This window comes from Sorex araneus, chromosome 8 (assembly GCF_027595985.1).
Source record: "Sorex araneus isolate mSorAra2 chromosome 8, mSorAra2.pri, whole genome shotgun sequence".
NCBI lineage: Eukaryota > Metazoa > Chordata > Mammalia > Eulipotyphla > Soricidae > Sorex > Sorex araneus.
In genome coordinates, this window is record NC_073309.1 from 53786390 (window position 1) to 53847337 (window position 60948).

Below are 60948 nucleotides of genomic sequence, written 5' to 3' on the forward strand. Positions count from 1 at the left end.
ACTTACAAACTTTCATGCTTGCATTTCAGTCATACAGTGGTCGAGTGCCCATCCTTCCACCAGTGCCCATTTTCCACCACCAATGGTCCCAGCATCCCTCCCCCCACCCCCCACCCCGCTTCAGTGGCAGGGCATTCCCTTTTGCTCTCTCTCTCTCCTTTTGGGTGTTGTGGTTTGTAGTAGAGGTATTAAGTGGCCATCATGTTCAGTCCATAATCTACTTTCAGCCCATATCTCCCATCCCGAGCAGGCTCTCCTAGCACCCTTTACTTGGTGGTCCCTTCTCTATCTGAGCTGCCTTTTCCCCCAGCATGTGAGGTCGGCTTCTAAGCTGTGGAGTAATCCTCCTGGTACTTATCTCTGCTGTTCTTGGGTGTTAGTCTCCTATTCTGTTGCTTTATATTCCACAGATGAGTGCAATCTTTCTATGTCTGTCCCTCTCTTTCTGACTCATTTCACTTAATGTGATACTTTCCATGTTGATCCACCTATATGCAAATTTCATGACTTCATCTTTTCTAACATCTGCATAGTATTCCATTGTGTAGATGTACCAAAGTTTCTTTAATCAGTCATCTGTTCTCGGGGACTCGAGTTTTTTCCAGATTCTGGCTATTATAAATAGTACTGCAATGAACATGTAAGTGCAGATGTAATTTCTACTATACTTTTTTGCCTCTCTGGGGTATATTCCCATAAGTGGTATTGTTGGGTCAAATGGGAGCTCAATTTCTAATTTTTTGAGAAGTGTCCATACAGTTTTCCAAAAGGGCTGAACCAGTTGGCATTCCCACCAGCAGTGAAGGAGAGTCCCTTTCTCCCCACACAAACACCAACACCGGTTGCTTTTGTTCTTTTGGATGTGGGCCAGTCTCTGTGATGTGGGATGGTATCTCATTGTTGTTTTGATCTGCATCTCCCTGATGATCAGTGATGAGGAGCATTTTTTCATGTGTCTTTTGACCATTTGGATTTCTTCTTTGAGAAAGTTTCTGTTCAAAAAATGAAAAATTTTGGGGGGGCTGGAGCACAGTGGGTAGGGCATTTGCCTTATGTGCAGCCAACCTGAGTTCAGTCCCCAGCATCCCATATGGTCCCCGGAGCACTGCTAGGAGTAATTCCTGAGTGTATGAGCCAGGAGTGACTCCTGTGCATCGCCGGGTGTGACCCAAAGAGAAAAACAACAACAACAAAAAAAGATGAAATTGTTTAGAAAGACCTTCTGCAATAAGAGTATGCAAGAGTTCTAGAAGTAAAGAAAGGGCTTTGCATACATTTGCTCCAAGGTAGGAAAGTGGTCAAGAAGCACATGGAGGGAAATGCTCAAATCTCCAGTGTAGGTGAAAGTTGGTTAAACCACACATGGGGCGGGGGGAGGGGAGGGAGCTCTTTCACACTCACTAGGATGGGTGCAGGGTCCGAGCCATAAGACAGTGGGAGGGTGTTTGCCTTGCATGTGGCCAACCCAAGTTTTATCCCTGTAACCCCATATGGTCCTCTGAGCCTGCCAGGAGTGATCCCTGAGTGCAGAACCAGGAGTAACTCCTGAGCACCACTGGGTGTGGCCCAAAAACAAAAGAAGAAAAGGAAGAAGGAGGAGGAGAGAGGAAAAGGAGGAGAAGGAAGGAGAGGAGGAGGAGGAGGTAGTGGAGGAGGAAAAAAAAAAAGAACAAGAACAAGAACAAAAACAAGCGAAAGAAAAATGGGAAATGGGGCTGGAGCGATATCACAGAGTGTAGGTAGGGTGTTTGCCTTGCATGCGGCCAACCCAGATTTGATTCCCAGCATCCCATAGGGTCCCCTAAGCACGGCCAGGAGTAATTCCTGAGTGCAGAGCCAGGAGTAACCCCTGTGCATCGCCGGGTGTGACCCAAAAAGCAAAAAAAAAAACAAAAAACAAAAATACAGGAAATAACAAGTGTTGTCAAGGTTGTGGACTGATGGAACAGCTGTGCTTGCTGTGGGGCTTGTTTATTGGTGGTTGGAAGGGGGGGGCAGGGAGAATTCTCACCCACAACCCAATACTTTCCTGTCTGGGCATAGATCACTCAGATCAATTGCAAAACTATGAACAGATATTTCAAAACTTCCTGTTCAGAACAGCAGGGTTGCAAACCCAAAATAATGAAAGCAAACCCAGGGTTGACAGGTGAGGGCGAAAGCGAGTACCACCAGCCAGCCTCCGAGTGTTGGTTCACAGAGAAAAGGAAGGAAGCGGGTCCCTGCCTGCAGCATAGCCGCCAGGTGCGTGTTGCTGAGGAAACAGGCCCAGCGCTGAGGCGAGTCTGTGGTGTGCTGAGAGGCCAAGGGACAGCAAAGCTGGGCACGGCCAAGGGGCAGACTGGGGAGCGCTGGTTTCCACGGTGCCAGGGCAGGCTGGGGGTGTGAGCCCGCGTGGAGACGGGACCTGAGCGCTGTGAGCGCATCACTGTGGGTGTGCTAGGTGGACCAACCTGAACAAGACAGGAGCTAAGAGCAGCATGAACTTCTCACCTGCATTTTCTTGTAAGAATGGTTGGAGGCAGCCGAAGACTCCGTCAGACCCTATGCTGAGGAAGCGACAGGAGCGCTCAGCCTCACTGGACTCAGGAGACTAGCAAGGAAGACTCAGGTGAGGTGCGGGACCTATTAGAATAGCCAAAAAGGGAGAGAGGTGGGGGAGAGAGAGAGAGGCAGAGGGAGAGAAAGAAAGAGGGAGAGGGAGAGAGGGAGGGAGGGACAGAGAGAGAGAGAGAGAGAGAGAGAGAGAGAGGGAAAGAGACAAAGACAGAGAGACAGAGATAGAGAGAGACAGAGACAGAGAGAGACACAGAGAGAGAGGGAGAGAGAAGTATCTGCCAGAGAGGGAGGAAGTTGGAGGGTGGCAGGAGAGAAATGGGACATTGGTGGCAGGAAATGTGCACTGGTAGAGGGATGAGTATTGGAACATTGTGTGACTGAAACTCAGTCATGAACAACTTTGTAGCTCTATTTCATGGTGATTCAATTAAAAAAAATAGCCACAGGGGATAAATAAGGAGGAAAATATACCGTGAAGTGAAGGTGTGGTGTTGGGCTCATGTGCCGGAGAAACCAAGTTTATTTGGTATGATTAACCAAATAACCTCAATCAATTTAAAACAAGGTTTTGGAAAGCATTTCTGTCCTGTGACTATCAATGCAGAGAAGGGTGTGAGCAACTAAAACTGCAGACACTGTGGTGAGAACCCCAAAGGGGAGGCTGGAGCAATAGCACAGTGGTAAGACTTTGCCACTTGCATGCGGTCGACCTGGGTTCGATTCCCAGCATCCCATATGGTCCCCCGAGCACCGCCAGGAGTAATTCCTGAGTGCATGAGCCAGGAGTAATCCCTGTGCATCGCCAGGTGTGACCCAAAAAGCAAAAAAAGAGAACCCCAAAGGGTCTATGCCTGAGGGGCAACATCAGCAACCTGAGTGTAAGACCCCCTCACTTACCAGGGGCTGAAGCATCTATCTCTGGGCCTTCTCCAGAGCACTGAGAAAGAGCCCCCACAATGACCTGCATGGGGTCAGCTAACTCCACACAGCACAGCCACTGAGAAGCAAATACACAGGAAGCCACTGACACCCTGGCGCCATCAGCCACTGAGACTCACCGCCATATCCCGCCCCCCAGTCATGTGGGGAACCTTCCGAGCATCCTGCCGAGAGAGTGCAGGAAGACCCTGCAGGCCCTTTGTCTGACTTTGCAAAGGGCAAAGCAGTTGAATGCAGAGCAGGTATGTGTGTCTCAGGAGGGCTGCGAGCCCCCAGGAGGGCTCTCAGTGTCTCGGGACTTAGGCCAGAGCTGCTGCATCAGCAGGCATTCAAACCCCAACTCTGGTTCTTTCTTTTTTTTTTTTGGTCACACCCGGTGATGCACAGGGGTTACTCCTGGCTCATGCACTCAAGAATTACTCCTGGTGGTGCTCAGGGGACCATATGGGATGCTGGGGACCGAACCCCAATTGGCCAACTGCAAGGCAAACCCCCCGTGCTATCACTCCAGCCCCAAGGTTATTTCTTTTTTAAAGAGCATAGTAAGTGATTTTTTTAAATGTAGGAGTGCTGCTATTTATTCAGCCACTGATTAAGCTGACTGAAGCAGGCATGCGCTCCACATTACTTTTTTTTCTTTTTGGGTCACACCCGGCGATGCACAGGGGTTACTCCTGGCTCTGCACTCAGGAATCACTCCTGGCGGTGCTCAGGGGACCCTATGGGATGCTGGGAATCGAACCCCGGTCAGCCGCATGCAAAGCAAATGCCCTACCTGCTGTGCTTTTGCTCCAGCCCCCTCCACATTACTTTTAAAAAATGTTTTTTATTGAATAATTGTGAGATAGACCATTACAAAGCTGTTCATGGTTGGGTTTCAGTTATACAATGATCCAACACCCATTCCTCCACCAGTGTATACTTCCACCACCAATGTCCCCAGTATCTCTCCCATCATCCCCCAACACCCCAACCCGCCCCGATCCCCGGCCTCTCTCTATGGCAGACATTTTTTCTCTTTCTCTCTCCTTCACCCTTTGTGAAGCTCATTGTCTTAACGTAAAATCAAAATATTAAAACTAAGAAGGATGGGGATATGGTGCCACCAGCAGGTCAACCTATACCTGAAAGGCGAGTACATCAGCAGCTTGATGGTGCCTTCAGGCTTCCTGACACCCCCAAACTGCCACTGTGCCTTTGGCCAGACCCCAACAACTTGGGGCCAAGTTTACCAAGAAATTAAACGGCCAAAATTTAGGTGTGTGGGAACCAGGCCCACAAACCACCTCTGGCTCAGCTATACAAACTCATTCATCAGCCTTATTTCAGAGATCCATAAATTAATCTCGAAAGAGATCAAAAGTCATATTTCATCTCGGACCTGCGCATGGCTGAACAGACCAGGGTACAATGGAGAGGGGGGCAAGTTAGCCTGGTGCCCACCCAAGGAGAGCCCCTGGCAGCTGCTTGCTTCTACAATCCAAAGCCGCTGCCACACCCCCACCAAACTCCACTGTCTCGGGATGGACCTCACCAAGATATAATCTGCTGAAAATTCTGGCATGCGGGTTTTGTGACTGAAATCTCCAGGCTTTCTTGGGGTCAGGATGGGCTACCTCCCCCACCTCCCTGTACTTCCAGAAGCCTCAGCAGTCACATCCACACCCCAAAACTGCCACCCAGTTAGAAAGCTTTACCATGGTGATAAAAATCCTGAATGCCCTGAACAAACACCATGACCTCTTAGCACCTGTATTGCAAACCATAATGCATGAAAAGAAAAGGAGAGAGAGAGCAAGAAGAAAAGTGCCTCCCATAGAGGGAGGCTGGAGGTTGGGGATGGGGTGTTGGAGGATGGTGGGAGGGAAACAGGGGACATTGGTGGTGGGAAATGTACACTGGTGGAGGGATGGGTGCTGGATCATTGTATGGCTGAAACCCAATTATGAACAGCTTTGTAATGGACTGCACCACACTGTAGCACTGTCGTCCCATTGTTCATCAATTTGCTTAAGCGGACACCAGTAACGTCTCCAATGTGAGACTTATTGTTACTGTTTTTGGCATATTGAATACACCACGGGGAGCTTGCCAGGCTCTGTTGTGTGGGCGGGCTACTCTCGGTACCTTGCCAGACTCTCCGAGAGGGACAAAGGAATTGAACCCGGGTTGGCCACATGCAAGGCAAACACCCTACCCCCTGTGCTATCACTCCAGCCCTGTAATGGACTATCTCATAGATATTCAATTTAAAAAAAAATTTTTAAAGTAAGGTGGAGTTCATGCCTGCTGCAGTCAGCTTCATCAATGGCTAAATAAATAGCAGTACTCCTATATTTAAAATTAAAAATAAAACTGTAAAGGAGGGTTGGCTCAATAAGGAAGGTATTGGAGCAGCAGGTAGGACATTTGCTTTGCACACGGCCAACCAGGGTTGGGTCCCCAGCACCCAGAGCCTGCCAGGAGTGATCCCTGAGCACAGAGCCAGGAGTCAGCCCCAAGCCCCACCAGGGGTGACCCCCAAAACAAACAAAAGATTGAACTCTGGTGCTCAGAGCTCCCCTTGGGCTCGCCAAGGGCCCCCAGCCGCCCCACGCCCACTGGCCTTCCCCCTTCCTTCCCAGGAGCCCAGAAGCTGCCCCCTTGGACATGCTGCCGCTGCTGCTGCTGCTGTCACCCCTGTCCATGCTGCGGGCTGGTGAGTGGGCCCAGGGGTGGGGCCCGGGGTGGACTGTGCTGCCGCTGACCCTTGTGTCTCCACAGAACACGATGACAATATCGGCACCCTGGAGTTGAAGTCACCAGTGCAAGGGCAAGTGAAGCTGTGCGTCTTCATCCCCTGCACCTTCACCCTCCCCGCCAGCATCGCCAACGAGAGCGTGGCTGACATGGCCGGGCAGTGGCTCAAGAGCACCCAGGACCCGGCTGTCGACCTGCCCTTCGCCAGCACCAACAGACTGCAGGCGGTGCACCCCAACGCCACTGGGCACTTCATCTTGCACGGGGAGGTGTGGCAGAACAACTGCTCCCTAACCGTGCAATACATGAGGAAAGCTGACGAGGGCACATACCTCTTCATGATCAAGAAATCCTCCCGGATTTACCACTTTGATAAGAATCTCACTTTGCTGGTGTCGGGTAAGATGGGTCCTGGCCAGGGGGCTGGAGTGATAGCACAGCGGGTAGGGCATTTGTATTGCACGTGGCTGACCCAGGTTCGATCCCCAGCATCCCACAGGGTCCCCTGAGCATCGCCAGGAGTAATTCCTGAGTGTGTGAGCCAGGACTCACTCCTGTGCATCGCCGGGTGTAACCCAAAAAAAGCAAAAAAAATAAAAAAGGACCAGAGCCTCCGCAGCTCTGGCCCACACCGTCCCTTCTCACCACGCAGAGAGGCAGCTGCTCCCCAGTGTCGTCATCTCGAACCCCCTGATAGCCGGGGTCCCCAACACCGTCATCTGCTCCGTGCCCTGGGCCTGTGAGTGGCAGTCACCTGGCACCTTCGTCTGGTTGTCCACTGTCTCTCAGTTCCAGATCGGCCCCCAGACGGCCCTGTCCTCGGAAGTTGTACTCATCCCCAGAAAGAGGGACAACAGGAGTACTCTGACCTGCCAGGTGGAAATTCCCGACTTTCAGGTGGTCACTTTGAAAACTCTCATCATCGATGTCAAATGTGAGTGTGGAAGCAGCCGGGCGCAGGGGGACCCAGTGCAGTGAGGGGCCGGGCAGAGGGGAACTGCAAGGAAATAGACCTTTTCCTCTGGTGTTTCCGTGACTTTCTGGGGGTGGCTGGGGGGTGGGGGATGGGGACTTCCCAGACCTCCCTCCATCCCTCTCCCTAAGAAGGGAATCTCAGCACCAGAGGGATAGGACAGATAGGAAGGCACTAGCCAGCCCTGAGCACTGCCAGATGCGGTTCCCAAAGCATAAACCACACTAAAATGGAAATGTCTCGCTCATCCTAGGTGACTCCGATGACTCGAGCTATTGCCAAGATGATCCAGGTAGGAGGGGCGTGGGCAGTCACTGTCCACTCAGAGCTGGACAGCCCACATGGGGAGGGGCGGGGGGCTGTGGTAGACGGACCCCCACGGCCAGGCCTGCTCCCTGACACTGCTCTGGTCCCTGGTCTTCCCCTGGGTGCTGCTCTGCTTCCTCCTGCCCCTCCCCAGTGAGGCGCTTTCTGTCCCTCTGTCCCCAGTATCCTGGGGTCACTTTCCAATAAACTTGACTTCCCATTTTTTTTGGGGGGGTCGTTGGTCCATACCTGGTTTACTCAAGGCTGATTCCTGGCTCTGTGACCAGGGATCACTCCTGGTGTGCTTGGAGGACCATATAGGTTGCTGGGGATAGAATACGGGCCGGTTGCGTGCAAGGCAAACACCTTACCCACTATCCTAAGGCTCTGGCCCTCTCAGAGTCTTTTGAGGATCACGGCAAAAGGACAGGAAGGCGATGAGGTCCTATATCCCCCACATGCACGGTCCCCCTTATCCCGCCCATGGCTGCACGGACACCTCCTCTAACCCCCAGCCTGACACAAGGGCTCTTGCTCGGAGCCACGCGCTCTTTGGGTCTTAGCAAACGTGCGATGTCACGAGCAGATCACTACGGTGTTAGCCAGGTCACAGCACTGCCCGAGTCCTCTGCACTGGGCTGACCCCCACACACACACTTGCCCACACCCTGCCCGCTCCCCAGAGTCCAGCGCACCCCCACAGCCAGCTCTCCTTGCTAGTAGCATCTGGTCCCCCATGTGAGTCACCCTTTGCTGCTGTCCCCACTGGACACCACACTGTCGACAGGTGATGCTCGGGGACACTTCTGAGCCCCAGGATGTGTGCAGGCAGGGCCGGGAGCTCTCAGCACCCGCCTATCCAGAACCTTCTGCAGTCACTGAGAAGTGCCCCGGACACTGACTGACTGGACCAGTGTAGACCCAGAGAGGAGACAGACAGTTGCAGAGGAGGGCCCGCCCCAGCCCTGTCTGTCTCTGCCTCTGAGTGTCCAGGGAGGGGCCCAGAACCCCCCTGTCCTGTGGGTCTGTCACACAGAGCCCGGGATGGGAAGAGATGGAGGTTTCAGGAGGGCGAGGGAGGCGCTGGGTGGGGCCCGGGGGTGGCTGCCGTCCCCCTGCACCAGATAGGACCAAGGGGCTGGGCTGGAAGGAAGTCTGCTCTCAACCAGACGCCGTCTGCCGTCAGGGGCTCCTAGGCAAGCAGGGAGCAATATTTCCTGGGTGCTGGTGTTCCTGGTGGCCATCGTGGAAGCTGTGATCACAGGTCTGATTGGTGCTTACCTTTATCGACGTTTCCACAGGTGAGCTGGGGTCGGGGTCAGAGCGGGGGCAGTCTGAGCTACGATGGGGGGCACTCACAGAGGCCTCTGGAAGCGTAGCTGTGCCCAGCCCTAGGCCCACACACCCAGGAAGCATGTTTCAGGACCTGGGCTTAGTCTCCTAGTCTCCCTCCCCCACAGCCCACCCCATCACAGTTCACCCTCAGAGAACGTTTCTGATCAATACTCCGGTGTCACCCATTAGGGCCTCGAAAGTAGCCCCAGCACGAGTGAGAGCAGATACCCCTCGACCTGAAGCTCGGGGGGACCCCAAGGTGAGTGACGTGGGCAGCCCGACATCCCCTCTACCCTCTCGTCCTTGGGGTGACCCCAGCCACGCCCCACTCTGCCTGTGGGAAGCAGGTGCACCTGGTTCCTCAGGGTGGAGCCCTCGGCCTGACCATGAATCGGTCTTGGCAGAAGGACACACGGGAAACACCTGGTCCGTGGGAGGCAGACGGGATGATGGGGGAGTGTGGGCAAGAGCGTTTGTTTGACTCGGGGTCACCAGGTTAAGGGTGGGCTGGAGGGGCGCTGAAGGACAAAGGAGCGACCCATGGGGGAGTCGGGAGAGGCTGGCTCTGGCGGGATAGGCAGGCTTGGGCAAACCTGCGCTCTCACTGCTGTTTAAGAAACTCTACAGGAGGCCTGGAGCGATGGCACAGCGGGTAGGGCGTTTGCCTTGCACTCAGCTGACCGGGTTCGATTCCCAGCATCCCATATGGTCCCCTGAGCATCACCAGGAGTAATTCCTGAGTGCAGAGCCAGGAGTAACCCTAGTGCATCACCGGGTGTGACCCAAAAAGCCAAAAATAGAAAAAAAAGAATACAGCCAGTCTAGAGACAAGGAATGTTTCCACAGAGAAAATGAACCCTAAATCCTTAGCACTTCCTGGAGAGAGACGGCTACTCTCTTGACTTCTAATTTAAGAAGCTGATCTGGGGGGCTGGAATGATAGCACAGCGAGTAGGGCTTTTGCCTTGCCACACAGCCGACCCGGGTTCAATTCCCAGCATCCCATATTGTCCCCTGAGCACCACCAGAAGTTAATTCCTGAATGTATGAGCCAGGAGTAACCCCTGTGCATCACCGGGTGCGACCCAAAAAGCAAAAAAAAAAAAAAAAAAATGCTGATCGGGAACCAGAGTCATAATACAGTGGGGAGGGTGCTTCCCTTGTGCATGGCTGACCCAGGTCCATCCCCCAGCACCCCCCATGGTCCCCCAGCACTGAACCCTGAGCACAGCCAGGAGTGAGCCCTGAGCATCACTGGGTGTGGGCCAAAAGGAAAGAGAAAATAGTAATAATAATAAGCTGTTTCTGGATGGACTGTGACCGGGCTGGACATCAGAAGGGCCAAGTGCTAAGTAGACACACTCATCCCCAGGGGAACCCGTGGAGAGGGGCTGAGAAGGTGCCTCTCGTCAGTACACGAGCAAACCTCACAACAATTCCACGTTTCCAGGCTCCAGAGAAGTCCAGGCACTGGTCCCTGGCAGGCGGGCGGGCACAGTGATCTCTGGGGAGCGCAATGCAGACTCCCCGCGGCTGCTGCCACCCCCCCAGGAGTCTCCCTGCCGCCTTATGCCTTTTTGGCCGGGAAGTGAGACCTTTCTCTGAGTCAGCCACAATTCTGGACCAGGAACCCAGAGGTCGGAGGGTTGGAGCCTCCAATGTCTCCAATTACTGGTCGCCCCTCGGCTGGGGCTTCGCTGGTCGTTGAAGTGACTCTTCTGCATGAGCACTGTAGCTGCTGGAGTCCCACACGTTCTCCAGGGAGTTGGAAGCAGGAGGGAGTTTTATTTAGGACACTGAACCAGTGTCAGAGAAAACCCTGTGAAATAAAACCTTGGCCCGCTGGACCGGTCCAGCACATTGGAATCCAGGAAATTACCAGTGGACCGGGCCCAAGTGGCCTGAGTGCTGTTTGTCATGCACGCGGTAGCCTGTGTGGAAGCAGATGTCCTGGTTTAGAATTGCCACGAGGGATGGGATGACAGGAAGTGACGCTGGGAATTTGACAGGGAAGGAGGCGCTCTGATGAGATTCCCACAGACACCTCCTGTGTGTTTTGTTTCTGGCAAATGGGGGGACATCAGGGAGATGGGGCGGCGGGGCGAGTTTTTTTTTTTTCCAGCAGACTTCAGGCCCTGGGTATTCCGGAACCCTCCCACGTCTGTGGGATATTGGTGTTTCCTCTTACGTGCGTGTTCAGTGGAGCTGGCATATAGCCTATGTGTGTGCTCTCGGTTGGATGGCTGAAAGGTTGGATCAAAGAAAGGGAGAAAAGAATGAATGTCCTGTCCCCTAAGTACCCTCAGCCCAGGTCCTCACACCCTTCTCTGTCCCCCTCATTGATTTGCACACAGAATACTCAGGACACAGCCGATGATATTCCTGAGCCCTGGGACACAGAGGAGGGCTAGCCTTAATGCTCACTTGAGGAAGCAACGCAGGAAGCCTAAATCTCAGCCTGAGCCTGTATCCTCTTGGGCAAGATGGACCCAGGAGCTAATTCTTAGATATTTAACACCCCCATGGCCAATGAGATAATAAACAACGGTACACGGTTGGCTTGCTCTACTGCTCTATGTGCTAGAATGGTCTACCAAGCGTGAGAAGAGGCCTGGGCCCAAACCCCTTCACTGACAGCAGGATGGCATCAGAAGAGCCGCCCGGCCCCTGCCTCTCCTGGGCTCCAGCCTTGTGAAACGGGAAGGTGACCCACCTCACAAGCCTGCTCTGTTCGCATCCAGTAAAGCGACCTTTGGAAGCCTGGTCTTTGTGGGGATGTGGCTTTGTGAGAATGAGGAGGCCGTCAGTTTGTTCCACCCTGGGCAGCAGGGCAGAAACACCACGAAGGGACAAAACATTGTGTCACATGTCATGAAGTCAATATAAATCAACCATCAGTCAGACTTCCTCCTTCTTCCCTCCCTCCCTCCCTCCCTTCCTTCCTTCCTTCCTTCCTTCCTTCCTTCCTTCCTTCCTTCCTTCCTTCCTTCCTTCCTTCCTTCCTTCCTTCTTTTCCCTTTCTTCTTCCCTTCCTTCCTCTCTCTCTCCCCCTCTGTTTCTTTCTCTTCTTGCTTGCTTGCTGTCTTTCTTTCTCCCTTTCTCTTTTCCCCTCCCCTCCCTTCCCCTCCCCTTTTCTCCTCTCCTCTCTTCTCCTCTCATCTTTTCTCTCCTCTCTTTTTCTTTCCTTTTCTTTCTTTCCTTTTTTCTCTTTCTTGAAGCCACACAAACCCCACCAGGTTTTTTTAGGAAAAACCCAAAATTTCATCTCCAGGGGCTGGAGCAATAGCACAGCAGGTAGGGTGTTTGCCTTGCATGCGGCTGACCCAGGTTCAATTCCCAGCATCCCATATGGTCCCCTGAGCACCACCAGGAGTAATTCCTAAGTGCAGAGCCATGAGTAACCCCTCTGCATCGCATCGCCGGGTGTGACCCAAAAAGAAAAAAAATTTTCATCTCCAGTCTTCAGCTTTCCCCTTTGCATCAGACCAGTCTGCTGTGGGCCAGGAAGCGGGGTGCCAGGCTAGGCTGAAAGTCCCCACCTTCCTGTAGCCATGCCCTTAACTCCTAAAATGTCACACCCGGCTCTGTGACTTTTGCCGCTGGCTTGGTTCGTTGGGCTGAAAGGCAGCATGTGAGAGCGGGGTCTGCCCTTGTGCCTGTGGGTCGGGAAGCTCCTTTACAGGAACTGGAGTGAGGCCCCTGCCAGGGAGTGTCCCCCTCACGTTTTTTCAGAGACACCCCAAATTTTCATCTCTAGCTCCTTAGCTTGTGGCTTTGCACCAGGCCGGTTTGCTTACGGGGACACCAGGGAAGCACCAGGTCAGGCCCTTGGACGCAGATTGGCCTATACCCTCCTCATTTGAGGGAGCAACGGAAAAAGCGTAAGTCTCAGCCTGGGTGTCCGGTCCTGGGGCAAGATGGACCCAGGAGCTAAATCTTGGGTATTTAACATCCCAGGTTTTATAGTCTCAAGCTCTATAAAGAGGCTATAAAACAAAGCTCCCAGAAGTGCACGGCTGCATTTGTGGCCACGTAATCTCTTATTGTCTACTTCTCCCTCTTGGATAACCTGGCAAGCTACCAAGAGTATCCTGCCTGCATGGCAGAGCCTAGCAAGCTCCCCGTGGCATATTCGGTATGCCAAAAACAGTAACAATGATGGGTCTCATTCCCCTGACCCTGAAAGAGCCTCCAATGCGGCACAGTTGGGAAGGACGAGTAAAGAGAGGCTGCTAAAATCTCAGGGCTAGGACGAATGGAGACGTTACTGGTGCCCGCTCGAGCAAATCGATGAACAATGGGAAGACAGTGATACAGTGATAACATCCCAGGACAATGGGATAATAACTCTACACACTGTTGCTATACTGTTCTACCAAGCACAGACAAGGCTTTGTGAGCAGGGGTTTGAAGAGCTCAAACCCCCTTCACGCCACCCTACGCCTTCCTATCCTGGGCTTCAGCCCTGTGAAACAGGCTAATGTGATCCGACCTCACAGGCATGCTCTGTTTGCTTCCAATAAAACTTGCCTTGGACAGCCACAGCCCAGTTCTACGGCCTCGTGAAAATGAAGCAAGTGCTCTTTCCTTCCACCCTGGGACCCAATATCATGAAAGGGATAAAACATTATGTCATATATCGTGATATCTAACTTTGGGAACCAAATGTCAAATTTCTGATAAGGTAGTCAGCCAGAGGACAGGGACAGATCTAGAATGAGTCTCATAGATGGGACTTCAAAGAAACATGGCAGGGGCTGGAGCGATAGCACAGCAGGGAGGGCGTTTGCTCTGCACGCAGCCAGTCCAGCCTCAATTCCCATCATCCGATTGGGCCCCCTGAGCACCACCAGGAGTAATTCCTGAGCACAGAGCCAGGAGTCAGCCCTAAGCACCGTCGGATGTAATCCTCAAACAAATCAAAACAAAAAGATGCACAGCAAGGCGGCAACAAAATGCAAGAACTGATCCACACAACTGAGTTGGGGGGCTCGAGGAGGGGGGTCGGGGTCCTTAGGGAAGGGCAGGTACACACTGGGTATGCTGTTGGAATTATGTGTATGAGCAATTATTAATAGTGTTGATGGGGACTGGAGCGATAGCACAGCAGGCAGGGCATCTGCCTTGCACGCGGCCGACCCAAGTTCGATTCCCAGCATCCCATATGGTCCCCTGAGCATCGCCAGGAGTAATGCCTGAGTGCAGAGCCAGGAGTAACCCCTGTGCATCACTGGGTGTGACCCAAAAAGAAAAAAAATAGTGTTGAAAACCACAGAATCTCAAAAAGATTTTTTTCCTTAAATTTCTGGTATGGGGGGCTGGAGCGATAGCACAGCAGGTAGGGCGTTTGCCTTGCACGCGTCCGACCTGGGTTCAATTCCCAGCATCCCATATTGTCCCCTGAGCACCGCCAGGGGTAATTCCTGAGTGCTGAGCCAGGGGTAATTCCTGAGTGCAGAGCCAGGAGTGCATCGACGGGTGTGACCCAAAAAGCAAAAAAAAAAAAAAAAAAAAAAAAATTTCTGGTATGGTGTAGATACCTACAAAGTCCAAAGTTTTTATTTTTGTGTTACAGCTGTGGAAGGTTATGGTGCTACAAATAAGCATAAAATTGTGGGGACACACCTGGTGATGCTTGGGGGACCGTATGGGATGTTGGGGGTTGAACCTGGGTCGGCCGTGTGCAAGGCAAGCGCCCTATTCGCCCTGTTATCTCTCTGGCCCCCTACAAGTAGGAATGGAATTTAAGAAAATAGGTGAAGTGATGGGTGTGGTGTTAAATCATATACATAGGAAAACTTCTTTAATAATATTGTAAATCCCAGTGCCTAAAAAAAAAAAGTTAAAAGTTTTAATAAAACAAATATGTCAGACTGAGATTGTTACCAGAACAAATAAAAATTATCAACAAAAGCAACTGGCCAGACTGCCTTTTTATTTGGGTATCATTTTCACAAGACACAGAATAATTTCTAACATCTTTGGAGTCTCATAAGACCACTTTGTTTAAATTGTTCTTCCAAGGACAGATTTGAATTAACAGAGAACAGAACAAGTCAGCGAGCGTAATGAATATTCATGCAAAACTGTATATTGTAGAGGAGAACATAAATTATATTCTGATAAACATTCTCCGTTTTGCACAATATCAAATCAGATTCCTTGAACACTTTCATGACACTGAACAATATATTTTGATGTATAGCTGAAGGGAAAATAAACGTCTTCAATTCTTTCTGAGACTTATTTCCTTTATTAGGAATACTTAAAAAAAAAACAGTCTCTGGGGCAGGAGAGATAGGACAGAGGGTAGGGTGTTTGCTTTGCATGTGACTAACCCAGGTTCAATCCTCAGCATCCCATATGGTCACCTGGGCATCACCAGGAGTAATTCCTGAGCTCAGAGCCGGGAGTAACCCTTGAGCATTGCCAGGTGTGACCCAAAAAGAAAATAGAAGTCTCTGGAGATTGGAATATTAGTACAGCAGGTAGGGCATTTGCCTTCCACGCAGCCAACCCAGGTTCAATCCCCAGTGCCACATATGGTCCCCTGAGCACTGCCAGCACTGATCCCTGAACACAGAGCCAGGAATAAGCCCTGAGTATTGCCAGGTATGGTCCCAAAACAAACCCAAAAAAACACAGAAAACCAGTATCTGAATGTCATTAGGGAAGTCTTATATATTAGGTAAAAGCTGGGGGGCAGAGAGTAGCTCAGCGGGCAGAGCATGTGTTTTGCATGCTGAGCACCCCAGTTCAATCTCTGACAATGGCACTTCATGGTTCCCCAAACACCATCAGGAGTGATCCCCAAACACAGAGCAAGTAACTCTTGAGCACGGCCAGATGTGGCCCAAAGAGTGGGGGGGAGGGGAAACAACAGACCCTCAGAACTCAATTGTGATAACAACAACAACAACCACAAAAGATTGTCCAGACTAAACTTTTTTTTGGCTTTTTGGGTCACATCTGGCTATGCTCAGGGGTTACTCCTGGCTCTGCACTCAGGAATTATTCCTGGCGGTGCTCAGGGGACCCTATGGGATGCTGGGAATAGAACCCAGGTCGGCTGCGTGTGAGGCAAACGCCCTACCCACTGTGCTATTGCTCCAGCCCCAAGACTAAACATTTTTGTTGTTGCTTGTGGCGGGGCACACACATTGGCGCTCAGGGCTGACTCCTGGTTCTGCGCTTAGGATCACTCCTGGAGGAGCCCAGGAGACCACATGGAGTGTCAGGGTCAGCCACATGCTAGGCACATGCCCTCCCCACTGGGCCATCTCTCCCTGGGTGAATTCTGTTCTTTTGATTTTACAAATGAGGAAAGGGGCTTCTCATACACAGGGGCCCATGAGGGGGGCCCACCTTTGACCCCTGACCCCAGAGCTGCAGCTACCTTCAGGGTCCTGCCCACCTGTCCCCCACCCCCCCTCCCGCCCCGGGCAGCTCCCATCGAGGGGGAGACCAGAATGGAGTGTCGTTTTTGTCCCCTCTGCTCTCAGAATGGGACACTTGCGCTCCGGATGGCAGCAAAGGGGTCACGAATCTTGAGTTTGGGGTCAGACATTTTATTTTGCTTTGTTTTGTTTTCTTGCTTAGAGTCACACCCGGCAATGCTCAGAGCTTACTCCTGGCTCTGCACCCAGGAATTACTCCTGGCAGTGCTCAGGAGATCCTATGAGATGTTAGGGATCGAACTCAGGTCGGCTGCCTGCAGGATAGGGATCCTCCCCGCTGTGCTATCACTCTAGCCCTGGGGTCATATATTTATTTCCCAAATTGGCAGATTCACACATTTGAAATTTGGAACAATAGGACAGACATTTCTCTTGTTGCGCAGCTTTCATCCATGGAGAGATGTGCTAAGTGGGTTCCACGTGTCCACCCCCAAAGGCTCAGGACCCCCATGCAGCTGCAGGCTATGACTCATTGTCCCCCCTCTACCTGAGTGGTCAACGTTTGACCTGCACCCCCATCCATGCTTGGTGCCTTAACACATAAATGACTCACATAGTATGTTGCTTGCAAGGGAGGTTTGTTTTTACATTCCATTTGAGAGCGGAGAGATTTATCCACTTTTTTTTTTTATTTTAAGACTAAAGCTTGTTTTTATTTATTTTTTAATTTTTTTTTATTGAATCACCATGTGGAAAGTTACAAAGTTCTCAGGCTTATATCTCAGTTATACAATATTCAAACACACATCCCTTCACCAGTGCCCATATTCCACCACCAAAAACCCCAGTATACCTCCCTCCCCCGCCCCCCCATCCCCAACTGCATAACTGATGAATTTCACTTCATTTTCTCTTTACCTTGATTACATTCCATATTTCAACACAAAACTCACTATTGTTGTTGGAGTTTCCCCCCAAGAAAGACAGCCCTACTACCAAGGAAGCATTTGATAATTAGTTTCCCATTGCTGAGAATGAAGAGATATGTAGCCTCACTGCTCCAAGTACATAACTCTTTTTTTTCTTTTTCCTTTTCCTTTTTTTTCCCCTCATCCTCCTTCCCGTGCCTCATATTATGGTGGACGCCATGCCGCGTTTCTTCCCAAAAATGGGAAACAACCGGGAAAGGGATATTTCCTCTTCTCAGCCAGCGTGGGGCTATTGCTTAGTTCACAGTCTAGAGAAATGGCTGCTACTTTGATTACCTTCACTATTTCAACAAAAAACTCAGTTACTGTTTGGAGTTTCCCCCCAAAGTCAGACCTGCTAAAAAGGAACCGTTTCACATTGCTGACAATTAAGAGATGTTAAGTTTTGGATTTCTGTATAAAGTCCAGGGAAAATTCTGCCAGAAATTGCACAGCCCGGCTCACAGTCCCAGTGCATTGCTGTAAGAAGCTGCTCTGGATGCCAAAATGGGTTAGAAGGCCTCTGGAATCAAAGTCTTTAGGAGCAGAGGGTCTGTTTTGCTTTCAGCAGCTCCGGATTTATCTGGGCCAAGGGCGTGCTGGTAACACCCACTTCCCATGATTCCCTAGGAGCCCCAAAGTGTTAAAACCGTATACCTCTGGGTTAGGAGTCTTAGAACGTGGCTCCTGCCACGTGGATATTGCTGCCACCACCATTTTCCATGCAGAAAAACAGGGTGGAGAGGAAAGATCCATCCCCGGGCAGCGCGGAGTATCCACTTTTTAGTACCTAGCAATACCTCATTCCATTTCATTGCCAATTGTGTCATGGTATGAATGAATCTGCCATAATTCACTTACCCTCCTCTGTCACTGGGCATCTCTCTATCTCCAGTACTAGTTCTTACGCTTCCAAGTGCAGTGAAGTTTCCTGTACAAGGCGTTTTTTTGTTTGGTTGATTTGGGTTTGGGCCGCCCCCAGCGATGCTCAGGGCTTGCTCCTGGCTCAGTGCTCAGGGATCCCATATGGTGGGCGTAGGGGCCCACATGGAATGTCAGAGATCACACCTGGGCTGGGTTCATGCAAGGTGAGCGCCCTCCCTGTTGTCCTACCACTCGGGCCCTCTCCTGCAGAGTATTGGAGGTGGAACATATATGTTCTTTTCTCATGGCTGAAGCAGCCAGGCCACAGGGCACGGGTGGATGAGTCTCCCTGAAGGACTGGCTGAGTTCTGGAGGGGCCGGGTCCTCACCCACACTTGCTGTGGTCCATCCATCCGATCTTAATTGTTCTGTTCTGTGGGCCACACCTGGCGGTCCTCAGGGGCTACTCTGGGCTCTGAGCAAAGGTGGTTGCTCCCAGCAGTGCTCGTTGATGACATGGTTTGGGAGGCAGAACTGGGCGTTCCTGCATGCAAAAATGGTGCTTGGCCAAATGTGCTCTCTCTTTCCCCCCCATCCCTTTTGCTGTTTCCCATGCCAGTGAGGGAGGGGAGGAATGTCTCTTGGTGATTTGGATTTGACTTTCTTGAAGACCCAGAAACTTTTTATCTGACTATCGCTGAACCTCTCTCGCCAAGTGCTCATACAGCACCATGCCCATTTTCAAAACGAACTGTCTAGGGCTGTAGTGATAGCACAGCAGGGAGGGCGTTTGCCTTGCACTGGCCGACCCAGGTTCGATCCCCGGCATCCCATATGGTCCAGCACCACCAGGAGTAATTCCTGAGTGTAGAGCCAGGAGTAACCCTGAGCATCACTGTGTGTGACCCCAAAAGCCAAAATGAAAAGAACGAACTTGTGTCTTCACTGGGGGCTCATTGGGCTTCTGGCTCTGGGCTGTCTCCACGCTCACTGATAGACACACATGTGGCAGGTATCTTCAGACCCATCTATGAGTCAGAGCATTTTTCTTTACTTGTCTGTGTCTCTGCTCATCAGCGAAGTGGAGCTAATGATAAAAGCCAGCCAGGAGCAGGGCGTCTGGGGGATGCTGCTCAGAGTGCTGGAAAGAACGCCTGACATGCGCATGGCCCCAAGTTCAATTCCTGGCACTGAAAGCATACTGCCACTCCCCCAAATAATAATTCTAGAGAGCTTTTTTTTTTTTTTAATTAAAAGAGGGGGTTGGAGGTAGGGCACTCATTTTGCCTATCCCTGGAACCATATATGGTCCCACCAGGACCTGAGCACAAAACCAGGAGTAAGCCCTGGGCACCACCAGGTGGGGCTCCAAAATAAAAAGAAATTTTTAAGGCACATTCATAAGCTACAAGCCTTGAAGGAGATAACCTAGCACAGAGATCTAGCTCAGGGGTAGTGCCCTGGCCTTACGCATAAAAGCCCTGGATTCAGCCCCCTGCAATACACACACACACACACACACACACACACACACACACACACACACAACACACACACCTGGACGGTGTCCCTGCATAAAATGGGATCAGAGAAACCTGCGAACCCAGAGACCCACACTGTTGAACCATCGACAGCAGAGGGCGCTCCAGTCCCGTTTCCTAAATCTGGACGGTCCTTACTCCAGAAAGCAGATATGAATGAGGGTTTTTTTTTGCCAGATTTTGCCTAGGGACGTGCTGGGCAGGGTGGGGCACTTGCCTTTCACGTGAGCCCGCTAGGGATGATCCCCCAGTGCAAAGCCAGAAGTAAACCCTGAGCACCATCAGGTGTGGTCCAAAACTGAAAATAAATAATTTTTTTAAATGGCTGGGGGATAGGGGTGCATGGGTGGGAGCACCAGTAGGAGCACTATATATGAGACCCTCTCAGCAGCAGCGTTATGAACCACCATGCCTGGGATGAAAATATTTTTAATTTTTAAGAAGAGAATTATAGGGGCTGAAGCAATAGCACAGCGGGTAGGGCGTTTGTCCTGCACGTGGCCGACCCAGGTTCAATTCCCAGCATCCCATATGGTTCCCTCAGCACTGACAGGAGTTAATTCCTGAGTGCAGAGCCAGGAGTAACCCCTGGGCATCGCCGGGTATGACCCAAAAAAAGGAAAAAAGAATCATAGGGGCTGTAGAGATAGTACAGCGGGAGGGCACTTGCCTTGCAGGCAGCTAACCTAGGATCAAACCCCATCAGATCGTGGTCCCCGGAGTCCCGCCAGAGCCACCTCTGAGCACTGATCCAGAGGAAACCCCCAGGCACCGCTGAGTGTGGGCCTCCCCAAAAGGAAAAGGGAGCCAAATCCTGATTTGGGTGGTTGGGGGACCACCAGGGAGTGCTCAGGACTTACTCCTAGCTCTTGTGCTCAGAGATCGCTCCTGGCAGCCTCAGGGGGACCATACCGGGTGGCAGGGATGGAGTCTGGGTTAGCCAAGTGCAAGACAAGAGCCCGCCCCGCTGTGCTATGGCTGGGCCCTGCAGCCCCGGCCTCTCACCGACCCTTCCCACCCCCCAGACCCGCCATCCCGTTTCCATACTACCCTGGCATGAGGGCTGGGTGGAGGAAAGAAGGACGTTTCACCCCCAAAGCTGGTGTTTTTCATAAAGAAAATGAAGAAGCTTAACTCTGTCCCGCAGGAAGAGGGACATGGCCCACTGGGTCTGAGGGAGGAGGCTGAGGTTAAGGCTCCTGGGCCTGGGGAAGGGAAGTTGGGATCTGGGTTCCTGGGTTTGCGGTAGCGGGGCATGAGGAGTCTGGGGTCCTGGGTCTGAGGGAGGAGGGGCTGGGGGTCTGGAGTCCTGCGCCTGTCAGACGGAGGAGGCTGGGGTCTGGGTTGCTGGGTCTGGGGAGGAGGGGCTGGGGGCCTGGGCTCCTGGGGTGTGAGGGAGGATGCGATCGGGAGCAGGAGCTGGAAGGAGGTGGGTCCCCCGGAGAGCGTCCGGACGAGGGGTCCCGGGGGTCGCGGCGGAGCCCGGGGCGGAGGGGCTGGGGCGGCCGCAGTAACAAAGGCCGGTCCCCGCAGCGAGCAGCCCCCGGCCCCGCCCCCCGCCGCCCGCGCGCCCTGATTGGCCGGCCGGCCTGCCCGTCAGCGCAGCCCCCTCCCCGGGTCTGCAGCAGCTCCGGCCGCCTCGTCGCGCCCCCCCGGCCCCCTCCCCCCGCCCCCGCCGCCCCCCGGGCCGGTGCAGCCGCAGGCGGGGTCCCCTCCCCCGCCCCTCTCCCCGCGAGCCGGCCCGGACGGCCCCCGCCCCTCCCGCCCGCCGCCGCGATGCCCCCCCCTGCGCCCGGGGCCCGGCTCCGGCTCCTCGCGGCCGCCGCCCTGGCCGGCCTGGCCGTCATCAGCCGAGGTACCGCAGCGCGGGGTCGGGGGGCGCGGGCGGGCGGGCGGGGGCGGCCGCGGGGGTCTGCGCCGCTCCCGGGCCCCCGGCGGGGGAGGGCGCCGGGAGCCCCCCCGCCCCCAGGGCTGCTTCGGGCCGGGAGGACGTGTGGATGTTTGGGGGTGCAGCTAAGTGGAACTGGGCATGCACGGGAAGTTGGGGTGCTGCACGCTGCTCTGGCCGACTGTGTGGGTTCCCGGGGGTCGGAGGAAGAGGAGGGGGCAGTGGGGCAGAAAGGGTCAGCTCGGGTCATAGGGTGAAGTGCAGCTGGTTGGCGGGCGCGGGCTCAGGGGTCACCCGGGTGGTCTGCATGGAGGAAGTGTGGGTGAACCTCATAGTGCAGCGCAGGCCTGGGGCTGAGGCCTGGGAAAGCACCCAGGAGGGAGGGGGAGCAGAGGCTGAGGCCCAACGGGGTTAATGCGGTGCTCCTGGAGGGTTCCCAGGGGCCCCGCCAGGTCATAGTCAGGGACATCCCCAGGACAGCCGGCTGCTCTGAGGTGGCCGCAGTTCTGGGACAGCAGAGGGGTAGGGGCACCTGGCCTGGTGCAGAGGTGGGTCACCACCTCTCTGGCCTTCAGGTCTTGGTCTGTCCCTCCCGCTGGCCATGGCTGCGCCCCCTGACTCAGAGGGTGGGGCTGGTCCCTGCTGTCACCCCGACCCAGGTCTCCTCATTGTCACACACATCCCATCTCAGAGCCCCCCACCTGCCACCCTGGCCCCCCGGAAATCACATCCTGTTTCTCACTTCTGCTCTTCGGGGACCCGCCTCCCCAAATCACTAGTGTATGTAAATCCTGGGCCAGGAGGTAGCTCCTGGGGGTCTCAACAGGCAAGAGGGGCTGGAGGGCCTCACAGACAGCTGACCCGGGTTCCACCGGGCACCAAAAAACTCCCGAGTCCTGCCTGGAGTAAGCCCTGGACATGTCTGGGTGTGGCCCCTCCCCCCTCCAAAAAAAGAAATTCTCCAAATTACTGAAGGGACCCATGCATGCTGCCATGTCCTTGGGAGACCCTCATCTTGGCCCCCACTGTCCTCTAAACCTACTGTCCTTAATAATGGGATAGTGACCGGCCGGAGGGCCACACTTGGTGGTAGCCAGGTGCTATTCCTGGCTCTGAGCTCATGGGTGCCCCCTGGTGGTGCTTGGGAAAACATGCTGTGCCCGTGATCCAACCAAGACCCACCGCACAGCAGGCAGAGCCTGAGCCCCCATCCTGTGTCCCGGACCCAAATATCTTTCTTGAGAGCAAGCGCCCGGAAGATCAGCATTCCTTTTTTTCCTTTGAGTTTTGGGGTCACACCCAGCAATGCTCAGGGGTCAATCCTGGCTCTGCCCTCAGGAATTACTCCTGACGGTGCTCCAGGGACCCTCGGGGATGCCAGGGATAGAACCTGGGTCGGCCAGTGCAAGGCAAACGCCCTTCCCGCTGTGCTATTGCTCCAGCCCCTGGATTAGCATCTCTGAGCAGTTCTTTCACAGCAACCTTCCCCGCCCTCCCATTCACCCGGCAGGCTGGCAGGCCAATAGTCTGGAGGGGCAGAGCCCCAGTTCAACGCTCCAGTGACCGCTGAGCCCCTGGTATCACCATCCCCCCAGCATGCAGGTGCCGAGGTAGCCATGCCTCTGTCCCCATCACTTGGGTGTCCTCTTTCCCCCTCCCCCTGGACCCCCACGGCAAGGGCCAGGGGCATCTCATCACCCCCTTCACTCAGGGAAACTAGGTCCTGGTGACGGGGGGAGTGGAGGGGGGGTTCTGTGCCAACTGAGATCCCAGACGGGGCTGCCTCTGTCCTCTGCCTGGGCCACTGCCCCAGAGCAGGGAGGGGGCACAGAGACCCACCCACCCCCAGTGCCTCTGTGGAGCCCCGCTCCCAGCCAGGGGCACGACAGACTTTCCTTTATAAAGAGGGTGCCTGGCGCCAGTGGGCTGCTCATGTGGGTGAGCCCGCCAGGACACGCACCCACTGGACCCCACCCCAGCCACCGCAGAGGGAACTGCTTCCACTTGCCACCTTCCCTAGGGGTCAAAGGCTCTGACCACTGGGGTAGCTGGGGGCGCCCATCAATAAAGGGGAAGGGGCCAAAGAGAGCACTGTGGGGAGGGTGCTTGCCTTGCCAACACAGCTTTGATCCCCAGTACCACAGAGGGACCCCTGAGCCCTGCCAGGAGTAATCCCTGAGCACAGAGGCAGAGGAAGCCCTGAGCACTGCCAGGAGAGGGAAGGAAGGAAGGAAGGAAGGAAGGAAGGAAGGAAGGAAGGAAGGAAGGAAGGAAGGAAGGAAGGAAGGAAGGAAAGAAGGAAGGAAGGAAGGAGGGAGGGAGGGAGGAAGGGAAGGAGGAAGGAAGGAAGGGAAGGAAAAATAGTACATAGAGTTGGGTGTTTGCCTTGCACATGGCTGACCCAGGTTCTATCCCCAGCACCTCATATGTTCACCCAAGTTCTGCCAGATGATCCTTGAGCAAAGAGCCAGGAGTAAGCCTGAGCACAATGGAAGAAGGGAAGGAAGGAAGGAAGGAAGGAAGGAAGGAAGGAAGGAAGGAAGGAAGGAAGGAAGGAAGGGAGGGAGGGAGGGAGGGAGGGAGGGAGGGAGGGAGGGAGGGAGGGAGGGAGACAGAAAGGAAGGAAGGAAGGAAGGAAGGAAGGAAGGAAGGAAGGGAGGGAGGAAGGAAGGAAGGAAGGGAGGAAAGGAGGAAGGAAGAAAAGAAGGAAGGAAGGAAGAGAGGGAGGGAGAAAGGGAGGGAGGGAGGGAGGGAGGAAGACAGGAGGAAGGAGGGGAGGAAGGAGGGAAGGGAGGAAAGGAGGAAGGAAGGAGAGAAGGAAGGAAGAGAGGGAGGGAGGGAGGGAGGGAGGAAGACAGGAGGAAGCAAGGAAGGAGGGGAGGAAGGAGGGAAGGGAGGAAAGGAGGAAGGAGAGAAGGAAGGAAGGAAGAGAGGGAGGGAGGGAGGAAGACAGGAGGAAGCAAGGAAGAAAGGAAGGAAGGAAGGAAGGAAGGAAGGAAGGAAGGAAGGAAGGAAGGAAGGAAAGGAAGGAAGGAAGGAAGGAAGGAAGGAAGGAAGGAAGGAAGGAAGGAAGGAAGGAAGGAAGGAAGGAAGGAAGGAAGGAAGGAAGGAAGGAAGGGCCGGCCATCATCACCAGCTCGGGCTCCCTTCCCCAGAGACCACCCTTCGCCTCAGCACCTCCCCGTTCTGCACCAGGCTTAGCTCTAGGGGACATAGCTACAACAGGCCCCCTGGAAACTCCTGGGCTGGTTGGGGGTGGGAGGCAGGCTGTCCTGTCTGAGTCTATGCCAGTACCTGTGCCAGCTGGGCACAGCATGCTCTGAGGAGAGGTTGAGATGAGGAATCTCTGCCCGGAGCAGTCAGGGAGGCTCTCTCAAAGAAGAGGGCATTTGAGCATGGGTCTTGAAGAATGAATAGGAGTTCAGGTGTCAGCCCAGCATCATCCTTTTACAAACACTCACGTATTTCACAGGGCCAGGCCCCGGGTTGGGAGAGGCGGGGAACAGACCTGGAGCATGCTGACTGGGGCTGTTCCCTCCAGAAATGTCCAGTCTGATGGAGGAGACAGACCCAGTCTGAGCGCTGCAGGGTGTGGTCCGGGCATTGGGGGAGCAGGCGCCAAGCGTGACAAGACAGGGAGCCCCAAGTCAGTGTCAGAGGCCCTGCAGCTTTCACCTTAGACCCTCGCCCGCTGAGCTGGCGCTGGGTGCTGCGGTTGCCATGGAGCCAGCAGGGGAGGACCAGATCCAGGCCCCTTTGCTGAGGCCGCTGGCTGACCCACAGCTCTCCTCAGAGCCTGATTCCAGGGGCCCAGGAGCAGGGCCCGGTGGGGAGGGTCTGCCAGGACACGGGGGCCACCCCTCACCCCATTCCCCAGTGTGCGTCCCTGGGTAAGTCCGGGTCAGAACATGGAGCACCTTGGACAGCGCCCTTCGCCCAGGGCTGGGTCCCTCCTGGGCCATGGGTCTTGGAGGTGGGGGGCTTCATGGGGGTGCAGCTGTTGGACCACCCTGTGACCCCAGGGGTGACCCCCACAAAAGCCAGTCACCTCGCCCAGTGTCACGGCATTCGAGACGCATGTGACCAAGAGTATGGCGCATCCTGTGTGCACGAGTGTGTCTCCGTGTGTATCCTGGGAAAGTGTGTCTGTGTCCTAGTGAAAGATTGTCTATGTATGGGGGCCGGAGCGATAGCACAGTGGGTAGGGCGTTTGCCTTGCACGCAGCCAACCCGGGTTCGATCCCCGGCATCCCAAGCACTGCCAGGAGTAATTCCTGAGTGCAAAGCCAGGAGTAACCTCTGAGCATCGCTGGGTGTGACCCAAAAAGAAAAAAAAAAAGATTGTCTATGTATGGGTGTGTGTGTGTGTGTGTGTTTCCCAGTGTGTGTGTGTGTCTGTATGCCCTTGGGTGTGTGTACCTCTGCATGTGTCCTGTGTATCTCTGTGTGTCCATGTGTTCTGTGTATCTGTGCATATCTCTAGTATGTGTCTGTGTCTGTGTCCATGTGCATTTACATCTGTGTGTGTCCATGTGTGTGTACCTCTGTGTGTCCATGAGTATCTCTGTGTGTATCCATGTGTGTCTGTGTGTGTGTATGTTTGGTGTCTTTGTGTTTCCGTATATGTCCATGTCTGCCCGTGTGTTCATGTGTGTCCTCTTCTGGACTGTGGGATGCCCAGTCTTGTCCCACTGGTCCTGCCATCTGAGGGGCTGTCCCCTCTGACACAGCTGCAGCCTTCATGGTTCCCAGAAGGGTGCGGGTAGCGAGTCGGTGGTTGTGTCAGCATGTGGGATCAGACTGGTGTGATGTACCCTGTGGACTCATGCCTGCCCTGGTGCAGCCGCTGTGTAGGAGGTGCCCGGTCAGTGTGACGAGGGATTCGACTTGGCGGGGGGGGGGGTTGGTGCCCAGTGTGACAGGGGATACGGCTTGGGGGGTGCCCGGTCAGGGTGATGGGGAATCCAGCTGGAGGTCAGGGCCCGGTCAGTGTGACAGGGGATCCGGCTGAGGGGGCCTGGTCAGTGTGACAGTGGGGGGGGTATGGCTGGGGTGGGGGCTGACCCACTGGACAGGGACTGCCTGGCTTGGGTGTCCCCGCTGTGATCACACATGAAAAGACAAGGGTCCTGGGCTGTGCACGCGTACATGTGTGTCTATGTGTGCATGTGGTTGTGTTCATATATGCATGTGTGTCTGTGCATGTGTGAACATTTGCATGTACGTATGCATGTGTGTATTTGTGTGTGCATGTGTCCCTCTGAGCAGGCCCATCAGGCAGGGGCGAATGTGGGCCTGTTTCCTGCCTGGCTGGGTCCGGCTCTGCACATCATTCCTAAGCCTGGAGACATGTGAATGTGTGTACGTGTGAGTGTGTATGTGTATGTGTGAGTGTATATCTGAGTATGTGTGCATGTAGTGTGTGCATGAGTATGTCTGTGTGTAACCATGTGTGTGCTTGTGTCTGTGTGAGTGAGCATATGTCTGTCTGCAAGTGTGAGCATATGTATGTGTGTGTCTGTCAGCATGCATCTGAGTGTGAGCATGTGTATCTGTGTCTGTGTGAGCATGTGTGTGTGAGCATGAGTGTCTGTGTGAGCATATGTATGTGTGTCTGTGTGTGAGTGAGTTTGTGTGACATGTGCATGTATGTGTTCATGAACATGTATGTGTGCCTGTATGTGTGCCCACAAGTGCATGTGTGCATATTACTGTATGCATGAGCATGTATGCAGTAGTGTTTGAGTGTGTGCATTAGTTTGTGTGCATACATGTGTGTACATTAGTTTGTGCCCATGTGAGTGTGTTCATGCATTTGTTTCCCTTAGTGTGTGTATATATGCATGAGTGAGTGTGCATGTGCATGCATGAGTGTGCATGTGTGCATGAGTGAGTGTGCACAGCAGCAGCATCACTGGACTGAGTCCGAGGACAAGCTGTTCCCTGCCTCCGCAGCGCAGTCTCTGGCCTGGGTGGCCTCCAATGGGTCCGCTGCGGAGACCCCGGAGGCAGTGGGCAGCGGGCAGCGGTTCATTCATCAGATGAATCAGCTCCTAGCCGGGCCTGCCTGGCCCTCCCTCCCCGCGTCCGGCCAAGGTCACGGGCTCCTTCTGCCAGGCTCCCAGCCCCCTCTGCTGGCCGGGCTCCAGCCGAGGGGGTGGGGTGAGGGCGGGGCCAAGCTTCTGAAGTGCCGTCGGGAGATGGATGTGTCTGTGGGCAGGCCCGCATCTGTGTGTGCGCTGTCCATCCATCCGTGCGCATGGGCCGTGAACGTGTGTGCCCACCGGTACGGGGGGTCTGCTCCATCAGCCCAGGGTCGGCGCATGCATGTGCACTTCAAAGGTGCTGGCGGGTGAAAATCACACGTTTCTGTTTCTGTGCATGTGCTCGTGTGCCCACGGTCTCCCAGACCGTCCCTGTGTACATGTCTCTGTGCCTGGTGCAGCACAGACAATGCAGCGACCTGCTGTGGTGTGTGTTTGTTGGAGTGGAGGGTGGGGGGGTGTGCACGTGTATTGGTGTGCACCTAAGCTTAGTGCATGTGTGTGTGTATGTGCATGTGCATGCATTTGTGTGTGAATGACTGTGTTTGATGTGTATTTGTGCATATGTGGTGTGAGTGCGCGTGTGTGGTCGGTGTGATTGTGTGTGTGTGAATGTGTGCACGTGTATGAGTATGTGTGATGTGTGTGCTTGTGTGTGTGCTTGTATGTGCGTGTGTGGTGTGTGTGCACAGTGTGTGTTTGTGTGTGATTGTGTGTGAGAGTGTGTGTGTGTGTGCGTGTGTCTCCTCCCAGAGTCTGCCCCTGGGAAAAGCCTGGTGCACCTGGGTGCACCTCAGAAGCAGCATCAATGGTGTGTGGTGCCAGCGGGAACGTGCTGCTGGCAAAGGTGTGTGTGTGTGTGTGTGTGTGTGTGTGTGTGTATGAATGTGCTTGTGTGTGTTCATGTGTATGTACATGTGCGCGCGTGTGTGTAGCTGTGTGGAGTGTGTCAGTGCCTGTGCCCTCCCACAGGGCTGCTGTCACAGAGCCTGGAGTTCAGCTCCCCTGCCGACAACTACACGGTGTGCGAAGGCGACAATGCAACTCTCAGGTACCGCACAGGGGCTCCGGCAGGCTGTCCCCACCTGTCAGGGCTGGCGCTGTCGGGGGTCTGGGTGACCCAACCCACAGAGGGAGAAGCACAGGGCTCAGCTCCCTCACCTGACCCAAGGCCCTGCCCCCGCTCTGAGTCTCTGCCCCCCTCTCTGGGTCTCTGTCCCCCTCTGGGTCTCTGTCCCCTTCCCTCTGGGTCTCTGTCCCCCTCCCTCTGGGTCTCTGTCCCCCTCCCTCTGTCTGGGTCTCTGTCCCCCTCTCTCTGGGTACCTGTCTCCCTCTGGGTCTCTGTCCCCCTCTCTCTGGGTACCTGTCTCCCTCTGGGTCTCTGTCCCCCTCCCTCTGGGTCTCTGTCCCCCTCCCTCTGGGTCTCTGTCCCGCTCCCTCTGTCTGGATCTCTGTCCCCCTCTCTCTGGGTACCTGTCTCCCTCTGGGTCTCTGTCCCCTCTCTCTGGGTACCTGTCTCCCTCTGGGTCTCTGTCCCCCTCCCTCTGGGTCTCTGTCCCCCTCCCTCTGGGTCTCTGTCCCGCTCCCTCTGTCTGGATCTCTGTCCCCCTCTCTCTGGGTACCTGTCTCCCTCTGGGTCTCTGTCCCCCTCTCTCTGGGTACCTGTCTCCCTCTGGGTCTCTGTCCCCCTCTCTCTGGGTACCTGTCTCCCTCTGGGTCTCTGTCCCCCTCTCTCTGGGTACCTGTCTCCCTCTGGGTCTCTGTCCCCCTCTCTCTGGGTACCTGTCTCCCTCTGGGTCTCTGTCCCCCTCCCTCTGGGTCTCTTGTCCCCCTCCCTCTGGGTCTCTGTCCCGCTCCCTCTGTCTGGGTCTCTGTCCCCCTCTCTCTGGGTACCTGTCTCCCTCTGTCTGGGTCTCTGTCCCCCTCTCTCTGGGTACCTGTCTCCCTCTGTCTGGGTCTCTGTCCTCCTCTCTCTGGGTACCTGTCTCCCTCTGTCTGGGTCTCTGTCCCCCTCTCTCTGGGTACCTGTCTCCCTCTGTCTGGGTCTCTGTCCCCCTCTCTCTGGGTACCTGTCTCCCTCTGTCTGGGTCTCTGTCCCCCTCTCTATGGGTACCTGTCTCCCTCTGGGTCTCTGTCCCCCTCTCTCTGGGTCTCTGTGCCCCTCTCTGTGTCTCTGATCCTCTCTGGTTTCTGTCCCCTCTCTTTTGGTCTCTGTCTCCCTCTCTGGGTCTCTGTCCCCCTCCCTGAGTCTCTGTCCCCCTCTCTCTGGGTCCCTGTCCCCTTCCCTCTGCGGCCCGCCCCTTCCATTCTCCAGCCCACCACACTCAGGGTACCTGTCTCCCTCTGGGTCTCTGTCCCCCTTTCTCTGGGTACCTGTCTCCCTCTGGGTCTCTGTCCCCCTCTCTCTGGGTACCTGTCCCTGGGTCCCTGGGCTCACAACTGTCTGAGCTCAGTTCTCCCACCTGTTAAGGAGCCCCGCAGTGACAGCAGGAGGTAGGGGGCCTGCGTCCCCTCGCCCCCAGCCTCTCCCTCCACATCGCCAACAGCTGCTTCATTGATGAGCACGTGACACGCGTGGCCTGGCTGAACCGCTCCAACATCCTGTACGCGGGCAACGACCGCTGGACCAGCGACCCGCGCGTGCGCCTGCTCATCAACACTCCCGAGGAGTTCTCCATCCTCATCACGCAGGTGGGGCTGGGCGACGAGGGCCTGTACACCTGCTCCTTCCAGACCCGCCACCAGCCCTTCACCACTCAGGTCTACCTCATCGTCCATGGTGAGCCTGGCAGTGCCGGTGGCTGCGACGCTCCCCCAGCCACCTGGCCCTGAGCCTGTGGAGAGAGAGGGGAAGATACTGCCCTTGCATGCGGGGCCGACCCAGGCCCCTCCCGGGCCTGCAGAGGGTCCCCAAGTTCCTCTAGGAGTCAGTCCTAAGCAGCCCCCACTGAAAAAAATAAAGGGTCTGGAGCACTAATACAGCAGGGAGGGCATTTGCCTTGCACACGGCCAACCGGGTTCGATCCCCGGCGTCCCCTGTGGTCCCCGAGCACCATCAGGAGGAATTCCTGAGTGCAGAGCTGGGGGTAAGTTCTGAATATCATCAGGTGTGGCCCCAAAAGCCAAAAATAAATAAATAAACCCTAAATAAATAAATAAAGCCATGACCAGCCTTCTTCCCCAGCAGGTAGGTAGGGCGGGCAGGGCCAGGGGCTAATGGATTCATCTTTGTCAAACCTCAGGACAGGGTAAGCGAACACGGGAACAACCGTAGTCAGCACCATTTCTTCGATATTTTAAAATTTAATGAACGAATGACCAAAAATAGATGAGGGCAGAACAGACCGGTAGCGGGAGAGTCGGGTCAGATGAAGGTGGAGGGTACAAGGAAGGGGCGGGGCAGATGAGAAAGCGTGGGGGAGACAGAGGCCAGAGGCCAGCGGTGAGGGGGAAGCCAGAGGAAAGGGGGCAGGAACTCCCATGGAAAGACCCAGGGGACTGGGGGCGTGCAGAGGACTGAAGTACAGGCATTGCACCGGCCACCCTGGACCCCCCCCCAGCACTGCAGGGGGCCCTCACCCCCCTTGACATGGGGAGTGTCAGCGGGAGTCCTGAGTCTCAGGGAGGAAGGCTGGGGGATGGACCTCTGGGTCTGAAGGAGGAGGCTGGGGTCTGACCCCTGGGTCTGAGGGACGAGGCTGGGGTCTGGCTCCTGGGACCCGGGGTTTAAGAGAGGAGGGCTGGGGCATGGACCCCTGGGTCTGGGGGGCCCCTGGGGCCCAGGCACAGCCTCTCCCTGCCCCCCCCACAGTTCCCGCCCGCATTGTGAACATTTCCTCGCCTGTGACGGTGAATGAGGGGGGCAACGTGAACTTGCTTTGTCTGGCTGTGGGGCGGCCGGACCCCACTGTGGCCTGGAGGCAGCTCCGAGGTGAGACCCTGCACCTGGCAGAAGCCCTGCCCCCACCCACACCCGGGGCCTTCCGACACCCTCATAGCTCAGTGAGCATCAGAACCCGACCCCAACCCCTCCTGGCTCCCGATCCTGCAGCATCTCCAGCAGACCCCAGACTTAGCCCCATCACCCCTCATCATCCCCAAGCCAGGCGACTACCTCCCAGTTCCCGGCTTGCCACCTGCCCCCAAGACCCCCGTGCCTTCCCCGAGGCTCACCCCCTTCTCCTGGGCTCAGATCCCCACCACTCAATGGCCCCAGTCAGGCTATGAGCCCCCAACCACCCCCACCCCACCATCTCCATCACCACCTCCTGCCTCGCTGCCTCCTCCTCCACTGCCACCATTAAAACCACCACCACCGAGTGACCGTGGACAAGCCCCACGCCCCATTGTCTTCATCTCCAAACTGTGTGACTCAATCCCCAGACCCTCATTTGAAGACTCCCTCCCCACCCTCATCCCGACCCCTGCCAGCTTTCGTGCCATTCTCTGGACCCAGGACAGTCTCCGGCACTGGGCCCCGCTCTCCTGGATCTGAGCTCCCCAACGGCCTGACCCGCCAGAGACCCCGGCTAACCATCCCCACCACCAGATACTGACTCCCCAAAAGTTGCATCCCAGGCCCGAAATTTCCTAGATGTTTCCGAGTCCCCCACTCGGGGACCCTCCCGAATCAGAGTCTGGGTTCCCAGGTGCCCGGGATCCCACCCCTAAGACCCCAGGATCCTTCCCCACGGGCTCCTTACAGGTCCCTGCCCCGTCCCCAGCAGGAGGCCCCAGGCCCTGCGGTGGCTGCCCCGCTGATGTGTGTCCGTGTTGTGCCCGTGTTGTCCCGTGTTAAGTGTTTGTGTCCGGCCCCCGCCCCCTCCCCACCCCTCCCCCACAGATGGCTTCACCTCGGAGGGCGAGATCCTGGAGATTTCTGACATCCAGCGGGGCCAGGCCGGGGAATATGAGTGTGTGACTCACAATGGGGTGAATTCGGCGCCTGACAGCCGCCGCGTGCTGGTCACCGTGAACTGTGAGCGCCCAGGGCGCTGGACGCGAGAGGGAAGCGGGCCCTGGGTTCCGGGTCTGAGGGAGGAGGCGGCGGGCGCTGCTCTAGGGGCTGGGGGCGGGGCCGGGGCGGGCCTTCAGGGACTGGGGCGGGGCGACAGTGCCTTGTGGGAGGGGCTTCTGGTGGGGGCGGGGCTTCGGGAACTACTGTCTTGTGGGCGGGGTGCCAGGGGCTGAGGAGGTAGGCGGGGCTCCAGGGGCCGAGAAAGTGGGCGGGGCTCCAGGGCCTGAAGAGGCGGGACTCCAGGAACTGGAGTGGAGGCTTGCAGGGGCTGGGTAGACAGTGCTAAGCGGGGCGGGGAAGAGGGGCTCCAGGGCCTGGCGAGACGGGGGCGGGGCTGAAGGGGCTGGGGGAGAGGGGCGGGGTCCAGGGGCGGTGCGGACCTCCAATAGCTAAGAGGCGGGCATCCCCGGGGCTGCTGGGAGTAGGAGTAGGTCCTTAGTACCCCTCTGGCCCCACAATTTTGACTCTTGTCCCGCTCCCGCCCCCCCCCCTGCCAGATCCTCCAACCATCACGGATGTGACCAGCGCCCGCACAGCCGTGGGCCGAGCCGCCCTCCTGCGCTGCGAGGCCATGGCGGTGCCCCCCGCGGACTTCCAGTGGTACAAGGATGACAGGCTGTGAGGACTGCACCCAGGCGGGCCTTGGGGACCGGGCTGTAAGGGGCGGTTGCCGGCGATCCGTTTCCCCTCTGACAGCTAGGGAGCCGGGCGGTGAAAGCTGGAAGCTGTCCTCGGTCCCCATAACTGGGATGGGGGTGGGAGTCTGGTTTCTAGGTGACGGGGTACTGTGAAGACTTACTGAAAGTTGGGGTCCCCGAATGATGAGCGCAGGAGCCCAGCCTCCTCGGGCTGTTCAGGGAGAAGCTCTGGTGTCAGATGTGGAGGACCAGGCGGGAGGCTCCAAGGCCGTTTCTCGTTTCCCGCCGGGGACTCCTTCCTGGGCACCCGCACTCTGTCCCGGGTTGGGCCCCTGGTCTCCGCTGTGCCCCCTTATTTTCACGATTTTCACCTGTGGTTCTTTGGCGTCCGCAGGGGGGCCTTAGTTGAGAGTCCAGCAGACCCTAGGAGCCTCTAGAATGGGCTCACGCAGAAGCCTCCAGTGCCTCTCCGGAGCCGGAGTCCTCCGTGCGAGTGACCTGGGGGTCGAGGGGGTTGCGCAGAGGAAAGTAATGCGGGACTTCCCCGAGATCCTGAGAGCAGGGGGCAGGGCTGTGTGCCAAGGGGGTGCGGGGACGTGGGTCCTGACCCGAGTCCCCGGCAGGCTGAGCGGCGGCACGGCGGAAGGCCTGAAGGTGCAGACCGAGCGCACCCGCTCCATGCTTCTCTTCGCCAACGTGAGCGCCCGGCACTACGGCAACTACACGTGTCGCGCCGCCAACCGGCTCGGAGCGTCCAGCGCCTCCATGCGGCTTCTGCGTGCGTCTGAGCGGCGGCCGGTGGGGCGGGACGCGCGGGGCGCGGAGCGGGAGTAGGGCGGGGCCGTGGGAACGGAGCGCAGGCGGGGGGCGGGGCGAGAGGGGGCGGGGCGGGCAGGGCTGTGGGAAAGTGGCGGGGTCCACGGGAGAGAGAGTGGGACCGTGGGAGAAAATAGGGTTGTGGGAAAGTGGGCGAGGCGGCGGAAATCCGCCTAGGAAAGTGGGCGTGACCGTGGGTGACGACGGGAGCGGGGGCGGGGGGACAGGCAGTCACCTACCTGCACCGCCCAGAAAGACCCTAATTTAGCAAAGTGAAGGCCAAGGAGATTCAGATGCAAAACTAATGACCAATAAAGATTCCTTGGAAAAAAGAAAAAAGTGATCACAGAGGCTTGGACGCTAGGGATATAGCAGTGTATAAACAACACAACGGCTTGGGACTCGCTGAGTTTACCGGCCAATAGTAGTAGAAAATCAATAAGCGAGTTGACATAAAATAAATAAAGCCGGGCTGTAGTGATAGCACAGCGGGTCGGGCGTTTGCCTTGCACGCAGCCGACCTGGGTTCGATTCTAGCATCCCATATGATCCCCTGAGCACTGCCAGGGGTAATTTCTGAAAGCAGAGCCAGGAGTGACCCCTGTGCATCACTGGGTGTGACCAAAAAAAGCAAAAATAAATAAATAAATAAAATAACGGAACAAATATTAAATAAGACAGAAATCAGCTTGGATATTGAAAAGGGCTATGAAGGAAATAAGGAATGGAAGCATTAGTTAAGCTCATCAGCGGAAGCTTCCTGGAGAACTGAGATCTGAATTGTGAGAAAAACATGATGGAAATGGTCCGAAGACAGCACTGCAGTTGGGCAGGAGTCAAGCTCGACAAGAACCATGGTGTGGGGCTTAAGGGTAAACATGGAGGGACAAGGCCAGAAAGGTGGGAGAGAGTGCCTAGAGAACAAGGCAATTGCCTGGCTTGTGGCCAGCCCTGATCCTAAGCAACACCCACTACCCCCAGTGCTGAGCCACTGTCCTCTGTGGACTACTGGGTGAGGCCCCAAAGGAGTCGGGTGGAGGTAAGGATTTGAATTTGCCCTGGTGCAGGGGTGCAGGGTGAAGCCATAAAGCTGAGCTATCTGAGGGTAGGGTGAGGCCGAAATAAGGGAGCCCAGAGAGATTCTCAGCTGATAGAAGACAGATGCTGCTGTCAGTCAAGCAACTTTTTTGTTTTTGTTTTTTGCTTTTTGGGTCAAACCCGGCAATGCTCAGGGGTTCCTCCTGGCTCTGCACTCAGGAATTACTCCTGGCAGTGCTTGGGGGACCATATGGGATGCTGGGAATGGCACTCAGGTCAGCCGCATGCAAGACAAATGTCCTACCCGCTGTGCAATCGCTCCAGCCCCTCGAGCAACTTTTCTATTTGTTTTTTGGTGGAGTCTGGGTGGCACCAAAGCCTGATTCTAGGAGACCTTTTGGGGGGAAGTGGGAAGCACTGTCAAGGTGCTTCTAAGATTTGGACCTGAGGGGACATGGGGATGTGACATTGATATGGGGAAGCGTGTGGGTGCATCAAAAACTCGAGTGTAGTTTTGACTGTGAGATGCTGGCAGGAATGCTGAACGACAAACGGTCCCAGTGTGAGAGCATGACAGAGGGCTCACCCTGAGCACTGGACAGGTACAGACACACACCACTTCTTCCTAGCTCCTTTGTGACTCTGTCTCTCTCCCCCCAGGCCCAGGATCCCTGGAAAACTCAGCCCCGCGGCCCCCAGGGGCCCTGGCCCTCCTCTCCGCCCTGGGCTGGCTGTGGTGGAGGATGTAGGAAGCGCCAGTGCAGCCGGCTCCCCCCTCCACGCAGGGCTGGGGGGCCTGAAGCTGAGAGCGAGAGAATAAGGGGGAGCAAGTGCCGTGGGTCTCCAGGGAGCAGAAGAGCTCTCGGCCACGAGGAAGGAGAGAGGAGGAAGAGGAGGGAGCAAGATCTTTAGAGAACCCATCACTGTGAGGGAAAACGCAAACTTATGCATCTTTCTACAGCCATTCCCGCCACCCTTCACGTTTCCCACTGTGACCCACCCCCGGCCACCCCACACCCCTCTCTTAGCTCAGGCTGTCAATCGGATGGCGTGTGTGAGTGCGAGTGTGAGCCTGCACGGGTGTCTGACCTGCTTGTACGCCTGTGTGGGTGGGATGGGGAAGGGGGCTCAGTGGTTATCCCGCCCGCACCCCCACATCCACCACCCCCACCCTGTGCCTCTCTCCTCTGGCTGGGCGTAGGGATGGGGGCTGTGGGTGGAAACTGTGAAGTGAGGGTTGTTCCAGGCTCCTGGCTTTTCTGATATATGCAGCAACCTCCCTCCCCCCTCCCCCATCCAAAGGGCATCACCTGAGCAGCTGGGGTGGGGGGGTGCTCACCTTGGAGCTGCCATTGAGCCTCTGGGAGCAGGTGGGGGGCATCCATCTGGCCTGCCTGCTCTCGCCCGCCAGCTGGGGCGAGCAACCCTCTGTAGCCAGAGGCCCCATCCCTGGCCAGTGGCCTGAGTGCTTCCCTATGTCCCCATCCCCAAACTTTCTGGCCCCTCCCGGGCCAATCGGTGCTTCCATCCAACTGGCAGGGTTATGACCAGAGTCACCTGTCTAGTGCTTTGCCCTGCCCCAACCCCACTCCCTCTGCCACCCGCGGCACCACCAGCTGCCCCAGGGTCCCGCAGCTGGCCCACCGCTGTGAGTGCGGCCCGCCTCTCCCCGGCCGCTCCACCAACGCCTAAGGCTACCCCCACCACCCTCACACATTCAGACAGACACACACCAGCGACTGACCAGCAATAGGCCCTGCGTCTCTCTGTCCTGCGGCAGGTGGCCAGCTGTGGGCCCCTGAGGTGGGATGTGGCCAGGAAGGGGCTCTCTGGGACCCTAAGTGTAGGAACACCCCCTCCTGGCACCCCTCAGGACTCCACGTCCAGGAGGAAGCAGCCCTCTATGGACATCTCGAGCCCATACCAGGTGCTTCTACTCCCGGGGGACCCCCTACAGACCACACCCCAAACCACCCAGAGCTTAGGGGGGAAGAAGGCAGGGCAGGGACCAAGGGGCAGTGACTGTACCTCAGACGGGGGCGTGGGCCCCATCCCACATTGTCTTCCATTCCCAGGGCCCGGGGGGGATGGGGCGGGGTGGGGAAAAGGTCCCAGGGAGGGAGGGTGGGGGGCCCTGGGAGCCGTGTGTTCCGATTCATGGGGAGTGTTGAGACCACCACACCAATAAACGCCTTTTTCCAAAGTCTCTGCATGCACGTGTCAGAGTCATTAAAAATGGGACAGGGGGAGGGGGCATACTGAGGGCAAAGGATCACTTGGTAGCCTGTCCCCTGTAGCATATTTTTTCTCTTTGGTAGATTTTTCTTTTTGGGTCACACCCGGCAATGTTCAGGGATTACTCCTGGCAGTGCTCGGGGTACTGATGCTGGGGATCAAACCCGGGTCGGCCGCATGCAAGGTAAATGCCCTAACCACTATACTATTGCTCCAGCCCCGACTCTTTGGTAGATTTAGAATTCACCTGGTACGGATGTGACTCCTGATCGGCTGAAGCCACTTGGCAGAGCCATTTCCCAGCATGCGGCCTGCTTCATAGCAGGCACAGGGCTCATTCTAGGGCTCGGAGCCACATTCCTGTGGGACCCATGAGCCCATCCCAGGAACCTGCACCCAAAGAGCTGTTTCTCTTCAGAGGGGGAGAGATCGGGGTCTGCGGGGACAGGGATAGAAACACTGGAGCGAAAAGATCTGGGAGCATAAAGCCACAACAGCATCATTGCTGTGCCAGCCAAACTGGAGCCAGAGAACAGCAGGGAGGGCGCTTGTCTTGCACACGAGAGACCTAGACCCCATAGGGCCCCCCGAGTCCTGCCAGGAATTATCCCTGAGAGGAAAGCCAGGAGTGAGTCCTGAGCACATCAGGTGTGATCCCAAAACAAAATCAAACAAACACACACACTCACAAAACTCTTCACTTCCCTAAGCTGCATCCACTTCACTTAGTGCCAATTTCTGTTAGTTCTCAAGGAAAGAACTCGAGGGGTTCCTTCTGGTTTCATTCAGCATTTTTCATCCACAGCACTGCAGAGGAAAGAGGGATTCCAGCCTTCAGCTTCCCAGGAGGATCCACGCTCTCTGTGTCCCAGAAGTCTCTGTTATGCTCACGTTTACCAGAATCATCTTTGATACCTCGAGACTGGTGCCATTTATCGATGCTTTAGTTATTTGTTTCCACTCTTCTCAGTTATTAGACCCACTGAACTCCCGTGACACAGACAGGACTTCCTGATTTCCCAGCCTCCATTGCTATGATGTGGCCATTTTGGTTCCACAAAGCACCTGGGAAGTTTGCTGTCAAGCTTCTGGGAAGTTTTTTCCCCCCACTCAGGTTGGTGGAGCAAAGGGCACAGGAAGAGAGAGCTCTGCTTCCTTCTATCTTCAGACACAATTGTGTGAAGAGGTGATGGCTGGAACAGTGGCAGTCATCTAAGCCACAAGAGACAACATGCCGAGCCTCCGAGCCTCCACTCCTCTCTTCTTTCTTCCTGTTGCCATTCATTTCCTCCCTTGCAGCCAAAGGAATGTCCATTGGTGCACTCCCTCCAGGTCCCATGAGAAACCCAGCTGGAAAAGAAAGTCATCACAGTGGCCAGGCAACGGAAAGTCGCCCTTCACCAGAACGTCGAAGTAGGCCGTGGTTTATTGAGTGCTCTGTGTGTGTGCAACTTGGTATGAGAGCTGGGAGTAGCAATGTGGTCTCTGTACTCACACAGCTCTTCATGCAGCAAGAGCCAGAAACAGAACAAGTTAGGAGGGCTGGACATATGGGTACGTGAGAGAAAGGTTCAGGCATCTGGGTGAGGCAAGACCAGGAAAGGGGCTTCTGAAATGTAACGATTGACTTTCCACAAGAAAGGTGAATGTCCTAGGGGGAAAGGGAGCACTCCGCACTGAGCAAACTCTGTCACTGTCACTGTCATCCCGTTGCTCATCGATTTGCTCGAGTAGGCACCAGTAACATCTCCATCGTGAGACTTGTTGTTATTGTTTTTGGCATATCAAATACACCACAGGGAGTTTGCCAGGCTCTGCCGTGAGGGCAAGATACTCTCGGTAGCTTGCCGGGCTCTCCAAGAGGGGTGGAGGAATCAAATCCGGGTCAGCCGCATGCAAGACGAATGCTCTTCCCGCTGCGCTATCACTCCAGGAGCAAATATTTGGAGGTGAGAGGGAAAAAATAAAGTGCAGCAGAGAACAGACCTATGCTACTGGAGGAATAGGAGGAAAGTTCTGGAAGGACAGGTCAGAGGTCATGGGGGTCAAACTCCAAGATTTGAAGGTCATGGTGAGGAGCATGGGGGAAGGGCACTGGACAGCTAGGGGAGTTTACAGATGAGAGGCCAGAGTCTCATTTGTGCAGATGCTGGGAAGGAACAGGGCGTGGTCTGAGGGGCAGAGTGGGACAGGAAAATTTTCTTCTGAGCATGAGGGGTTACCCCTCTCCAGCTCAGAGCGACACCAGAAACAGCCTAGACTAAGAACATGACCTGGTGAGCAGGAGGTGGCCAGTCCGGAGGCCCATTTTTTTTTTTTTTTTTTTTTTTTGCTTTTTGGGTCACACCCAGCGATGCATGGGGGTTACTCCTGGCTCTGCACTCAGGAATTACCCCTGGTGGTGCTCGGGGGACCCTATGGGATGCTGGGAATTGAACCCGGGCTGGCTGTGTGCAAGGCAAACACCCTGCCCACTGTGCTATTGCTCCAGCCCCCAAGGCCCATTTTCAACACTGCACTATACAGGTGGAAGAGCTGGAGAGAGAGAACAGGAGGTGAGGTGCTGGCCTGGCATGCGGCAGACTTGGATTCAAGCCCTGGCACCGCACAGGGTCCCCGGAGCCCCACCAGGAACCATCCCTGAGCATAGAGCTGGGAGAAACGCCTGAGCACCACCAAATGAAGCCCCCCAAACCAAACAAAACTAAAAGGAAATCCGGTCTTCCATGCTGAAGGAGACAGACTGGCAGTTCCACCGTAGGGGTCCAAACTCCAGTCACCAGGGAACAAGAAGGTCCTCTTGGCCACTGGCATGACAGATGTGCTGCCTGCAGAGTCCTGTGCAGGATCGCTGACCGTGGTCACACCTGTGTGGCTGCCCGAACTGTCTTTGGTCCCCCACCTGGAGTGATGACTCGACTCCAGTAAGGGTCTGTGGTCTGGAAGAGAGAGCAGGTAAGGAGGGGGCACCTCAGGAGGAACCCCAATTGGTACTGGCTCACATCACTCAGAAAAGCGTCACATTCCTCTGTTTGCATGGAAGACAGTCTGGCCACTCAAAGAGGAAAGACTATCCAGCAGCCCGTTTTGATAGGGAAGATGAATCCATGGTGTTTCTTAGAGAAACACCAGTTTGCATGGGAAGGTAGGAGGCAGTTCCAAGCGAGGGCATAGCTCAGAGTGGAGCACGCACTCGCATAAGGCCCCGAAGTAGACCTCCCAGTGCCACTAACACCAGAGCTCAGGGGGCCATGTTGCTGAGTCTAGTGTTACTCCAGTCTCCTGATTAAAGCTGGAGAACCCACCCTTCCTTCAAAGAACAAGGAGGTTCCATTCAAAAAAAAGAAACAACATGATGATGGTTTGCTCCTTTGGGGAAAAACTGCCATCTACTCTTGCTTCCTGAAGACAGAAAAGTTGAGTGGGGGTGGGGAGGGCATTTGCCTCGCTTGCAGCTGACCTGATTCCAATCTTCAGCACCCCATTGGGTTCCCAGAGCCTCCCCATGAGTAATCCCTGAGTGCAGAGCCAAGAGAAAGCCCTGAGCACTGCTGGGTGGGCACCCCACCCCCCAACACACACACACACACACACACACACACAAATGGATGGGAAGTGCTGTCTAACTTGTATATATTAAAAACAAGAAGTTTAACAACCTTGAAAATCAGCAAGTGACACCACAGGCTCCCTGACCAAGCAAGCAAACGCTGTGCCATCACCCCGTTCCCTCGGATCTGGGGACACCCACACTTACTTGGGACCCCCTTTTAGGGCTAGGGTGGTCTAATGGTACTTTGAGAGGTGGAGATTGGGGAGTCTGCACGGGGGTCACACTCTGCATCTTCTTTTCTGCCAGGGAGACCACCGGGGTCAAGGCAGGGCAATGCTTCTTTTCTTTAAGAGTTTCTCCTGAGAAGAGAGGAGGAAGAGAAATGGAAGCAGGTGATTTGTTCTTCCAACATGTCGGCCCAGCCAATAGCAAGGGGAGCTAGGGAGAAGCCTTGCTCTGATTGGCTGCCGTTGAGGTAGAAAGGTGGGGTGGATGACCATGACTCACTGCTTGGGTCCGGCAGGTTCTACTGACTCTCCTTTAGGGACCCTCCTGGTTGGCCCTTTACTCACCTCGGCGGCGGCGACACAGGCCACAGATGCACAATATGAGGAGAACCAAGAGGAGCGCCAGGCCCAGCAGAGAGCCCAGAACGATGCCGGCAATGGCTCCAGGGCCGAGGGTGTGGCCTAGGTGAAAAACAGGGCAAGGATGAAGCAGTAGGGGTCAGCGGTGGGCGACCTGTGGTGTCTCAAAGCAATAAAGCCTGGGGCCCAGAAGGTAGCACTGCAGCAGGGTAGCACGCAGCCCGCCCAGGTTCGAACCTGGGCATCACCTATGGTCTCCCAGCACCACCAGGAGTAATTTCTGAGTGCAGAGCTAGGAGGAAGCTGTAAGCATCACTGAGTGTGGCCAAATACCCCGCTCCCCGCCCCCCCAAATAAAGCACCAATCCAGGGGCTGGAGTGATAGTACAGCGGGTAGGGCGTTTGCCTTGCACGCGGCCGACCCGGGTTCGATTCCCAGCATCCCATATGGTCCCCTGAGCACCGCCAGGAATGATTCCTGAGTGCATGAGCCAGGAGTAACCCCGAGCATCGCCTGTTGTGACCCCAAAAGCAAAAACAAACAACAAAACCAGAAAAAGCACCAATCCAACCCTCTTGGAACCCAGGAATATGTGAGCCCTCGAACTCTCTAAGCACCAAACATTTACTGAGCGGCTCTAATGCTCCTGGCATCTCAGCAGGTGGTAAAGTCCCCTGGGTGGGCAGAGGAGACAAGATATCTATCCTGGTCGGGATTCCTTGTAAGCAGGAGATCAGAAGTGAACACATAGACGTCAGAGCGATGGCACAACAAAGAGGGTGCTGGCCTTGCATGCAGTTGACCCTGATTCAATCCCTGGCACCCCATATGGTCCTGCAAGCCCTGCCAGAAGTGATTCCTAATACAGAGTCAGGAGTGAGTCCTGAGCACCATCAGGTGTGCCCTCCCACCCCCCCCCAAAAAAAAAGAAAAGAAACTGGGAAGGAAAATTGACTGGACTTGCCAACCCTTTGGGTTATTGAAAGAATTGTGGGGTTTTTGTTTGTTTTTGGGTCACACCCAGCAATACTCAGGGGTTACTCTTGACTCTACATTTAGGAGTCATTCCTGGCAGTGCTCAGGGGACCATATGGGATGCCAGCGACCAAACCTGGGTATGCCCCTTGCAATGCCATACCCGCTGTCCTATCACTCCAGCCCCTGGAGGAATTTTTGTTGCTGTTATTGTTTTGGTGCCACACACTGTGCTAAGGAGAGGGACAATGTTGGTGTGCTGGGGGGACACTGAGAGGTCTCTGTGGACAAATGAAATTTCAGAAGCCAGTTGGGTATCCATAGTGATGATTTCAAGTGGAGGTAAGAGTTGAGTGGGAGAGAGGAGGAGGCGGCATGGCAGGGCCCCAACCCCCACTCACCGGCCTGGTAGATCCGACTTTGTGAAGGGGTCCCTGGCTGGTGGCCCAGGGTGGGCAGGATGCGCAAGGCCCAGGACCCATGGTCCCGGGGTGTCAGGGGCACCACAGCTGAGCGCTCCTGAGGCCCCAGTGTGAGCAGGGAGACCCAGTCCCTGTGGGCCGTGGCTCTGCCTGGCTCTGGCCCCTCTGGCCGAGCCTGGATCACAAAACTGCTGATGAGGGCCCCGCGCTCCACATCCCACGTCAGCACTGCCACATCCCGTGCTTTCTGCAGCCTCCAGGAGGAGATGGAGGGTCCTGGGGGTCAGAGAGAGGGGCTGGGTTCATGGGGCCTGGGGAGGGACGGAGGGGGCTGTATACCAGAGCATCTAGGTCCTGCAGTATTTGGGGGTCTAGGAGAGGAAGGTACTCGGGGCCTGGACCTCTGGATCTGAGGAAAGAGGGCTGGAGGATGGAACCCTGGGTCTGAGGGAGGAGGCTGGGGGGATGGACTCCTGAGTCTAAGGGAGGAGGCTCGAGAGATGGACCCCTGGGTCTGAGGGAGTAGGCTGGGGAATGGACTCCTGGGTCTGAGGGAGGAGGCTGGGAATGGACTCCTGGATCTGAGGGAGGAAGCTGGACTCCTGGGTCTGAGGGAGGAGGGCTGGAGCCTGATCCCCAGGAGTAAGGGAGGATGAGATTGGGACCTGGAGCAAAAGGGGATGGTCTACAGGGATAGACCCAGGCCCTGGGGTTCTCGAACTGGAAGACGGGAGTAGTGCAGTATCCTGGGGCCAAATTAAGTGGGACCAGGCCACATCACAAAGCCCTCTCAATCTAATACGCATTTCCTTGTCCCAACCTCCCCGCAGACCACTGCTTTCTGGGGGAGAGGGAGGGAACTTGGCCTTCTGGGGCCGGGGGAGGGGAAGGGCTCACCAATGAGCGTGATCTTGTCGCCCCCAGCACCCAGCGCCCCACTGCACAACACGGAGTAATTCCCCAAGTCCCAGTCCAGGCTGAAGTTGCCAATGAGGAGCCTCCGGCCGCGCTGACTGAGCTGCAGACGACCCCCTCCTCCGGGGGCTAGGGGCCGCCACTCCCGGGCCCACGATGTACTGGATGGCGGTGGGCAGCCCGTGGCCTCCAGCACCACCTCCACCTCCCCTGACCGTGTCTCTGCCACCATGGGGAGCAGCAGCACCTCTCGGGGGGCCTCTGCAGGTGGAAGAAAGTCAGAAAGTCAGAACCTTCCCTCGGACTCCAGCAAGCAAGCAGCAAGGAGGGCGGGAAAGCAGGCCAAGGTGCTGGAGTTGCATGCAGCCAATCCAGGTCCGCTCCCTAACACTCCAGAGGGTCCTCCAAGCCCCGCTGGGAGTGACTCCTGAGTGCAAAGCCGGGAATAAGCCATGAGCACTGCCAGATGTGGCCAGAAAACAAAATACAAACACGAAATCCCAGGAGATCCCAACACTTTTGTCCTTCGTTTTCTGATCTCCTAGCTAGGGCTGGTTGAGTAGATCAAGGACTCCAGGTTCTGGGCTGGGAAGCAGGTGTGCATGGGAAGACGCCAGCCCTCTTCCTGGGTCCAGGAAATGTTTAATGTCCCTGCCCCTTTTTGAGATGTAGGGAACACTTCCCCCCTCCCCTGGGGTTAGTTAGTGTAAAAGGAAAACTGTCCCTGGAGTTAGGAAGCCCCCAGAGGAGCAAAGAAACCCCCACCCCACCCCACTTTTCCTGGACATGTCAGAATGAAGAAGTCCAGTCCTCTGACCTGGTACAACAGTGCAGGTGCGTGTGGTCATTAGGTGGCGAGCAAGGCAGGTGACAGGGATGCCGCTGAGTCGGGGGTGGACAGGGACAGCTGCCAGTATCACAGAGGGTGCCGGGCCCGCACGGACGCTTTCAGGAAGACCCTGGAACTGTAGGGAGGCAGCCGGGACTCCACCGGGCCACGAGCAGCGGAAATGTAGGCTGCGGTCCCCAGGCCCCCCTTCGACTGAGCACTGTGGTGTTCCTGGAGGCAAATCTGAGGTAGAGATTTGGGGCTCAGCCTTTGTCCCCTGCTCCCTTTCTCCCCTTCCCCCTTTTCACCTAGCTCCAACCTGCAGGTGTTTACTTGCCCGCATTCCCAGGCTGTTTCTTTGCACACTGGCCCGAGCCGTTTAGTCCCTTCCCTTTCTGGCTCCCATGCTATGCCATTTAATTCTGCGGTATAATTTCCTGAGTTTGCTCCAGGAATCTCCACCCTCTCTGTGCCGGCCCAACCAAGCCTCCCAGCCTTCCCAGTCCTTTCACACCTCTTCTGTTGGCCATCCCTGTTATCTTCTCAGGTCTTTAATGACCCCATGTGATTCCTTTCCTTTTGCTGCCCCACCCTCTCAGGAAAGTCCCGCCCCTTCTGCAGAGACCCCGCCCTCCTTTAAGACCCCGCCCCCTCGACAGAGACTCCGCCTCCCTCACGACCCCGCCCCCGCAGTGGCCCCGCCCCTTCGGCAGACACTCCGCCCGCCTTTCTGGCCCCACCCCCGCGTGGCCCCACCGCGTCCGCCCGGCTCACCCGCCACCGTGAGGTTGAGCAGCGAGCGACGGCGGCGCCCGGTGCGCGGGTTCCCGGCCAGGCAGGCGTAGGCGCCCGCGTGGCCGGGCCGGACCGCCGGCAGCAGGAGGCGCGGACCGGCGGGCACGGCGGCCTCGGCGGGGTCGGCCAGGCTCCACGCGATGTCGGCGGGGGGCCGCGAGGCGGCGGCACAGTGCAAGGTCACGTTGCTGCCGGCCGTGACATAGAGGGCGGGGGTGGCATCGCGATCCGAGGAGACGGTGATGACCGGCACGTCCGGGCCGTCTGCGGGGGTCCGGATCACGAGGCTCGTGCAGGGCTCTCGGGAGCGCGCACGCCCCCTCCCCCGGATCCCCAACCCACTCACAGAGGACACTGAGGTCGGCCGCGGCCTCCGTGTGGCCGAAGGGGCTGCGGACGCGGCAAGTGTAACGCGCGTGGTCGCTGCGCACTGGCCGCACGATGAGCAGCTGGTCGCCCTCGACGCGGACCCGGGACGCCGCCCCCTCGGGGTCCGCGGCCTCCAGCACGCGCCCTTCCCGGCTCCAGCTCAGCTCCCCGCTGCCCGGCGTCCAGCCCTGGCAGCGCAGTCGGAGCTCGGCCGCCCCCTCCTCTGTCTCGGGGGCCGCGGGCTGCACGGAGAGCTTGGGCAAGGGCTCTGCAAGAGGGGAGCCGCTGAGGACCCGCGGTTCACACCGCAGCCTGCTTCCCCCTAGAGCCGTGAGTGGCAATAGGGCCCGCCCCACCCCAGGAGTCCTGAGCGCCCAAGTTCAAGCTCCCCCAAGGACCTTGGCCCCAGGCCCGCTTCTAGGTCTCTCCAACCTAGAAACCCTCTGTCCTATCTGGGCAGAAAATACCCTTATGACACCCTTAACAGTTCAAGGGCCCACTTACCGTACACACCCACCGTGAACTCTCGGATCTGCCGGGAGACCCCAGCCCGGATGACCTCAGCTGTGTAAACACCAGCATCAACCAGTTGGGCTGAAGAGAGTTCCAGACTCCCACGGGCCTGGTCAAAGTGCAGCCGGTCTTGGAGCGCTGGGTCGGGGTGCAGGCTGTTTAGCGGAGCTCCTGGCCCGAGGCCACCGGCTGCCAGCACAGTGGTGCCCTTCCGCCACACCACTAGAGGGGCAGGGGGCCCGGGGCTGGGAACCGGAAGCAGTGGAAGCTGGATGGTGGTCCCCACAAGGACTGCGAGAGGGCCCCGCACCTGCTGTGGAAGGCTCGCCCCAGTGTCTGTCTCTGCAGGGGCTCTTGATTCAGGGTTCAGGGGAGAAAACTCGGAATCCGGAAGTTCGGGGGAGAAAGCAGAGCCTGGGGTTTCTGGGGATCCTTTCATGCCTGGGAGTTGGGCAGAAATGCCTGCAGGGAGGGTCCCAGCAGGGGCAGAGGCAGGCTCCTGGCTGGGTCCATCAGGGAGTATTTCAGCCTCGGGAAAGTAGGTGCTCACCATCTGCCCTTCCTCGGAAGCAGCTGACCCGACAGGCCTGGACACGTGGTCATGGGAACGCTGGGCTTGGGGAGGGGGCCGGGACTCCGCAATCTCCACGGGGGCTGCTGGGCCTGAGGACTTGATGGAGGGAGCACTGGCACCGGAGCCCAGGGATGAGCTGCTGGACCCAGCTCTGGAGGAGGCTAGCGGGGTGCCAGCCCCGATGCGGGAGGCTGCAGAGGAAATGAGAGTGTGTCTGGGAGCAGGTGGGGAGGGGGACCCCGGGGAGGGGCTGAGCCCAGGGCGCTTACCCAGCAGCAGGACCAGCTGCAGTGCACACCAGGGGACCATGGTGCCGGCTGCACCTGCCAGGGCACCGCAGTGACAGCAGGGCCTGGTCCCCCGCACGGCACAGCCAGCTCTGAGCTTGGACGAGTCTGACTGGACTGGTAGCTTCCTGGGTGGAGAAGGGAGCCAGTTCCAGTGGGAGGTGCCAAGACACCCCCCACCCCTCAGGATTTAGAGGCGGAAATGCTGACCCCACCCCACCCAACTTCCCAGGGGAAGCCCCGCCTGATCCCTGCACTCCCCACACCCAGGGTAAGAGGAGAACTGATTCCCAGCTCAGAAGCAAACCTGGGAGTGGGGGGGGGGGGGGGAAGCCTGGAAGACTTCCTGGAGGAGGGAAAGAGATCTTTCAGGGACTCTCCTCTACCCCCAGGCCTAGGGATCCACTGGGTCCAGCAACCTGTTCCCCAGGCTGGTCCCTGCTCCAAACCTTCCTAGGGTCCCCAGGAGCCCTGAGGACCTGTCTCTCAAGTGGCCCCATCCCTTCTGACCAACTCTTCAGAGTCCCATCTGTCCACCGATCCTCCCCACCAGTTTCCCTCCAGCTAAGGGTCTGCCTCTGGCCCCACCGCCCTCCACGGCTCTGCATCTCCGGGTGGTCTTGTCTATGAGACCCTGAGCGCCTCTGTTCCCCATCTTCTCCCTGCTCCTCCCCCTCTGCTTCCTGGCTCCTCCTCCACATCCTCCGGCTCGCGCTCCCCCTCCTTCCCCTGCTCCTTCTCCTCTTCCTTTTCCTGCTCCTCCTCCCACTTCTCCCCTCCTCTACTTCCTCCCTCCCTCTCCTTCCCCTGGTCCTTCTCCTCCTCCTTCTCCTCCTCCTGCTCCTCCCGCCTCTCTGCTCCGTCTCCAAACCCCGCCCCTTATCTCTCTGCCCCTCCCTCCTCAGGGTTCCGACTAACCGGTCCAGCACGGCCTCGGCACCCCTCTTCAGCCCTTCTGTAACCCCCTCTCCCTTCATATCCCCTCCCACCCCACCACCCAGCCCTCCAGCTAGGGATCACTTGTGGAGGGCTTGGGGGAACCCTACGGGTGCCAGGGATCAAACCCAGGTCTGCCATGTCCAAGACAAGCTCTTAATTTGCTGTGCTCTCTGGCCCCTTCAGCGCTCTCTCTCTCTCTCTCTCTCTCTTCTATCTTTCTGACCCCCTCCCCCCTTTCTGATGCCTCATCTCTCCTTTCCCCTTTCTTTCGTTGCTGTTTCCTCTGCCTGGAACATTCTCATACATGCCCTTCCCACTTCCACGTGACCAAAGGACAAGATGTCTTTCAGGTCCTGCCTCATTCAGAACCAAAATAATAATGAGCACATCCTCCTTGTGGTGTCAAGTGTGTCCCACACATTGTCAGGCCAAACCCTCGCAAGCCCTATGGGCTGGCCGTCATTAGCCTTTCCATTTAACAGACTCAGAGAAGTCAAGGGACTTGTCGCAAGTTGCGCAGCCCAAGGGAGGCCTGAGTTTCAGTCCAGCATGGTGAGGCGGGTCCGTCCTCGGAAATTCCTCCTGCCACCATCACATTGGCCTTCCCGCCTCATTTCCTGGTCTCCTGAGCTACCCGGAAGTTCTCTCCATGTTACTAGCAATGATGCGAAAGTGTTTCTGGGCTGCTGTTTTAATGAATCCTCCAACCTCTGGTGGGGGGCTTGGGGGTCACAACTGAGCAAATGCTTTGCATGCGGAGACCAAGGTTCCATCCCTGAAACTGCCTGGTCCCCTGAGCACTGCCAGGAATGTCCCCAAGTACGGATCTGGGATTAGCCCCTGAGCACTGCTAGATGAGGCTAAAAAAAAAAAGAGAGAGAACCTGGGGCTTGAGGCAGTACAGGGGTAAGACACTTGCCTTGCACACAGCTGACCCATTTGACCCTTTGCACCCCACATGCCCCGTAAGCACCATTAGCTGATGACCACAAAACCAAAAAAACCCCACAAACTCCATGGGGAAGATTTGGAGGGTGAAGAGGTGTGGTGGTGGCACACGTTGACATGCTCAGGGCTTACTCCTGGCTCAATGCTCTCAGAGAGCCCCTTATGCAGTGCTCTCAGAGGGGACCATATGGTACCAGGGATCAAATCTAGGCCCTCTGTAGGCAAAACTTTCTTTTGCCCGCTGTTGAGCTCTTTCTGCAACGTTTGTTCTTTGGGGCCTCCCAAGCAGTGTTCAAGTGGTCTTGGGGCCACTCCTGGTGGTACTTGACCCAGTTGTGTGAGACTGTTCAGTCCTTAGATCTAGCAGTTCTGGGGGGACTAGTGCATGTAAAACATCTCCAGTCCTTTAAGCCATTTCCCCAGTAGTCCCCACGTGGCAGGTTTTGTAGCTTTAAAAGGTCTGCAGGGCCAAAAAGGTAATATATGGGTTAAGGTGCTAGCCTTGTACCCAACCAACCCTGGTTTGATCCCCAGAACCACAAAAGGTCCTCTGAGCACTGTCAGGAGTGACACGCAAGCACCACTGCATGTGGGTCAAAAACAAACCCAACAAATTGATTTTAAATGGTGGCAGATGTTTTGCGCCTCCTCCCACTAATAAGCAGGGTCCACACGTTCCTAAGATCTGGGGGCACCACTGATGGCGAGACCCAGAGAGGATAATGGCAGTGAGCTGGGTTGGCTTCTGCATTCCGGTTATGCATTCCACTTCCAGAACTACAGGACACATGGATGGCCTGACTCCCCCCACCCCAATGGATGCCTGGGCCTGTGTCTGACCCCCTTGACACAGTCTGTAACGGAAATTTCAGGGCAAGGACTGGCGGAAACTCTCCTGCGGGGCCTGACATGTGGCAATCATCGGACTAGAGAGCAGGGCCTGAGTGAACAGACGGACGTCAGGAGAGACAGAGTTTATTGCGGAGTTTCAGGAAAGCGTTCAAATCCTCCCGATCTCCTTCAGCTTGGCCACCAGGTCCTCTGTGGTCTCCACCTTGACGCCGGCTGTGCGCTGAGGCGGGTCCTCCACGCTGACCACCGAGATCTTGGAAGTCAGGTCCACTCCCAGGTCCCCGGCCTTGATCACCTCGATCTTCTTCTTCTTGGCTTTCTGCACTCAAGAAGCCATGGCTCAGCGGGCTGCCAACCCCCCACCCCCACCGCCCGCTGCCCCTGCCCTGGTTCCTGACTCAGTTTCCCGCATCTCCCTCTCCCCCCAGGATTCACTGCCCCACCCCCTAGCTGAAAGGCCGCAGGAGCCCATCAAGTGGCAGGAAGGGATCCGCAAGCCTGATCTTGGTAGTGAAATCTCAAAGCGGCCCAACTGACATGCCGGCTCTACCCTATTGGCTGAGGTGACTCATTAAACACATCCGATTGGGCGAGTGGACCCCCTCAACTCTCCCGATTTGGCTGAGACAAGCCACTAAGCCCGCCCAGTTAGCTGAGATGAATCAGTGAACTCTCCCTATTGGTTTAGATGACTCACTGGAGCGATTTCATTGGATAACAAGACCCACCGGCTGAGATCCACTAAGGGCTCCTCATTGGCTAAGATGACCCACGTGTTCCTCCTATTGGCTACGGAGTAATGCGTGCTCTTCCCATTAGTCAAGAGATCGATTCCCCAGCCCAGCCCCTTCCTAGGGAGCGGCAGCCCTGGATTCCTTCCTGCTGGCAAAGGTTAACCGGGAGCCCTCCAGAATGCACGAGGATGACCCATCTTCCTTGGCCCGTTACCCAGTGCCCCTCCTTCATATCTGGGTGACGGGGACCTTTTTCTGTCTAGGAAAAGGCTACTGGCACAAGGATGCCGCCACCCTCCCAGATGCCCGCCGCCGGGCTGCCGCTCACCATGATGTTGGGTAGCGTGGCATAGCGGGGCTCGTTGAGTCGCAGGTCGGCGGTGACCACCGCGGGCAGCTTCAGGCGCAGGGTCTCCAGGCCCCCGTCGATCTCCCGCTCCACTTTCATCTTGTCCCCTTCCAGTGTCAACTGGGAAGCAAATGTGCCCTGGGGAGGGGCAGCATGGGGAAGTTAGGGCAAGTGGGAAGGGGCACAGGGAGAACCCCCTGCGAGAGCCAGGCCAGCTGAGCCTCACGTGGGCCCACAGAATCACGTTGGAGGGTCCAGGGGAGGGCGCGCAGTCAGGATCTAGTCCATATGCAAGGGCAGCTCCTCTGAAGGACTCTCCCTGCTGGCTGCTATGACCCTCTAAACCTTCCCTCTCAGCTCGAGAATCAGTGAATCTTTTGGATTGGCTAAAATAAGTCATTGTCAGGGCTGGAGCAATAGCACAGCGGGTAGGGCGTTTGCCTTGCAAGCGACCAACCCTGGTTCGAATCCCAGCATCCCAATTGGTCTCCCGAGCACCGCCAGGAGTAATTCCTGAGTGCATGAGCCAGAAGTAACCCCTGTGCATCGCCAGGTATGACCCAAAAACCAAAAATATTTTTAAAAAAATTTAAATAACTCATTGTGGGGCTGGAGTGATAGCACAGCGGGTAGACGCAGCCGACCCAGGTTTGAATCCCAGCATCCCATATGGTCCCCTGAGCACCACCAGGGGTAATTCCTGAATGCAGAGCCAGGAGTAACCCCTGTGCATTGCTGGTTGTGACCCAAAAAAGCAAAAAAAATAATAACTCATTGTGTGGCCAAGACAATACAGGGAATGGGACACTTGCCTTGCACCAATGGGACCTGGATTCTCTCCCTGGCAACCCACAGGGTCCCTGGGTGCGGCCTGTCATCTGGGTCGAGTTCCCTCCAGTCCCTGCCTGCTCGAGCAGGCCCCCTGTCTCTCTCCTGAGACCCCTGCCTGCTCCCACCCTCCACTGCTGCCCACAATGGTCTCACCTGTGGCCAGTCCAGAAATCCAGCCGTCATCTGGCCTGTCTGGTTGCAGTCATCGTCGATGGCCTACGTGCAGGAAGGAGACGGTCAGCGCACATGTTCCCTCTGGGGCCTGAGTATAGACCCTTCTGGCCTTCTGCATAGGAGCAGCCCGGAAGTGTGTGTCTACTGACACTAAGGGGTGTGGCAGCTTCCGAATCAAACGGAAAAGAAGCAGTTCCTGTAGTTGGCACCTGGGCTAGACTGATCCTATCCCTCTGGGCCCAGGACATGGGGAGTCCACATCCAGGACACCTGACACTGCCTGAACCAAATCTTGATAGCTGATTGTGGGACATCCTGGAACCGAGCTGGGGGCTCCTGGCTCAAACAGCAGAGCTGCTAGGATCAAGCTGGCACAAATGGAACACAGGGGATCTGAACCCAAAAGCACCCCCACTTGCGGCACTGAGAACCACTGCTATTCTTCTATCTGTTATCACTTCTGTTGGATATTCACAGGAACTCTGTGAATGGGAGCTTGGGCCAGTGAGAACACTTGAGTCCCCGACTCTAGTGACTGGTTCATGGAAGGACACATGATTCAAGCTGGCCCATGACAGGTCAGCTTGGATGGGACCCTCCAAAAAAGAGGCTCTTCTAGGAGAGGTGGGACATGAATCTGCACACACAGAGTAAGATCAAGACAGAAATAGAGAATTAAGGTGTTTGACTTGTAAGTCGCCAACCACGGTTCAAATCCCTGACACGACACCTAGTCCCTGACCCTGAGTCCTGCCAGGAGTAAGCCCTGAGCAACACCAATGTGACCCCCAAAACATGACATAAACAGACCTGAAGTTCATGAGTCACCCTAGATCAAGCTAAGCTTTAAAGCCCACGTGAGAGTAACATACTTTTTTTTTTTTTTTTTTTTTGGCTTTCTGGTTCACACCCAGCAATAAACAGGGGTTACTCCTGGCTCTGCACTCAGGAATTACTCCTGGTGGTGCTTGGGGGACCATGTGGAATGCTGGGGATCGAATCTGGTTCAATCCCCAGCTGTGTCCTATCCATTGTACTATTGCTCCAGCCCCAAACTCGTTTTTTTAATAATGCCAATCAGATGTTGATTCTCCCACCCGGAACAAAGTCCATTCCTAGTGGACCCACCCCTTTCTCCATAGCTGGAGCCTGGCTCCAGGACTTGCACCAGAGAACCAGGACACATCAGGCCAAGAGTCACGAGTGAATGCAGGGGCTTGAACAGGTCATGTTTTGGGCCCATTACCTGGAGAGGCCCTCAGCCTCAGTTTCCCAGGTGCATTCTGTCACCTCCCTGTTTTTTGCTGCCTGACTTGCACAGGGCTTTGGACCCTGGCTGGCCCGTATCTCCCACGAGGCCCATTTCCCCTTAGAGCCCAGGAGGGCCGGCCCTCTGCCGAGTCACTCTGCTGCTCTGGCCCGTCTTCCCAGCCTCTATCGCCGACTCCCAAGCTCCTCCCTCCCAACCAGGCAGCTCCTGCTGGCACTGGCCGCTGCTCTCCTTGGGCAATAGGGAGGTCTGGTCTGGGTCAGAGCGACAGGGCTCTTGCCTTACACAAGGTTCACCTGGGTTTGATCCCCAGCACCCCACATGGTCCCCCAAGCACCTCAAGGAGTTAATTCCTGAGCATGGAGCCAGGAGTAACACCTGAGCATCGCCGAATGCAGTCCAAAACCAAAAACAAAACAAAGCAATCCTTGGCTGGGGAGGGACCCTGCAATCCTTGGCTGGGGAGGGACCCTGGAGTGGCGTCCCCTATCTCCTTAATGGCAGCTGTTTTATTTGGGGAGCCACACCCAGCAGGGTGCAGGGCTCACTCTGTGGATCAACCTCTGGCCCGAGTGACAGCATGTGCCACCCCCATGGCTTGGCTGTTGTATGAGGGCTGCTGTAGCTGTACCCAGCACCCCCAGGCTCCTGGCCTTGGTCTCTGCTTCAAGCCACCCGTGAGCCACGGCTCCAGAGGCCCGTTCTGCAGTGCAGCTGAGCCTGCGCCACTCACAGACCTCCCAGGGCCCCCCAAAAGCCTCAGGCCTCTGCTTCAGGATGAGGCCTCCGTCTCTGGCCCACTGCGAGCCCCTGATGACCCCCAGATTCCTCATATTTCCTCTAATTTGTTCTTCGTAGGACTTGCCTCTGTGCTTCTGAATTGTCTTTCCAGGGCCAGCCCTGTCCCCCTGTCCACCCCGCCTGCCCCAGCCTCTGCGTCCTGTCAGCCTGAGCCCAGCATCCTCTCTCCCAGGGGGACCAATGCCCAGACCCCGGTGGCCATCGCTGCCCAGTGGCAGAGCCCGAGAGGCGGCCTAAGCCGTGGGCCCCGCCCGCCCCCAGCAGCCATGGGCTCCCTGCAGTCCAGCAGCTGTGCCCACCTGCTTGCCCAGCAGCACCAGGTTCACTTTCTCCTTCTCAGCCAACTTGGCCAGAACCCGGGCCACCTGCAAGGGCCCCAGGCGCTCGGCCTCTGCAGCTGACACCTCCACGTGGATGCCTCGGTCTGCGCCCATGGCCAGGGCGGTACGGATGGTCTCCTGGAAAGGAAAACAGGGCTGATTCAGCTTCCTCTGGGCCCAGTCAGTCCTCCTCCCTCAGACCCAAGGGTTGGGTGCCTCCTCCCTCAGACCCAGTGGTCCAGCACCTGGCACTGGGTGGGCCCACAGCTGACAGCGATGACCTCCTTCACCAGCTTCTTCTCCTTGAGCCGCACGGCCTCCTCCACGGCGATCTCGCAGAAGGGGTTCATGGAGTGCTTCACGCCATCCGTCACCACTCCTGACTTGTCCGGCTTCACCCGAATCTGTGGCCGGAGGGGCGAGGGGGTGGTGGTGAGAGGTCCAGCACCACCAGCACAGGGGAGAGGAAGGGCTGACAGGGTCCCCAGGGGCCCAGAGGCGGGCAGGGGCAGGGCCTATCTGGGGGCACTGTGCTGTACTGAAAGCCCTCATCTACAGATGCGGCAGCGGGGCGCAGAGGGGTCAAGTGCCTCACCCAGGTGGCAGGATGAGGCGTGCCACCCCAGTGTGCCCTGGGGATCAGGACCCTCTGAGGGATGCCTTGGAAGGAAGAGACCAGGTCCCTAGACTGAGAGTTCCTCACTTGGGTTTGGTTCAACGGGGGCATTTGATGCAGGGGATGGGACTCAAGGCCTCACGCCCTGTGGTAAAATGTTCCTGACCCGGGGCTGGAGCAATAGCACAGCAGGCAGGGTATTTGCCTTGCATGTGGCCGACCCAGGTTCGATTCCCAGCATCCCATATGGTCCATTGAGCACCACCAGGAGTAATTCCTAAGTGCAGAGTCAGGAGTAACCCCTGAGCATCGCCAGGTGTGACCCAAAAAGAAAAAAAAAATGTTCCTGACCCTCAGGCACTGCTTGGGCCGGCCTTGGCTCCCTCCTCTGGGTTCCAGGAGGCAGATGCTGGGCAGGTGCTGTGGCCATGAAGAACTGAGTGCTAAGGCAGTGGTCAGAGACCGTGGGCAGGGGTGAAGTATGTCAGGGTCTGATCTGGAGAGAAGCAGGTTTCTCAGGCCTGGAGGGGCTCCACAGAAATGAAGACCGAGCCCTGAGTCTAGCACTTTCCATAGGCCGTGAGACACAGGCTGAAGGTCAAGTTCCGTCTGCCAAATGTGTCCGTGCCAGCACTGAGCATGCCTCCAGGCTGCCAAATGCTATTAATACCCTGAGCGGGCTGAGGGTCAGAGCACTGATGGGGCGGACACAGGGTCCAGGAAGGCCTCCCAAGCATGCAGGGTCTAACTCCGGTGGCCACCAGCACTGCCAGGGACACTCCACCCCCAAAGTGTCCTGTACAGACAAGCAGCCCCAGGCCACCTCCCCCCCACACACACACACATGCGCGCGCGCGCACACACACACACACACACACACACATACACACACACACACACACACAGTGAGCACAGTGGTGGTTGACCTCGAGTGGATCAATGTGCCAACACCAGCTCTGTGGAGAGCAGCTCCCTGCACCAGGTTCATACAGGGGGCCCAGCTGGGCCCAGGACAGTAGTGAGCTGGGGCACAGGGTCTGCAGGCTGGAGGCCCCCGTGTGATCCCAGACAGCACATGGATCCCCAGAGCACTGAGTTGGGAGTGACCGCTCAGCCCTACTGAGTGGCTCAGAAACTGGCCGGAGACACAGTGCAGTGGGGAGGGCGCCTGCATGCAGCTGACCCTGGCTCGATACCCAGGACCCACAGGGCCCCGAAGACCCCAAGGAGTGATTCCTGAGTGCAGAGCCAGGAGTGTGGACAAAAAAAAAAAAGCCCACAAACCAAAAAAGTTTAGGGGCCAGAGAGATAGGACAGCAGGGAGGGCGCTTGCCATGTGCGTGCCAGGCTCGATCCCTGGCACCCTGAGCACTGCTAGGAGTGAGGTCTGAGTGCAGAGGTAGGAGTGACCTGGAGCATCGCCGGGTATGGGCCTTACCCCCCAAAAGAGTTTAATTGGGGCTGTAGAGTGAGTTCGGGAGTGAATCACTTCCGACCCAACTGGATCCCCTGAGCACTGCTGGGGGCCACTCCCGAGCAGAGCCAGGTACAGCCTCTGGGCACTGCTAGGGGTGTTCCCCAACTGGAAAAACTCATAGGAAAAAACATAAATTAAATTAAATTACTAGATGTTCAATACAGGAGGAAAAGGTGGCTGGGAGCAGGGCCAGCCCCGGCGAGGGCCACAGGAAGTGAGCTTCTACGTGATCAGCTGGGTCCAGGTGGGCAGTGACCCCCACCCCCAACCCCCAGAGACCAGAGGAGCAGCATGAAAGCAGCAACTCAGGAGGTCACTGGGCAAGTACAGACACCCCATCCCAAGAAGCAGACTGGAGCCACGGGGCAGGGGGGGAGCTGGGGCCGGGGGGCGCCCAGGGAGGTGCCATCTATGAGGATCTTTGCATTAAACCCTGAAGCGAGGCCGCAGTGCTGAGGTCACAGGAGTCAGTCCAACCCCCAAAGAGCTACCAGTCAGGGACCATGGGGAGGACTCGTGGGTGAACAGAGGCCACCTGGGCTGGGCCTGGGGAGGGCTGAGAAAGTGTGTGTGTGGGGGGGGGGGGGGAGGGTGAGCTTCTCAAATCCTGGGGGCTTCTTGGAGGAAGTGAATCAGGAAACTTTGATAGTCAATGGACTGACGGAACGGAAGGAGGCCGGGAGATGGCGCAGGGGGTGGGAGCATGAGCCTTGAGAGCATGAGGCCCGGAGTCTGATCCTGGTCACCATCTGTCCTGCATCACTCCATCAGCGCAGGGTGTAGTCTAGGTGTCCTTGACACCATACTGCTGGTCACCACGGCAGGAAGGATACCCAGAGAGAAGGACCGGCAGGGCTAGGGCCCAGGGAGAGGGCCAAGCAGGGCCAGGGCAGGGAGAGGGTCCGGCAGGGTAAGGGCCAGGGAGGCAGCCTGGTGTGAGTGGAGGAGCCAGCGTGCTGGAGAGAAAGGGGACAGGGGAGGGAGCAGAGGCGTGTGGGGCAGAGTGAAGGGACTGCCCCTGGCCTGCTGCTACCTGGGGGGCGCGGGGGCAGCGGGTGAGGGTAGGGTCAGCTCCTGCACAGGCAGCAGGGAGGGGAAGAGTCCAGGAGCACTGGGGGGAGTCAGGAAATGAAGCACAGGGCAGGCACAGAGGGCAGGACCCATAGCTGGGCGGGAGCAGCCTCTGCAGGTGCCTGAGCCACTTGTGGGCTTGGGTGAGTTTTGTTTGTGGGGAGAGTACTGGCAGCCACACCCAGCAGTGTTCAGTGCTCACTCCTGGCTCAGTGCTCACGGATCACTCCTGACTGTGTCAGGGGTGACTCCTAGTTCTGTGCTCAGGGATCACTCCTGGATCTGCACTTGGGTCATTCTTACACTCCTGGTGGAGCCCGGGGGACGCAGCTGATGCCGGGGATCACACCCAGGAGATCAGCGGCAGGCAAGGCCAGCCCTTAGGCCAGGCCGTGGAGCCATGTGTTCACAGACTAACACAATAAGGGAGTTGCCAGGGCCAGTGCTTTGGCCAAGTCCAGGAGCTGGCTCAGGGCTGCCTCCCCACTTCCTCTCGCTCCCATGTGTCCGGGACTGTGCCCAGGAGCAGGGCTGGGCAGGAGGGGGCCTAGATGAGCCCACAGAAATGCTCAGAGGCTGGTGGGGCCCCATGGTCCCAGCTGTTTGCAGTGAGGAGTTTGGGAGTTTCCATCCGGGGTGTCCGTCCTAACCACTCCAGCTCAGCTGCGTGAGCAACAAGTGATAGAACCTCCTGGTCCCTTCAGGAAAGGGCTGCAGGGTTCACTGAATGGGTCCACTCAGTCAGGGCTGACTTTACTTTCTATCTTAGGGGCTCTCAGTGTCGGGGTGGGGGGCAATGTGAGCTGTGCAGGCCTAGTAGTGTCGGGGCTCCATATGGTGCCTGAGTTCAGGGTCGGGACCACTGACTGGTAAGGCTGGCACACCCCCCTCGCAGCCATCTCCCCAGCACCAGCCAGTGTGGACTCAGGAACCACTAGTGTTGGGGGGGCGTTGGCCCAACAGTACAGCAGGGAGAGCACTTGCCTTGCATGCTGCTGGCTAGGGTTCAATCCCCAGTATCTCATATGAATCCCCAAGCACCACCAGGATTGATTCTTGAGTGCAGAGCCAGGAGTAACCCCTAAGCATCGCCGGGTGTGACCCAAAGGGCCAAAAGAAAAAAAAAAAGACACTAGTGCAACGCCAGTGCCCACTGAGTCTAGGCTGCCTGTGACCCCCGAGCTCCCACAGAGGGTCTGGCTCTGGGCTCCTCCAAATATACACAGGGGTGGGCAGCAGTGGCCTGGGTGAACGTGGTGGCTCCAGTTTCAATAACTCCAAGGTACCTCTTGGGGGTCTGCAAAGCAGGCCGTGTGCTGGGCAGTGCTGGGGGTGCGGAAGTGGGCTGCCACTCTGCTGTGTATTGGAGGTCTCGGAGGGAGGTGGATCACCACCACCCTCAGTTGGGTGCTCTGGAGAGCCAAAAGCACCACAGTTAAGACCCGCTGCTCCCCGGAGACCCTCTGCCGGTCCACCAGCCTTGGACCAGCGGGGGCTGTCACTGAGGGCACCCTGGGGAACTCTTCATACCTGGGCCCTCCTCCGCCCTGGTACGTGTGGGTCTGATCCCCGGGCAGCACCTTTGTGGGTGGCCATGCAGATGCAGATGAGTGATGCATGCAACAGTGGCCTGTGAGCACAGCAGGAGCGTTGGCGAGCTGGGAGCCGAGCGAAGCTAACGGGCCCTGCACACAGCTATCTGGGAAGTGGGTTCCGGGGGGCACTGGTCTTGCACGCGGCCGACCCTCCGCATCGCACAGGGTCCCCCAAGCACCGCCAGGAGTGACCCCTGAAAGCGGAGCGCAGAGCCAGGAGCAAGCCCTGAGCACCGCCAGGTGCCCCCCCCACCAAAAAAAAAAATGCCAACAATTGTAAAAGTGTGTCTAGAAGCGTCGAGCGCGCCGGTGGCCACTCGTCAGTGATCTTTGCCCTCAGGTGTGACTTTGCCGTGGGGGTGGCGGGGAAGTCGCGCCGGGCGCGGGTGGCCGGGGACCCCCAAGCCGTGCGCGCTCGCGACCCCGGAAGCAGAGGCTCGGGAGGAGGGGAGGGGGGTTCCGGTCACCTTCACAGCGAAGTCGATGACTCGCTTGACGGCCACGAGCGCTCGCAGCTCCGCCATCTTCCCGCCGCCGCCGCAGCCTGCCGGGTCCGTCGGCTCCGGGGCCGCCCGGTCCGGACTCGTCTGCGCCTGCGCGCCACGCCGGCAGCCAATCACCGCTCTCGGTGCCCGCCCCCGCCAGGCGGCCAATGGGAAGGCCGAGTGGGGAGGCGTGACAAGCGGACGCGGACCAATGGGGAGCGGATCCGGCCCGGGGCGGGATCCGCGGGGGCGGATACGGGACTGAGGGAAGGGGGTGTGGCCGGGAACTGGGGGAAAGGTCGTGGGAGGCTCCCGGGAGCCGCAATGCTCCCAGGGGTCCTGAACGCCTCCCAAGGCTCGCTGGCTTCCCCTTTCCCCAGTTCCCCCAGTTGTCCTCCTTGCCCCGTGTTTCCATGCCCCACGCCATGGAGGCCTCCCACGTGGATCTCCCCGTTTTTCCTAAGGGCTTCTTGGGCCCCCCGAATCCGCGTCCTCCATCCAAGTCTCCGTTGTCCCTCCGTGTCCGTGTCCTCCCAGCTTTTCCAATTATCTCTAAGCGCCCGTGTCCCTGCGGGCCCCTGCGCCGTCCTGCGCCGTCCTGCGCGTCCAGGTCCTCTCCAAGACTCTTCCTGGTCCCTGCCCGCCACCCCTTCCCCCGGGCACCTCCCCACAGGTCCACGTTCTCCCTGAGCCTCCTTGTACCCCCAGCTCGAGTCCCCTCCCCCGACTCTCCGCGGCTGCATTCCTGAGGCTGTGACGGTCCCCAGCGTGCCAGGAGGCGTTTCTTTACTCTGCTCCAAGTCAAGCTGCGGTCAAAGGCACGCGGGCCAGTCCCTATGGCACTGGTGCTCTGATGACAGTATCTGCCAAGGGAAAGCAGAGCCCGGGGGGAGGGCAGGAAGGTGGGTCCCGGGTGCTGGAAAGGGGACAGTGGTTGGTGTGAGGAGGGAGTTCCCAAGGCGGTGTTTGCCCAGTTTGCGGAACCCCGGGAGTAATGTATATTGGGGAGTGCCTGGGTAGCCACTGGGGTGTTCAGGGAGAACGACTGGGGGCCAAGAAGTTTGAGAAGAGAGAAAATAGAGAACGGTAAAGCCAGTCATCCCAAACACTAGGACCAGGAGGCTTCGCCCTTCTACGCATTCATTCTACGTGGAGTAGAATATCATTCCGATCTGCAGTAACAGACCTGGGCTCCAGCAACCCGCCCAGGATCTGGTGGGGTTGCGTCCAGGCTCCCCAACCCGCGTCCACCGCGGAGGCAAAGCCCCCAGCTTCCAGAACCAATCCGTTCTGGCCATGCCCCTCATTTTCTAGCCAGGCCCCTGCAGTTTCTGGCCACGCCCTTAAACTCCTGGTCACGCCCCTATAT

The 60948-nt window shown here is 56.9% G+C and overlaps 3 protein-coding genes across 3 annotated transcripts; 1 reads left to right on the forward strand and 2 right to left on the reverse strand.

The window, feature by feature from the left end:
- The first annotated feature begins 21319 nt into the window (after nucleotides 1-21319).
- Nucleotides 21320-37138, forward strand: IGLON5 (IgLON family member 5). Its single transcript, XM_055145987.1, has 8 exons — nucleotides 21320-21476; nucleotides 28526-28604; nucleotides 30100-30332; nucleotides 31365-31484; nucleotides 32397-32531; nucleotides 33068-33188; nucleotides 33832-33986; nucleotides 35723-37138. The coding sequence occupies exons 1-8, from the start codon at nucleotides 21398-21400 to the stop codon at nucleotides 35809-35811; spliced, it is 1011 nt and encodes a 336-aa protein (XP_055001962.1). The 5' UTR covers nucleotides 21320-21397; the 3' UTR covers nucleotides 35812-37138.
- Nucleotides 37139-39924: 2786 nt separating this feature from the next.
- Nucleotides 39925-47139, reverse strand: VSIG10L (V-set and immunoglobulin domain containing 10 like). Its single transcript, XM_004619780.2, has 10 exons — nucleotides 47100-47139; nucleotides 46248-47021; nucleotides 45721-46011; nucleotides 45354-45638; nucleotides 44568-44822; nucleotides 43733-44011; nucleotides 42815-43111; nucleotides 41423-41539; nucleotides 41055-41206; nucleotides 39925-40236 (listed from the first exon to the last, which is right to left on the reverse strand). The coding sequence occupies exons 1-10, from the start codon at nucleotides 47137-47139 to the stop codon at nucleotides 40159-40161; spliced, it is 2568 nt and encodes an 855-aa protein (XP_004619837.1). The 3' UTR covers nucleotides 39925-40158.
- A 2824-nt stretch (nucleotides 47140-49963) lies between these two features.
- ETFB (electron transfer flavoprotein subunit beta) lies at nucleotides 49964-59700 on the reverse strand. Its single transcript, XM_004619880.2, has 6 exons — nucleotides 59562-59700; nucleotides 54581-54739; nucleotides 54315-54473; nucleotides 51924-51986; nucleotides 50919-51077; nucleotides 49964-50175 (listed from the first exon to the last, which is right to left on the reverse strand). The coding sequence occupies exons 1-6, from the start codon at nucleotides 59616-59618 to the stop codon at nucleotides 50005-50007; spliced, it is 768 nt and encodes a 255-aa protein (XP_004619937.1). The 5' UTR covers nucleotides 59619-59700; the 3' UTR covers nucleotides 49964-50004.
- Between the last annotated feature and the right edge of the window lie 1248 nt (nucleotides 59701-60948).

Excerpts from the sequence above, each read along its gene's own strand:
- ETFB (XM_004619880.2), bottom strand. The coding sequence starts at position 59,618 with ATGGCGGAGCTGCGAGCGCTCGTGGCCGTCAAGCGAGTCATCGACTTC. Across the intron at positions 54,474-54,580 it reads GTGGGCCCACCCAGTGCCAG|GAGACCATCCGTACCGCCCT; the intron begins GTGCTGGACCAC and ends TTTCCTTTCCAG. Across the intron at positions 51,987-54,314 it reads TGGTGCTGCTGGGCAAGCAG|GCCATCGACGATGACTGCAA; the intron begins GTGGGCACAGCT and ends TCCTGCACGTAG.
- VSIG10L (XM_004619780.2), bottom strand. The coding sequence starts at position 47,139 with ATGGTCCCCTGGTGTGCACTGCAGCTGGTCCTGCTGCTGG. Across the intron at positions 44,012-44,567 it reads CACCTGCACTGTTGTACCAG|AGGCCCCCCGAGAGGTGCTG; the intron begins GTCAGAGGACTG and ends TTCCACCTGCAG. Across the intron at positions 40,237-41,054 it reads GCCCTAAAAGGGGGTCCCAA|ACCACAGACCCTTACTGGAG; the intron begins GTAAGTGTGGGT and ends TCTCTCTTCCAG.
- IGLON5 (XM_055145987.1), top strand. The coding sequence starts at position 21,398 with ATGCCCCCCCCTGCGCCCGGGGCCCGGCTCCGGCTCCTCGCGGCCGCC. Across the intron at positions 28,605-30,099 it reads GGCGACAATGCAACTCTCAG|CTGCTTCATTGATGAGCACG; the intron begins GTACCGCACAGG and ends CATCGCCAACAG. Across the intron at positions 32,532-33,067 it reads CGTGCTGGTCACCGTGAACT|ATCCTCCAACCATCACGGAT; the intron begins GTGAGCGCCCAG and ends CCCCCCTGCCAG.